General features: G+C 46.6%; 1 protein-coding gene across 2 annotated transcripts; it reads left to right on the top strand.

Annotated features, from left to right (window-relative positions):
- Positions 1 to 24,517: 24,517 nt before the first annotated feature.
- On the top strand, positions 24,518 to 43,590 carry LOC147119684 (targeting protein for Xklp2-A-like). Of its 2 annotated transcripts, XM_085985190.1 has the most exons (6): positions 24,519 to 24,832; positions 26,983 to 27,088; positions 34,929 to 35,068; positions 38,277 to 38,428; positions 41,860 to 42,037; positions 42,887 to 43,590. In XM_085985190.1, exons 3-6 carry the CDS (start codon positions 34,981 to 34,983, stop codon positions 42,937 to 42,939), a joined length of 471 nt encoding a protein of 156 aa, XP_085841316.1. In that variant the 5' UTR covers positions 24,519 to 24,832; positions 26,983 to 27,088; positions 34,929 to 34,980; the 3' UTR covers positions 42,940 to 43,590. The 2 variants fall into 2 exon arrangements, with proteins under 2 accessions (XP_085841317.1, XP_085841316.1); XM_085985191.1 differs by lacking the exon at positions 26,983 to 27,088 and having other exon boundaries at positions 24,518 to 24,832.
- The last annotated feature ends 20,647 nt before the right edge of the window (positions 43,591 to 64,237 follow it).

Here is a 64,237-nt window from a genome sequence, read left to right as displayed (position 1 = left end):
TGATAAAGGGCTGGGTTGAGACAGTGGGGAAGTGGGTTTAGTTTTGTGTTGGTACAGGGCTAGGTTGAGAGAATGGGGCAGTGGGTTTAGTTTTGGATTGACACAGGGCTAGGTTGAGAGAGTGGGGCAGTGGGTTTAGTTTTGCATTGATACAGGGCTTGGTGCAGATAGTGTGGCAGTGGGTTTAGTTTTGGATTGATACAGGGCTAGGTTCAGACATTGGGTTTAGTTTTGGATTCATACAGAGCTTCGTTGAGAGAGTGGGGCAGTGGGTTTAGTTTTGGATTGATACAGGGCTAGGTTGAGAGAAATGGGGCAGTGGGTTTAGTTTTGGTTGATACAGGGCTAGATAGAGACGGTGGGTACTCGGTTTAGTTTTGGATTGATACAGGGCTAGGTTGAGACATGGGGCAATGGGATTATTTTTGAATTTATAGCGGGCAAGGTTGAGACAGTGGGTTTACTTTTCGATTGAGAGAGGGCTTGGTTGAGACAGTGGGGCGGTGGATTTAGTTTTGGATTGATATATGGCTTGTTGGAGACAATAGGGAAGTGGGTTTATTTTTGAATTGATACAGGGCTAGGCTGTGACAATGGGGCAATGGGTTTAGTTTTGGATTGATACAGGACTATGGGAAGACAGTATGGCAGTGGGTTTAGTTTTGGATTGATACAAGGCTAGGTTGAGACAGTGGAGAAGCGTGTTTAGGTCTGGTTTGAAACAGGGCTAGGTTGAGACAGTGGGGCAGTGGTTTTAGTTTTGGATTATTACAGGGCTATGTTGAGACAGTGGGTTTAGTTTTTGATTGATACAGGGCTAGGTTGAGACAATGTGGCAGTGGGCCCAGTTTTTAATTGAGAGTGCCAGGTTGAAAGAGTGGGGCGGTGGGTTTAGTTTTGGATTGATACAGAGCTAGGTTGACACAGTGGGGCAGTGGCTTAGTTTTCGATCGATACATGGCTTGGTTGAGACAGAGGCAGTGGGTTTAGTTTCAGATTGTTAGAAGGCTTGGTTGAGACAATGTGTCAGTGGGTTTAGATCTGGATTGATAGAAGGCTTGGTTCAGAAAGTGGGGATGTGGGTTTAGTTTTGGTTTGATACAGGGCGATGTACAGACAGTGTGGCAGTGGGTTTAGTTTTGGATTGATATGGGGCTAGGTTCAGACATTGGGGCAGTGGGTTTAGTTTGGGGTTCATACAGAGCTTGGGTGAGAGAGTGGGGCAGTGGGTTTAGTTTTGGATTGAAACAGGGTTAGGTTGAGACTATGGGGCAGTGGCTTTAGTTTTGGTTTGATACAGGGCTAGGCAGAGACTGTGGGTCAGTGGATTTAGTTCCGGATTGATAGAGGGCTTGGTTGAGACAGTGGGTTCATTTTTGGATTAATAGAAGGCTTGGTGCAGACAGTGGGGAGGTGGGATTAGTTTTGGATTGATAGAGGGCTTGGTTGGAACTGTGGGGAAGTGGGTTTAGTTTTGCATCAATAGAGGGCTTGGTTGAGAGTGGGGCAGTGGGGTTAGTTTAGGATTGATACAGGGCTAGGTTGAGACAGTGGGATTAGTTTAGGATTGATACAGTGCAAGGTTGAGACAGTGGGGCAGTGGGTTTATTTTGGATTGATACAGGGCTAGTTTAATGCAGCGGGGCAGTGAGTTTTGTTTTGAATTGAAACAGGGCAAGGTTGAGACAATGGAGCAGTGGGCTTAGTTTGGAATTGATACAGGGCAAGGTTGAGACAGTGGGTTTGGTTTTGGATTGATAGAGGGATTGGTTCAGACAGTGGGGCAGTGGTTTTAGTTTTGGATTATTACAGGGCTATGTTGAGACAGTAGGTTTCGTTTTGGATTGATACAGAGCTAGGTTGAGACAATGTGGCAGTGGGTCCAGTTTTTAATTGATAGTGCTAGGTTGAAAGAGTAGGGCGGTGGGTTTAGTTTTGGATTGATACAGAGCTAGGTTGACACAGTGGAGCAGTGGCTTTAGTTTTCGATCGATAAAGGGCTTGGGTGGGACAATGGGTTTAGTTTCAGATTGATACAGGGCTTGGTTGAGACAGAGGCAGTGGGTTTAGTTTCAGATTGTAACATAGCTTGGTTGAGACAATGGGTCAGTGGGTTTAGTTCTGGATTGATAGAAGGCTTGGTTCAGACAGTGGGGAAGTTGGGATTAGTTCTGGACTGATGGAGGATTTGGTTTGAACTGTGGGGCAGTGTGTTTAGTTTTGTATTAATAGAGGGCTTGGTTGAGACAGTGGGGCAGTGGGTTTAGTTTTGGATTGATACAGGGCTAGGTGGAGAGAAATGGGGCAGTGGGTTTAGTTTTGATTGATACAAGGCTAGGTTGAGACTTTGGGGCAATGGGATTATTTTTCAATTGATACAGGGCTATGTTAAGAGAGTGGGGCAGTTGTGTAGTTTTGGATTAATGTGGGGCTAGGTTGAGACAGTGGGTCAGTGGGTTTATTTTTAGTTTGATAGAACGTTTGGTTCAGACAGTGGGGAGGTGTGATTAGATTTGGATTGATAGAGGGCTTAGTAGGAACTACGGGGCAGTGGGTTTAGTTTTGTATCGATAGAGGGTTTCGCTGAGACAGTGGGGCAGTGGGAATAGTTTTGGGCTGATATAGAGTTAGGTTGAGACAGTGGGGCAGTGGGTTTAGTTTTAGTTGATACAGGGCTAGGCTGAGACAGTGGGGCAATGGGATTAATTTTGGATTGATACAGTGCTAGGCTGAGTCAGTGGGGCAATGGGTTTAGTATTGAATTGATACAGGGCTAGGTTGAGAGAATAGGGCAGTGGGTTTAGTTTTGGATTGATACAGTGCTAGGTTGAGAGAGTGGTGCAATGTGTTTAGTTTTGAATTGATAAAGGGCAAGGTTGTGACAGTGAGTTTACTTTTGGATTGATACAGTGCTTGCTTGAGACAGTGGGGCAGTGGTTTACTTTTGGATTGATATATGGCTTGCTGGAGACAATGGGGAAGTGGCTTTAGTTTTGGATTGATATAGGGCTAGGCTGAGAAAATGGGTTTAGTTTTGGATTGATACAGGGCTACGGGGAGACAGTGAGGCAGTGGATTTAATTTTGGAGTGATACAAGGCTTGGTTGAGGCAGAGGCAGTGGATTTCGTTTCTGATTGGTAGAGGGCTTGGTTGGGACAGTGGGTCAATGGGTTTAGTTTTGGATTGATAGAAGGCTTGGTTCAGATAATGAGGTGGTGGGATTAGATTTGTATTGATAGAGGGCTTAGTTGGAACTGTGGGGCAGAGGGCTTAGTTGGAATTGTGGGGCAATGGGTTTAGTTTACTATTGATAGAGGGCTTTGTTGAGACAGTGGAGTGGTGGCATTAGTGTTGGATTGGTACAGTGCCAGTTTGAGACAGTGGGTTTAGTTTTAGATTGATACAGAGCTTGGTTGAGACTGTGGGACAGTGGGTTTAGTTTTGGATTGATACGTGGTTAGGTTGAGACAGTGGGGCAGTGATTTTAGTTTTGGATTGTTACAGGGCTAGGTTGACACAGTGGGGCATTGGCTTTAGTTTTGGATTGATAAAGGGCTTGGGTGGGACAATGGGTTTAGTTTCAGATTGATACAGGGCTTGGTTGAGACAGAGGCAGTGGGTTTAGTTTCAGATTGTTAGAGGGCTGGTTGAGACAGTGGGTCAGTGGGTTTAGTTTTGGATTGATAGAAGGCTTGGTTTAGACAGTGGGGAGGTGGGATTAGTCTTGGATTGATAGAGGGTTTGGTTGGAACTGTGGGGAAGTGGGTTTAGTTTTGTAACAATAGAGGGCTTGGTTGAGACAGTGGGGCAGTGGGATTAGTTTAGGATTGATACAATGCTAGGTTGAGAGAGTGGGTTTATTTTTGGATTGATAAAGGGCTAGGTTAAGGCAGTGGGTATAGTTTTGGACTGATACGGGGCTAGGTTGAGACAATGGGGCAGTGGGCTTAGTTTTGGATTGATGCAAGGCTAGGTTGTGACAATGGATTTAGTTTTGGATTGATAGAGGTATTGGTTGAGACAGTGGGGATGTAGGTTTAGTTTTGGATTGATACAGGGTTCGGTTTGGACAGTGGGTTTAGTTTTGGATTGATACAGGGCTAGGTTCAGAGAGTGGGGCAGTGGGTTTAGTTTTGGATTGACACGGTGCTTGGTTGAGAAAGTGGGGCAGTGGGTTTAGTTTTGGATTGATACAGGGCTAGGCTGAGACAGTGGGGCAGTGGGTTTAGTTTTGGATTGATACAGGGCTAGTTTGAGACAGAGCCAGTGGCTTTAGTTTCTGATTGATAGAGGGCTTGGTTGAGACAGTGGGTCAGAGGGTTTCATTTTTGTTTGATAGAAATCTGGCTTCAGACAATGGGGAGGTAGGATTTGTTCTGGATTGATAGAGGGCTAGGATTAGACAGTTGGGCAGTGGGTTAAGTTTTGGATTGATACAGCGCTTGGCTCAGACAGTGGGGCAGTAGGTTTAGTTGTGGATTGGTACAGGGCTAGGTTGATACAGTGGGACAGTGATTTTAGTTTTGGATTGTTACAGGGCTAGGTTGACACAGTGGGGCAGTGGCTTTAGTTTTGGATTGATAAAGGGCTTGGGTGGGACAATGGGTTTAGTTTCAGATTGATACAGGGCTTGGTTGAGACAGAGGCACTGGGTTTAGTTTCAGATTGTTAGAGGGCTGGTTGAGACAGTGGGTCAGTGGGTTTAGTTTTGGATTGATAGAAGGCTTGGTTTAGACAGTGGGGAGGTGGGATTAGTTTCGGAATGATAGAGGGTTTGGTTGGAACTGTGGGGAAGTGGGTTTAGTTTTGTATCAATAGAGGACTTGGTTGAGGCAGTGGGATTAGTTTCGGATTGATGCAGTGCGAGGTTGAGACAGTGGGTTTATTTTTGGATTGATAAAGGGCTAGGATTAGACAGTTGGGCAGTGGGTTAAGTTTTGGATTGATACAGCGCTTGGTTCAGACAGTGGGGCAGTACGTTTAGTTGTGGATTGGTACAGGCTAGGTTGAGATAATGGGGCAGTGAGATTAGTTTTGCACTGATGCAGGTCTAGGTTGAGACAATGGGGCAGTGGAATGAGTTTTTGATTGATACAGTGCTAGGTTGAGACAATGTGGCAGTGAGATTAGTTTTTATTGATACAGGGCTAGGATGAGACAATGGGGCAGTGGCTTTAGTTTTGGATTGATACGGGGCTAGGCTGAGCCAGTGGGGCAGTGGGATTAGTTTTGGATTCATACAGGGTTCAGTTGAGACAGTGGGGCAGTGGGTTTCGTTTTGGATTGATGCAGGGCTTGGTTCAGACAGTGGGGATGTGGGTTTAGTTTTGGATTGGTACAGGGCTAGGTTGAGACAATGGGGCAGTGGGTTTAGTTTTGGATTGATACAGTGCTTGGTTGAGAAAGTGGGGCAGTGGGTTTAGTTTTGGATTGATACAGGGCTAGGTTGAGAGAGTGGGGCAGTGGGATTAGTTTTGGATTGATACAGGGCTTGGTTGAGACAGTGGGGCAGTGGGATTAGTTTAGGATTGATACAATGCTAGGTTGAGAGAGTGGGTTTATTTTTGGATTGATAAAGGGCTAGGTTAAGGCAGTGGGTATAGTTTTGGACTGATACGGGGCTAGGTTGAGACAATGGGGCAGTGGGCTTAGTTTTGGATTGATGCAAGGCTAGGTTGTGACAATGGATTTAGTTTTGGATTGATAGAGGTATTGGTTGAGACAGTGGGGATGTAGGTTTAGTTTTGGATTGATACAGGGTTCGGTTTGGACAGTGGGTTTAGTTTTGGATTGATACAGGGCTAGGTTCAGAGAGTGGGGCAGTGGGTTTAGTTTTGGATTGACACGGTGCTTGGTTGAGAAAGTGGGGCAGTGGGTTTAGTTTTGGATTGATACAGGGCTAGGCTGAGACAGTGGGGCAGTGGGTTTAGTTTTGGATTGATACAGGGCTAGTTTGAGACAGAGCCAGTGGCTTTAGTTTCTGATTGATAGAGGGCTTGGTTGAGACAGTGGGTCAGAGGGTTTCATTTTTGTTTGATAGAAATCTGGCTTCAGACAATGGGGAGGTAGGATTTGTTCTGGATTGATAGAGGGCTAGGATTAGACAGTTGGGCAGTGGGTTAAGTTTTGGATTGATACAGCGCTTGGCTCAGACAGTGGGGCAGTAGGTTTAGTTGTGGATTGGTACAGGGCTAGGTTGATACAGTGGGACAGTGATTTTAGTTTTGGATTGTTACAGGGCTAGGTTGACACAGTGGGGCAGTGGCTTTAGTTTTGGATTGATAAAGGGCTTGGGTGGGACAATGGGTTTAGTTTCAGATTGATACAGGGCTTGGTTGAGACAGAGGCACTGGGTTTAGTTTCAGATTGTTAGAGGGCTGGTTGAGACAGTGGGTCAGTGGGTTTAGTTTTGGATTGATAGAAGGCTTGGTTTAGACAGTGGGGAGGTGGGATTAGTTTCGGAATGATAGAGGGTTTGGTTGGAACTGTGGGGAAGTGGGTTTAGTTTTGTATCAATAGAGGACTTGGTTGAGGCAGTGGGATTAGTTTCGGATTGATGCAGTGCGAGGTTGAGACAGTGGGTTTATTTTTGGATTGATAAAGGGCTAGGATTAGACAGTTGGGCAGTGGGTTAAGTTTTGGATTGATACAGCGCTTGGTTCAGACAGTGGGGCAGTAGGTTTAGTTGTGGATTGGTACAGGCTAGGTTGAGATAATGGGGCAGTGAGATTAGTTTTGCACTGATGCAGGTCTAGGTTGAGACAATGGGGCAGTGGAATGAGTTTTTGATTGATACAGTGCTAGGTTGAGACAATGTGGCAGTGAGATTAGTTTTTATTGATACAGGGCTAGGATGAGACAATGGGGCAGTGGCTTTAGTTTTGGATTGATACGGGGCTAGGCTGAGCCAGTGGGGCAGTGGGATTAGTTTTGGATTCATACAGGGTTCAGTTGAGACAGTGGGGCAGTGGGTTTCGTTTTGGATTGATGCAGGGCTTGGTTCAGACAGTGGGGATGTGGGTTTAGTTTTGGATTGGTACAGGGCTAGGTTGAGACAATGGGGCAGTGGGTTTAGTTTTGGATTGATACAGTGCTTGGTTGAGAAAGTGGGGCAGTGGGTTTAGTTTTGGATTGATACAGGGCTAGGTTGAGAGAGTGGGGCAGTGGGATTAGTTTTGGATTGATACAGGGCTTGGTTGAGACAGTGGGTCAGTGGGATTAGTTTTGGATTGATACAGGGCTTGGATGAGACAGTGGGCCAGTGGGATTAGTTTTGGATTGATTCAGAGCTAGGTTGAGACAGTGGGGCAGTGGGTTTAGTTTTGGATTTATACAGGACTAGGTTGAGACAGTGGGATTAGTTCTGGATTGCTCTGGCACTGTGCAGACACATAAAACACAAACCGTCTCCTTTTGTGCTGTGAACCTCTCTGGTTCTATAGTCCATGTTTTTAGCATCAGTGCTTGGATTGCGACGTAATTCGATGGTTTTGAAGCACTTTGGCAAGTCGTGAAGATGTATAAGGCGCTATAAGAATGCAGTTTCTTTCCTTGGTGAACTAAGCATAAAAGTGTTTCTGTCTGCTTGAGTAGCAGCGGCGATTAACTCAAACCTTAATCTTATTATCCAATGACCTAGCAGTTCAGGCAGACACGGAGCTGTGTCCTAACAAAACGTCCGAATAACACACACAAAATACAGCAGATGCTACGAAAAAGAACGGCCTGTATTTTCCGATCGGCTGCTTCCTGCGTGCGGAGGCCTCCGATCTGGAAAAAATCTACGCCCTTACCTGAGTGCTCCAGAGTTCCGGCCATTTCCGCTCCTGGGCCTCTGCTCTCCGAAATGCGCAGGGTCCAGGTTTCCCAGGGGCGCATGCGGTTCCCAGGTGTCTCTGGGACCACGTGGGCCATGGGGAGCCAATGGGAGAAGGGATTCCCCTTCATGCTTTTGACAGCTTAGACCTGTCAAAAGTATGAATGGGGATCACTGAAAAAACACATCAAAACATTAAATAACTTTTTTTAAAGCACATTTTTAAAATTAGTTAAAATTATATCAAATTTAATATTTTTAAAAAAAATTTAACGTTTTGAAAAAAAATTAACCTTTTTTACGGAGCGAAAATTAAATTTTCATTTTTTTTAAAGTATTTTTAAATTATAAATGAGTGAAATTTTTTAAAATTTTTTGTTACTTTTTTAAACTCTTATGCTGGTAAACGCTGGCCATTTACCTGCTTTTACCAGGCGTAAGATTTTTAAGTGTTTTCAGTGGGCGGAGGTTGTGCAGAAAGCGGAACTCTCCATCAGCAGAGGCCCTTCTCCAGGGCAGGCATCCGATCTGTCAAGAGGATTGTTGACGGATCGGAACAGCCGGTTTTCAGCGCATGCGCTTCGCATGCCTGAAACCGGAACTTGCGAAGTCCCTGTGGGTGTGTACACAGCTCGTACGCACCCGTAGGGATCAGAAAATAAGGTCCATTGAAAAACGGAAAAGCCAAACTTGCTTCGCCCTGCGAGTCAATCAGCCTTTCTGGAGGGACATGCTGCCTCCGTTTCCCATGTGCACTCATCTTACGTACATAGGATAACATAGGATTACACAGGATATCCGGCACAGTACCAGGCCATTCGGCCCAACCAGCCTATGCTGCTCTTTATGCTCCACTCAAGTCTCCTCCCGTCTTTCCCAATCTAACTATCAGCATAACCCTCTATTCCCTTCTCCCTCATATGCTTGTCTAGCCTCCCCTTAAATGCATCAACACCATTTGCTTCAACCACACTCTGTGGTAGCGAGTTCCACATTCTCACCACTCTTTGGGAATATAAGTTTTTTTCTGAATTCCCTATTGGATTTCTTGCTGACTTTCCTTTATTGATTGCCTCTAGTTTTGCTCTTCCTCACAAGTGGAAACACTCTCTCTCTATCTACTCTATCAAAACCTTTCATCATTTTAAAGAGCTCTCAGCCCTCAGCCTGCTCTTCTCAAGAGAAAAGAGATCCAGCCTGTCCATCCTTTCCTGTTAGGTATCCTCTCGCATTTCTGCTATCATCCTTGTAAATCTTTTATGCAGCCTCTCCAGTGCCTCGATATCCGTTTTATAATATGCCGACCAGAATTGTACGCAGTACTCCAAGTGTGGTCTAACCAAGTTTTGATATAAGTTTAGCATAACTTCACTACTTTTCAATTCTATCCCTCTAGAAATAAACCCTAGTACTCGGTTTGCTTTTTATGGCTTTGTCAACCTGTGTTGCTACTTACAGTGATTTGTGTATTTATACTCCTAGATCTCTTTGTTCCTCTCCCCCACTTTGATTCGTATTTTCCAAGTAATATGTGACCTCCCTATTGTTGATTCCAAAGTCTAAATCATTAATAATGAATTGTGAACAGCAGTGGTCCCAGCACTGATTCTTGTGGGACCCCACATCCCACCTTCTGCCACTCTGAATAGCTACCCTTTACCACTACTCTCTACTCTCTGTCTTGAAGCCAGCTAGTTATCCAATCTGTTACTTATTCCCTGGCTCCGCATACGCTCACATTATTCATCAGTCTATTATGGGGTACCTTATTGGAGGCCTTTTGAAAATCTAGATAAATTACATCTGCTACATTATCCTTGTCTACACTCTCTGTAATGTATTCAAAAAATTCAATGAGTTTGGTCAAGCAAGACTTTCATTTTTGAAATCCATGCTGACAATTCTTTATTATATTTTTAATTTCTAGATGTTCTTCTGTTTTCTCCTTTAACATTTCATTTAACTATACTTACAATGATGCAGTCAATGTCATCAAGAGAATAAGTATCACAGTTACATAAATTGACCATTTACAATAATATATTGCTGGGTTAATGGAGTGAAGTGGATATGTTACTGGACAAGTATAGCTTGAGTTTAACGAGTTGAGTTTAAATCCCACTGCGGCACTTTGAGTATTTCAATTCAGTTTTTTTTATAATCTGGTGTAAGATCTTAATGATCTCTCAGAGTTCTTGGATGAGACAACCAAAATACGTAGCAACCAGTAGTGCTTGGGCAATAGATCAAGATTTATTAAGCTTACAGCGTAATATACTCAACAACAGGCGATAGTTTAAGGAGTAGCTCGCTGCTCTTGGTCTCTGGAACCTCTCGGACACAGGTGACATGGACTTCAGTCTGTTCCTTTGCTCTTGCAGTACGTCTGTGTAAAGTTGTTCTTTGAGTATCGAGGTTTTAACCCTTTTCTTAGCAAAAGTTCCTTTGGCCAGTGTCCATATATGGTCTTTAAACAAATCACCTTTTTTTAATTGGTTCTAATGGTAAAAATACCATTGTCACTCAGACTAAGGGGAGCATCTTGGCCCCTCCTTTCCAGTATTATTTCGACAACTTTACCCTGTTCATCGTTATCTTGTTTATAGTTCTTCACCCCATTGAATTTACCTTAACTCTCTCATTCTAGCTTCCCTGGTATGAGCAGTACAAGACCTCGTAAGCTGTGTAAGCTGCATAACTGTCTGTTATCAGAACTAGTCAAGACTGTTTCTTACTGTAGTTGAGGTTACATTTTGAACAAGCCTGAGCATTTTAGTTACAAGGTATTATGGCTCATACCCAGGAGTAATTCTGGGTAAGATTAGTTGGTCAATGGCTACACTTGAATTTATATATATATTTATATGGTTCTCAGCTACTGGGGACTGCTTAATATCAGTCTTTCCTACACAGACACCAGTAAAATTAACCATGAATCTTTCAGATTGTTGTTAAAATCCAACTGATTCCTTTAGGAAGGAAACCCGCTGTGATTGCCCGGTCTGGCCCTATAATGTGACTCTAACCCCACAACAAGCTGGCTGATTTTTAAGTATGAAGTGACCCAGCACGACACCCAGTTCTCTCAATTCGCTACAAAGAACAGCACTGCAGGAGATATCATCACACAGAGAGCAGCGGGTCAAGAAGACGGCCCACCATGACCTTCTCAAGGTAGCTAGGGATGGGCAAGCAGCAGCACAACAGAAACACAACTAGAATCTTCTTATAATACCAACATACGCGGGATTCACTTCTCAGCTACCAAGTGCTGTCCTCACCTTCCGCTCAGCAGCTGCAGTAACAACTGCAATAGTCCAGTCTGGCACCACTCCAGTATCATAGGAGAATTGAAGTATTATGGCCAGACCCTCCGCGATTCCCATCCTTACTCCCATCAGCAGCCTAGAAGACAGCTTAAATATATAAGATACTTAGGGGGTTCGACAAGGTAGATGCAGAGAAGATGTTTCCCCCCATTTGGGATTCTAGAACTAAGGGGCATAGTATCAGAATAAGGGGTCGCCCATTTAAAGCTGAGATGAGGTGGAATTTCTTCTCAGAGCGTCGTAAATCTGTGTTATTCTCTGCCCCAGAGAGCTGTGGAGGCTGGGTCATTGAATATATTTAAGGTGAAGATAGACAGATTTTTTAACAATAAGGGAGTGATGGTTTATGGGGAGCGGGCAGGGAAAAGGTGCTGAGCCCAAGATCAGATCAGCCATGATCTCATTAAATAGTGGAGCAGGCTCGAGGGGCCAAATGGTCTACTCCTGCTCCTATGTCCTCACCCAGACCAGGTGATTTTCGACTTTGTTTACAGCCAACTGTTTTAGTAGCTCCTCTTCATCTATTTTTATCCCGTCCAATTTCTCTACTACCTCCTCAATTATTGTGACATTGGCAGCATCCTCCACTTTAGTGAAGACAGATGCAAAGTATTCACTCAGTACCTCAGCCATACCCTCTGCCTCCACAAGAAGATTTCCTTTTAGGCACTTAATCGACTCCGCGCTTCCCATGACTTTCCTTTTCCTCTTTATATATTAATAAAATACTTTGTTACTCACTAAGCTTTCCCCATACAGTCCCTTTGCCTGTCATATTTCCTTATTCATTAATTCTCTGCCATCTCTGTATTCAGCTTAGAAACATAGAAACATAGAAGATAGGAGCAGGAGTAGGCCATTTGGCCCCTCGAGCCTGCTCCGCCATTCAATGAGATCATGGCTGATCATCCAAATTCAGTACCCGGTACCTGCTTCCTCCCCATACCCCTTGATCCCTTTACCCTTAAGAAATATATCCAACTCCTTCTTGAATATATTTAATGAACTGGCCCCCAACGCCTTCTGTGGTAGAGAATTCCACAGGTTCACCACAATCTGGGTGAAGCAATTCCTCCTAATTTCTATCCTAAATGGCCTACCCTTTAACTTTAGACTGTGTCCCCTGGTTCTGGACTCCCCGACCATTGGGAACATCCTTCCTGTATCTTGTCTGTCCAGTCCTGTCAGAATTTTGCAAGTTTCAATGAGATCACCTCTCATTCTTCTAAACTCCAGAGAGTACAAGGCCAATCGACCCAATCTCTCCTCATACGTCATTCCTGCCATCCCAGGTATCAGCCTGGTGAATCTTCGCCGAACTCCTTCCATGGCAAGAGCATTCTTTCTCAGATAAGGCGACCAAAACTGCACACAATACTCAAGATGTGGTCTCACCAAGGCCCTGTACAACTGCAGCAAGACATCCTTGTTCCTGTACTCAAACCCTCTCGCTACGAAGGCCAACATACCATTTGTCTTCTTAACTGCCTGCTGCACCTGCATGCTTATCTTCAGCGAGTTGTGCACAAGGACACCCAGGTCTCGTTGCACTTCCCCTTCTCCCAATCTATTGCCATTTAGATAATAACCTGCCTTCCTGTTTTTGCCACCAAAGTGGATAACCTCACATTTATCCACGTTATATTGCATCTGCCATGTTTCTGCCCAATCACCCAACATGTCCAAATCATCCTGGAGTTTCTCGACATCTTCTTCACAGCACACACGCCCACCCAGCTTTGTGTCGTCTGCAAATTTGGAGGTATTATATCTAGTTCCATTGTCCAGATCTTTTATATATATTGTGAATAGCTGGGTTCCAAGGACCGATCCCTGCGGTACCCCACTAGTCAGTGCCCGCCATTCCAAAGAAGACCCGTTAATTCCAACACTTTGCTTTCTGTCTGCCAACCAGTTCCTCTATCCAAGTCAATTCCTTGCCCCCAATCCCATGTGCCTTAAATTTACACGCTAATCTCTTATGCGGGACCTTATCGAAGGCCTTCTGAAAGTCCAGATACACCACATCCACTGGTTCTCCCTTATCTATTTTACCAGTTTCATCCTCAAAAAATTCCAGTAGATTAGTCAAGCACGATTCACCTTTTGTGAATCCATGTTGACTTTGTCCGATCCTGTCACTGTTTTCCAAGTGCTCTGCTATTACATCTTTTATAATGGACTCTAGCATTTTCCCCAATACCGATGTCAGGCTTACCGGTCTGTAATTCCCCGTTTTCTCTCTACCACCTCTTTTGAATAGTGGGGTAACATTAGCTACCCTCCAATCCATGGGTACTGTTCCAGATTCCATCAAATGTTGGAAGATGATCAGCAATGCATCTAGTATTTCTAGGGCCACTTCCTTAATTACCCTAGGATATAGAGTATCAGGCCCTGGGGATGTATCGGCCTTCAGTCCCATCAATTTCCCTAACACCATTTCCCTACAAATACTGATTTCTTTCAGTTCCACCCTTTCATGTTCCGCAGCATCCCTGGGAAGTTATTTGTGTCCCCCTTTGTGAAGACAGAACCAAAATATGGATTTAGTTAGTCTGCCATTTCTTTGTTCCCCATTATAAATTCCCCTGATTCTGACTGCAAGGGACCTACGCTTCACTTCACCAATCATTTCCTGTTCACGTATCTATAAAAGCTTTTACAGTCTGTTTTAATGTTCACTGCAAGCTTACTCTCATAACCTATTTTCCCCTTATTAATTAATCCCTTTGTCCTCTTTTGTTGAATCATAAACTGCTCCCAATCCTCAGGATTATTGCTTTTTCTGGCCAATTTATATATCCTCTCCTTGGATCTTATGGTATCCCTAATTTCCCTTGTTAGCCACACAGTTGAGTCACCTTTTTTGTTTCATTCTTATGACAAACTGGGATGAACAAATTCTGTAGTTCATCCATGCGGTCTTTGAATGTTTGCCATTGCCTATCCACCGTCAACCCTTTGAGTGACATTCCCCAATCAATCCTACCCAACTCGCGCCTCAGACCATTGTAGTTTCCTTTATTTAAATTTAGAACCCTAGTCTCTGAGTCAACTACTTCATTCTCCATCTTAATGAAGAATTCGATCATATTGTGATCGCTCCGACCCAAGGGGCCTTGTACAACAAGATTGCTAATTAATCCTTTCTCATTACATAATACCCAATCTAAGATGGCTTGATCTCTGGTTGGTTCCTCGACATATTGGTCCAGGAAACCATCCCGTAAACACTCCAGGTATTCCTCCTCCACAGTATTGTTACTAATTTCGTTAGCCCAATCCATATGTAGATTAAAGTCACCCATGATGACTGCTGTGCCCTTATTGCATGCTTCTTCAATTTCCCTTTTAATGCCAATCCCAATCTCCGCCTTACTGTTTGGAGGTCGATATACCACTCCCACTAAAGCTTTCTGCCCCTTGGTATTTCTCAATTCTACACATACGGATTCCACATCATCAGAGCTAATGTCCTTCCTTACACTTGCGTTAATTCCTTATTTAACCAGTAATGCTACCCCACCTCCCTTTCCTTTTTGGCTATCTTTCCTGAATATCGAATACCCCTGGATGTTGAGTTCCCAGCCTTGGCCATCCTTGAGCCACGTTTCCTTAATCCCAACCAAATCATATTCCTTTACCTCTATTTGCGCAGCCCATTCATCCACCTTATTACAAATGTTCCTCACGTTAAGACACAAAGCCTTCAGGCTTGTTTTTTTAACGCTCTTACAGCTATTAGAATTATTATTTACTGTGGCCACGTTTGATTTAAACCATTGATTTCTCTGACTGCCACTTGTGTTTTTCTCCTTCCTATCTTTTGCTTTTATCATTGTTTCCCTTTCCTCTGCCTCCCTGCTCAGGTTCCCAACCCCCTGCCATTTTAGTTTAAACCCTCCCCCAGAGCACTGGCAAACACTGCCCCTAGGACATCGGTTCCAGCCCTGCCCAGGTGCAAACCGTCTGGATTGAACTGGGCCCACCTCCCCCAGAACTGGTTCCAATGTCCCAGGAATTTGAATTCCTCCCCATTGCACCATTCCTCTAGCCACATATTCATCTGAAATATCCTTCTATTTCTACTCTGACTAGCAAGTAGCACTAGTAGCAATCCTGAGATTACTAACTTTGAGGTCCTATTTTTTAATTTATCTCCTAACTCCCGATATTCAGCTTTTAGGACCTCATCCCAGTTTTTACCTATATCGTTGGTACCTATATGCACCACGACAACTGGCTGTTCACCCTCCCCTTCCAAGATGTTCTGCAGCCGCTCCAAGACATCCTTGACCCTTGCACCAGGGAGGCAACACACCATCCTGGAGTCTCGTTTGCGGCCGCAGGAATGCCTATCTATTCCCCTTACAATAGAATCCCCTATTACTATAGCTCTACCCCTCTTTGTCCTCCCGTCCTGTGCAGCAGAGCCACTCCTGTTGCTAGGAAGTTGGCTGCTGCTGCCTTCCTCTGATAAGCCATCCCCCCCAACAGTTCTCAAAGTGGTGTATGTGAGAGGGGGATGTCCACAGGTGACCCCTGCACGTCCTGCCTGCGCCTAGTACTCTGCCTGTTGGTCACCCCTTCCCTTTCTGCCTGTCCAACCTCTAGCTGCAGTGTGTCCAACTCCGTAAACATGCTATTCACGATATCCTGAGCATCGCAAATGCTCCAGTATGCATCCAGTCGCAGCTCCAGCGCCACAATGTGGTCTCTCAGTAGCTACAGCTGGATGCACTTCCTGCACATGTAGTTGTTATGGACACACGAAGTGTTACCGAGTTCCCACATAGCGCAGGAGGAGCATACGATGGCACTGGGCTGTCCTGCCATGATTTCCCCTTTAATTAATTGAAATTAAATTATATCATTCAATCCCACCAATTACACTACAGTTAAATGGTTTACCAACCGTCCCCGCTACACCACAGAGACCTTAGTAACTTTAAACCACAGAGTTTAAGTTTAAAAATAGAGAAATACTCACCAACCAATCACCTACCTGCTTTCTGGTGATGTCACACTTCAATTACTTTTTACTTCTCTCCCTCCCGCTGAGCTCGGAGACTGGAGGCTGGTACACCTCACCTGAACTCTGGCGCCCTTTTTAACCCACCGCTCAGCCTGATGCTTTACTGTATGAAGAACCTGACGTAAGTCTGCTTTTTGACTTCATTTTACTCTGTTTCTTCAGGCAGCCAGCGAGCTCTAGCTTTGGATGTCCTGCCGCTCCCCCTCGTGGGAATGTGCCTATTCAGTGTCCAAACCATCCCCTCTTTGAAGGCCTCTCATTGTGCATGTACTGTTTACCTGCTAATCTTTATTTCCTATCCTCCTAGGCCAGATCCTTTTTCAACTTACTAAGCCCGAGTAAAACTGAAGCCAATGGAGATCAGGGGTAAATTCACCAGTGGTTGAAGTCAATCCTCGCAGAAAGGAAGATGTTTGTTGAAAGCCAATCATCTCAACCCCAGAACATTACTGCAGGAGTTCTTCAGGGCAGTATTCTAGGCCCAACCATCTACTTCAATGAATTTCTAAGATTCTAGATTGAGGCAAGACAGGGATGAGACAGAGACTATCCAGTGTTCTGGCAAATCTTTTCATGGGTCAAACGGCCATAGATCAGTGAGAGTTGTACAAAAAGTAATTAATCGTGATACAGAACCAATTTATACCCCAAAGGGCAAGACCTCTGCTTGCCAAAAAAAAGTAAACCGCCATGGACGACAAAATAGGTAAGGAACTACATAAAACTAAGCAATAAGCATGCAAAAAGCAGCACGGGTCCTGACGACTGGGAGAGGTAAGAACAAAAGGTGACAAAACAGATAGTAAGCGTTTGGGAATATGAATTAAGTTAGGAAAAAAAGCGTGGTCAGGAGCAATGTGGGCTACAACGTGATATTGCAAATGAAAATAAGGAAATGGCAGACAGTGAATAATTATTTTACATCAGTATTTACAGTAGAGGAAGAGGATAGCATGTCGGAAATCCCAAGGAAACTAATATTGAAACAGGGACAGGACTCACCAAAATAACATTAATGAAGAAAATAAAGGCATGAAAGATTAACAAATCCCCAGGGCCAGATGGTTTCCATCCCAGCTTTTTAAAGGAAGTCGGTGAGCACATTGCAGATGTGCTAACTATAATCTTACAAAGTTCTCTTGATTTGGGCACGTTCTTTCAGTTTGGAAAATTGAACATGTCACTCTGCTATTTTAGAAAGGTGAGAGCGAAGCCAGGGAATTATAGAGCAGTTAGCTTAACATCTGTTGTCGGGAAACTACTAGAATCTATCATTAAGGATAGAGTGACTGAAATTCTTAAATTCTCAGCTAACCAGAGAGAGCCAGCATGGATTTGTAAAGGGTTTGTAAAGGGTAGGTCATGCCTGACGAATCTTTTTCAATTTTTGAAGAGGTGACTAAAGTACTGGCCAGAGAAATGTCTATGGATGTTATTTATAGGGACTTCCAAAAGGCATTCGACAAACCCCTCAGAAGAGATTGTTAGCTAAAGGTGAAGCTCATGGATTCGAAGGCATATTATTGACCTGGTTAGGATATTAGCTGAGCGCTAGGAGACAGAGTGGGGGTAATGGGCAGGTTGTCTAATTGGCAGGACATGACTAGTGGTGTCCCGTAGGGATCTGTGTTGGGGCCTCAACTATTCACCGCATTTATTAATGACTTAGATGATGGGAAAGAGAGCTACATGTCCAAGTTTTCCGATGACACAAAGATAGGTGGCATGTACGCAGTGTAGATGGAAGCATACAATTACAGAGATCTTAATAGATTAAGTGAATGGCAAACCTGAGGCAAATGGGTTTCAAACGTGTGAGGTCATCCACTAGGACCTAAAAAGGATAGATCAGAATACATTTTAAATAGTGAAAATATAGAAGCAGTGGAGGTCCAAAGAGACTTAGGGGGTCCATGTACATAGATCATTAAACTTTCACGGAGAGGAACAGAAAATAATTAAAGAGGCTAATGGAATGCTGCACTTTATATCTAGAGGACTGGAGTACAAGGGGGTAGAAGTTGTGCTACAGCTGTACAAATCCATGGTTAGACCATACCTGGGGGTTATTTTGGCCAAAGGGTGATAACAGGCGCTAAATGGGTGCTGTACCAAATGGGCGCCTGTTTGAAAATCTGGCGATCATGAGACCAGCTGTTACCATCAGCATATGTGCCAGAGGGTCAATCACAGGAGGTGGAGGAGGAATGGGGGAAGCACCAGAGTCTTCCAGCTAGACAAGCCGCCCCTGGGAGGGACGCTCGTCGCAAGCTAATTGAACAGAGCTTTAGAGACCAGCTCCACCAGACCCCAGAGCTCTGTGGCCACACGAGGTACCTTCCACCAGAGAGTCCATCATCTGCACTCAATCTGGTCACCCCTTCCCCCTGAAGATCACACTAAGAGACCACCGATTCCACCACTACCCAATTACCATAATCAATGTTTTATACACATCACAAACAAAATATGTAAATATGACAGAAACAACATCACTTGAAAACATTAAACGATTCACCCTGGGGTTTACCCTCAGTGGCTATCGATAAGTGCTGCTGGGTAATCTGGTGCTTCTACAAAGTGCAGCCCCACTGTCAGCAGCAGGCGAGGTGGAGGCTGCTCAGAATCTAGAGAGGGAGGTTCAGATGTCCTCCTGGGATGCCCTCGAGAGGCTGAGGGCCGTGATGGCCCCGACTTAGATTGCATCATCCCAGCATGGGCTTCAGCAGTCTGGGCCACCTGGCTGACAGGCAATGGCAAGAGCAATGGTGGAGTGGCGGGGGAGGGAGCAGGAATGCTGGTATCCGGAGAGAGGCCCATAGGTTCCTGCTCCACGATTCCCACGCCACTACCTGGGGGCCTCTTTTCAGCCCACCCAATGATCTGGTAGAGGACAGATCTGCATCGGAGACACTCTGCAAGCCCGTTTCTGCCGAGGAGCCCAGAGCCACCAGGGCAGCTGCCTGAGCTTCCATGGGAGCTGCAATGACTGCAGTGGAAGCTGCGACCTCAGTCATCAGACGCTGCATGATGTCGGGCTCCGCAGGTCGCTGGCTGGAAGTCACCAGCCTCTCCACGCTGGAGAAGATGGGTTCCAGGCTCTGGGTCCAGCCCCGGACCAAGGTGGAGGCGGACTCCACCATCCCTCTCGCCACGACCAGTAGGCTGTCAGGCAGGCTCTCCATTGCAACAAGCATTTGGTTTGTCGTATCCATCAGCCTTCTACTGAAGCTTGGCCCTGTGAGGTCCTCATCCGACTCCTCTCCAGTAGAACTAGTGTGAGACCTCGCCTCCCGGAAATGTGGCATCTGTGTTCCTTCCACCCAGCGTGGCTGCTGCCCGCTATTGCCTGGTGCATCCCTCGGTGAGGATTCCTCTTCTAAGCCAGCTTCTAAGTTGCTCGTGGTGCCGGCCTCTGAGCGGATGCCTGCAACAGTGGTAGCCAGTGATACAGTGCATTCGTCCTTGCTCTCCTGGCTTCACCAGGCTGATACCTGGGATGGCAGGAATGACGTATGAGGAGAGATTGTGTCGATTGGGCTTATACTCACTGGAGTTTAGAAGATTGAGAGGGGATCTCATCGAAACCTATAAAATTCTGTCAGGCCTGGACAGACTAGATGCTGGAAGGATGTTCCCGATGGTCGGGGAGTCCAGAACCAGGGGTCATAGTCTAAGGATAAGGGGTAGGACATTTAGGACTGAAATGAGGAGGAATTTCTTCACACAGAGAGTGGTGAACCTGTGGAACTCTCTGCCACAGTGGGTGGTGGAGGCCAGTTCATTAAATATATTCAAGAAAGAGTTGGATATATTTCTTGAGGCTAAAGGGATCAAGGGATATGGGGAGAAGGCAGGGACAGGGTACTGAATTTGAATGATCAGCCATGATCTCATTGAATGGCAGAGCAGGCTCGAAGGGCAGAATGACCTACTCCTGCTCCTATCTTCTATGTTTCTATGTTTCCTCTTCCTCCAGGGAGTGAGCTGGCTGTTGCTCTTGCTGAACCTGCTCCACGGGGCAAGGTGCATCTTGCTCCTGGTAATCTACAATGTAAAGCGGGAAGCGAGGATCTCTTTTGGGCGATTAGAGATAAGGAATAGGCTTGCATCTGCAAGGAAGCTGCAGTGGCCACCTACCTCTCTGCGAGATGCCCTCTGCTCTGCCTCTGGCCCCAATGCCTGCCAAGCCCCTCCTGATCACGTCCAGCACTGCCTCCTCAAAGGGAGTGATCTCTGGTGTCTTGCTTCCCCTCTCCCGGTCGGCTGCTGCTGTTGCTTGCCATGTGCTTGTTTTTCCTGGAACAGAAAAAGAGTGGCGATTGTGAAGGAGTGTATTGGCAGTCGTGTTGTGTGTGTGTGTGTGTGTGTGTGTGTGTGTGTGTGAGATGCCTCACATGGTTGAGGAGCTGTGAGATGTGTCTGAGGTGTGTGTACACTTCTGATGGGTACACTAAAACCAATAGACTGTAACTAATAAAACTTTAAAAGAACCTTAACAAATTAAATTAAAGTTTAATTGGCCAGGGTGATGATGCACTCCAGTCCCCGTGGCACCCACCGGTCGTGGAAGGCCTCAAGCATGCCGGCGGACACCACGTGCTCCATCTCCAAGGCCACCCGGGCGCGAACATGGCTGTGGAAGAGAGAGGCAGGCAGTCAGGCCCCCTCGACCGCCCACTGCCTGGACCAGTTGAGTGCATTATCACCCCGGCCAATGAAATTTTAATTTAATTTGTTAAGGTTCTAGGTAATAGAAAAAGGTTATAGCCTAAAAATTAAAGCCAAGCCTTTCAAGGGGGAAGTTAGGAAACATTTCTACATGCAAAGGTTGTAGGAATTAGGAACTCCCTTCCACAATCAGCAATTGTTACTAGGTTATTTGTTAAGTTTAAACTGAGATTGATATATTTTTGTTAACCAAAGCTATTAAGGGGTATGGTGTAAAGGCAGGTCTATAGCGTTGGTCACAGGCCAGCCATGATCTCATTGAATGGAGGAACAGGCTCGTGGGGCTAAGCAGCCTGCTCCGGCTCCTATGTTCCCTCCATCATAACGTCAGGAATGGGCCTGTTCGCTAATAGTTGTAGTACTCAGCTCCATTCGCAACTCCTCAGATAGTGAAGCAGACATATATATGAGTGAGAGGGGAGCAGAGGGTTATGCAGATAGATTTAGATGAGGGAAGGCGGGGGGAGGCTCTAGTGGAGCACAAACAATGAAATGGACTGGTTGGATCGAATGGCCTGTTTCTGTGCCTTATAATTGTGAAAATTGACAGACAGGATGTACTAGAAGGGCTGGGTATGCTTAGAGTGGATAAGTCGCCTGGTCCAGATGGCTTGCATCTCAGAATGCTAAGGGAATTGGGGGAGGGGAGAACGGAAGTGCTTGCTTTAATTTTCCAATCTTCCCTGGATGTGGGGGAGGTGACTGAGGATTGGAACCTGGCAAATGTGACACCATTCTTCAAGAAATGGTGTAAGAACAATCCTAGTAACTGCAGGCCAGTCAGTTTAACATCAGTAGTGGGTAAAGTTTTAGAAACAATTATCAAGGAAAATATTAACGGGCACTTGGAGAGGTTTAAGCTACTTAAGGAGAGTCAACACGGGTTTGTAAAAGGAAGATCGTGTTTGACTACACTAATTGAATTTTTTGATGAAGTAACAGGGAGGATCATTGAAGGGAATGCATTGGAAGTTGTCTACATGGATTTTCGGAAGGTGTTTGACAAAGTACCAAATAGAAGGCTGGTTAACAAAATTGAGGCTCATGGAATAGATAGGTCAGTGGCAGCTTGCATAAGGAATTGGCTTAAGGACAGAAAATAGCTAGTTGTGGTAAATAGCTGTCTTTCAGACTGGATGAGGGTAGACAGTGGTGTTCCCCAAGGGTCAGAACTGGGGCCACTGCTTTCTTGATATAAATAAATGATCTGGATATTGGAATACAGTGTAGAATTTCTAAATTTGCTGATGACACCAAACTTGGGGGTGTGGCAAACAGTGAGGATAATAACAATCGACTGCATCAGGACTAGAAAGGCTAGCAGAATGGGCAGACACGTGGCAGATGGAATTTAATACAGAGAAGTGTGAGGTGATGCATTTTGGCAGAATGAACAGGGAGAGGCAATATACACTTAATGGCACAGTTTTAAAGAGTGTGCAGGGACAGAGGGACCTGGGAGTTAATGTGCATAGGCCCCTGAAGGTGGCAGGACATATTGAGAGAGTGGTTAACAAAGCATATGGGATCTTGGGCTTAATAAATAGAGGTATTGAGTAGAAAAGTAGAGAAGTTATGCTGAATCTTTATAAAACGCTGGTTAGGCCACAACTGGAGTATTGTGTCCAGTTCTGGTCACCACAATTTCGGGAGGACATGAATGCACTTGAGAGGGTGCAGAGGAGATTTACCAGAATGGTTCCGGGGATGGGGATGTTAGCTACAAGGACAGGTCGGAAAAGCGGGATTTGTTTTCATTAGAGCAAAGGAGGTTGAGGGGTGATTTGATAGAGGTGTACAAGATTATGATGGGTTTGGATAGGCTGTTCCCACTAGCTGATGGTACAAAGACTAGGGGACACAGATTTAAGGTTTTGGCAAGAGTTACAGTCAGGATGTGAGGAAAAACTTTTTTATGCAGCGAGTGATGAGATCCTGGAACTCGCTGCCAACGGAAGTGGTGGAAGCGGAGACACCCAATGTTTTCAAGGGGGGCTGGATAGGCACTTGAGGGAAATAAACTTGCAGGGCTACGGTGATAGAGCGGGGGAATGGGACTGACTGGACTGCTCTACAGAGAGCCAGCATGGACTCGATGGGCCGAATGGCCTCTTTCTGTGCCATTATGTCTCTATGGCCCTATGACATTGTCCCTTTAAAGAGACACAGAGACACTGCCCCTTTAAACAGACACAGAGACACTGCCCCTTTAAACAGACACAGAGACACTGCCCCTTTAAACAGACACAGAGACACTGCCCCTTTAAACAGACACAGAGATACTGCCCCTTTAAACAGACACAGAGACACTGACCCTTTAAACAGACACAGAGACACTGCCCCTTTAAACAGACACAGAGACACTGCCCCATTAAACAGACACAGAGACACTTTCCCTTTAAACAGACACAGAGACACTGCCCCTTTAAACAGACACAGAGACACTCTCCCTTTAAACAGGCACAGAGACACTGCCCCTTTAAACAGGCAGAGAATTATATCGCCGATCCTTTATCGTTGCTGGGTTAAAATCCTGGAACTCCCTCCCTAACAGCACTGTGGGCTTCCGTGACCGGTGTGCGCCACGGGGACTGGAGTGCATAATTGATTTGGACAACCAAATTTTAATTTGATTTGTTAAGGTTTATTTAAAGTTTTATTAGTTACAGTTTATTTTGCTTGGTCCAATCAAAAGAGGAACAGCACTGTGGGAGTACCTTCACCACACAGACTGCAGCGGTTCAAGCAGGCGGCTCACTACCACCTTCTCAATAGTAACTAGGGATGGGCAATAAATGCTGGCCTTGTCGGTGACGCCCACATCCCATAAACAAATTAGACAAAATATAAGTGTTGCCCTAAAACAGACAAACCAAATTTTAATTTGATTTGTTAAGTTTTAGTTGAACTTTTGTTCATTTACAGTCCAATTTGGGTTTTTTTTTTTTGGTCCAATCTAAAAGAGTGCCCTAAAACCGGCACTTGTTGCGATGATTGTTGTTTGATAACTGTGTGGGCGGGGGGCAACCCAGTCTCACCCTTATTGGTCCATCAAAAAGACCCAATGACTGAGGATCGGTTTCGATTCGCAGCGCCTTTTCCAGTCAATCCCATGCGACCTGACAAGATGCTGTCTCTCAATCAGCACGGACACCCATTGGACGAGAAAAATGCTGACGTCACTGGTCACAAGGATTTGATTAAAGCTGCGGTTTGATTGGTCAACGCACGGTTAGAGTCCCGTATAAAGCAGAGCTGTGGGCTGAAGAGAGGTGAACACAGAGGTAAGAGATGATCAGCGAGGTTTGATTTGATGTTCTCTGGAAGTAGTTTCTGGGGTTACAGAAGAGCAAGTTATAGTGAGCGGGCGATTGTTTCTCTCTCCCTGCTCTGTTTGTTTTCCTTCTGTCTTTAGTTGGGAACCAAAAAGTTTCGGGTTGAAGCTGGAGCAGTTTCTGTGCTGATGTTTGAGATAGTTGCTGTAATCTCTTATTTAATTATTTATAAGCAGCTGGTTAACCGGCGTGTTTGGTTTTCCTGGTCTCGGCTGCTGGATTCCTTCTGATTTAGGCTAAGCCTCTTTTGTAAGCTACGCGGCCGGGAGTTCAGCGCTGCAATCAGAAGAACATAAATAGGCCACTTGGCCCCTCGAGCCTCCTCTGCCATTTCTGAACCTCCTTCACACTTTCCTCTATTTGCTGCCACATTACCGTGTCTTCAAGATATGTTAATGGCCATTCCTAACTGAGCTGATTGTCTCCTTCTGATGCAGATCCGATTAAATCTGTCATTCGGTGTAAAACTAGCAGATATGGAGAGTGGTGCCAAAATCAATTTACCTTGTAAACCTTGGAGTTGTGGCGTTCCAAAGGCTGTGGTGAGCCCTCTGATTGAACGGGAAGAACTCTGCGATTCTGGTAAGTTGCTTTTTTCTTTCTACTCACTCGGTCTCTGAAATCCAGATGTTTGGGAGATCCCTGGTTTAGCGGCCGAGTCTGGAGAAGGTTCACTCGGTGTCCTGGATGTTTAATGTCTCCTGACTATTAGAATGATCTCTCTTCTAATGGTGTTAAGAATCTTTAAACTTTCATTCATGTAGCGTCTTTCATGACCTCGATGTCCCAAATCACCTTGTGCCCAATAAGACATTAAGTGTAGTCACTTAAGTTGTGATGTGAGCGTGGAGATTAATCTGTCCAGATCTAATGGCTTGCCCCACATCTTTCCACTCTCTAATCTTACTCTGGGTTTGTAGAGAGGAACTAGATGTGAGTAGAATTTTTACCTTGCCAGTTGGGTGTTGGAGGGGCCCTTGCTCTCAAGAGCTGTGATGGGGCATTAGTTCACTTGCTGGGCCTTAATGGTTTGTTAAATTTGGAAAATACTTTGCAAACTTCTGTGAAATATATCAAGGTATTGTACCATTTAATTTTTAATCAAACTGGGTCAAAGGAATTAGAAAACATATTAAACCCGGTCCATCCGCAACTCGGTCATGATGGGCGGAGTTTAATGCCCACTTTACTGATCAACTTGTGTCGAGCTGTGGTTCTGCTGGTACCGCCCACACCTGAAGGTTATGGGTTAATTCCCGTTACAGACACTTGAGCATAAAAAAATCTAGGCTGAGAATCCAGCGCAGGACTGAGTGCTGCATTGGCTGGAGGGTGAGATGTTGAACCGAGGCCCTGTCTGCTCTCGGAGATTTAAGATTCCAACAGTGGTTGAAGAGCAGGGAGTTCTCCCTGATGTCCTGGCCAATATTTATCCTCAATCAGTATCACTAAAGCAGATTATTTGGGTACTATCATTGTGGGATCTTGCTGTGTGCAAATTGGCTGCTGCGTTTGCCACACCGACAGTGACTCCACTTCAAAAGTACTGCTTTGGCTGTAAAGCGCTTTGAGACGTTTGGCGGTCGAAGAGGCGCTATACTGATGCAAGTCTTTATTTCCGAAGAAAATCTGAACTTTGACCAGAACCGATGCTATAGGACAACAGGAAGAGGAGGAGGCAATTTAGCCCCTCGAGCAATATTCTGCCGTTCAATGAGATCATGGCTGATCTGTGACCTAACTCATTCCCGCCTTTGCCCCTTATCCCCGTATACCTTTTGATTAACACATCTTTGAGTTAAATTTAACATTTGAGCTATCAATTGTTTGCGGATGAGTTCCCAAATTCTACCGCCCTGTGTACTGTCATCTCTCCGAATAATGTTTCACTTTTTGCACCGAACCTGGTACTGCCGGATTAGACACTTTCGATGTGAAGTTTACTTTTCAAACTTTGCCCCGCCTCTGTCTCGGTGACCTACCCGTCCGACCCGGCTATTCACGTGGGCCACTCGAGTGATCTTTCCAATCCAGGCTCTCGGGAGTCTGGGCTCACAACCGCCAGGCTGGGTTCAAATTACTGCCGTGAACAGACCGAGCCCGGAGAGTGTTCAACTTCTCACTGGGACCTAACCCACTGCCTGCCGCAGTCTCTGGGCTGGAAGTTCCCGGAGGATTATAAGCGGCTGGGTTAGAATGAAATGCCATCCTTTGCTGAAGTGGTTTGGGAGCGAATGAGGAACTGTTCTGACTCGGGTTATTGTCTCTCTAACGCTGGGCTGGGATCCCTTTCAAGGCTTGTGATGCAGGATGTGTCTATCGTTGAATCCTCTTACAGCGCAACTTCTGCTTTTGTGACCGACAACCTGCGATGCCCTGTGAGCGCCCGCCGTTTAAACCTAATAACGAGTTAGGAATGGGTCTGTTTGGTGCTTGTATACATGCTCCTAAAATCAAGCGAACCCGAGGGAGTGATTTTCAAGGTTTGGGGGCCGAGGATTTACCCCGTTCCTTTATTAACCGCTCACCCTCTGTACAAGGAAGGGCTGCGAATTCCTACTCCGGGGAGTGTCTCTTGTGGGATCGAGGGCTCAATCCAGACTCGGATCCTGGAGTTTGTTTGAAAATGGCTGTAGACTGCTTAGAATACCGGCTTGGCCTCAGTATCACAATTTAAGAGCTCTGACCGCCCCACCTCCTAAACTCCTGCCTTTCTCCTCCTGTCTCTGCAGAGGGCGGAGCGTCGAGCGCTGGAATCTCCACCAGTCCCCCGAACACGGTAAATTCGCTGGCGGCCAGGAGACGGTCCGCTGCTGAGGGTCTGACCCAGCCTCTGGGGTAAGTAATGCCGAGTCTCCCTCAACCTCCAGTGGCGGAGTCCTTTAGATTGGCCGTGTCACCATTCAGGCTCCGCGTTGGCCGTGAAGACCAGGCTCAGTGAGGAATGAGTTCGGGTTTCCAGGAATTATCCAGGATCTCTGAAGACCCTGCCTGATACGATCCGGCTTGTCTGTGCTCCCTCCGCCGACCGGTGACCACCGAAGGATTGGTGATTAGCTTCGTTGAATTGGGGTTCGAACTAGTTTCAACATAGATTTTAGGGGGATTGTTGCTGCCAGAAATGTAACATAGCATTAATTTAAAAAGCAGACCCTCCAAGGTAGTAATCTCTGGATTATTCCCAGTGCCACGTCCTAGTGAGCAGAAATGGGAAGTTAATGAATGGCTAGAGACATGGTGCAGGAGGGAGGGCTTCAGATCCCTGGGACATTGGGAGCAGTTCTGTAGCGGGAGGGGCCTGTTCAAGAAGGCCGGCTTGCACCAGAACAAAGCTGGGACCAATACTTCTGGACAAGTAAGTCAATGTTGGGAAGGTTTAAACTAATTCGGCAGGTTGGTTGGGTACCAATATGTAGTATTTATAAAGTAGAAATAAGATGTACACTACTGAGTTCCAGTTAGAAATACAGAATTGGGTGGGATCATAGACAATAAAGTCCAAGTTCGATTTGGAGTGCATGTGTGCACAGGTTGGTGAGCTGCAGGCGCAAAAAACCGCGAATATGATGTGGCACTAACGAGAACTGGCTCAATGTGAGGATTGGATGCTTCATATGGTGGTTCCAAAGTCTTCAGGAGATGGGGAGGGGACCAAGCACGAGGGGTAGCGGTTTTGATCGAGGGAAATATTCTAAATGTCCTTGAGGATCAAAGGCAGAATCTTTGATTTGTAGTTGAGAAAGTGTGGAGATATTGCGCTACTTGGGGTATTTTATAGGCCATTAAATAGTGAAGGAGATACATGGGCAGATTTTTCAAAAACTAGAGATGCATGAACGATAGTAGTGATAATGGGAGACATTAACTCCCTCTATGAAATGGGGCTGTGATTTTTCAAGGAGGGAATTCGGGTGTGCTCAAGAGAAATTTATTGATCAGTAGGTTATTAGCCAAAGAGGAAAGGAGGCATTGCTGGATGTAGTCCTGGAACTAACTCGATCAATTAGCGAATGTAACATTTGGAGAGCATCTCGAATATTTATCATAGTATGGTAAGATTTAGTCTAGTTATGGAGGGCTATTTTCAGTGAATTGATTAGGATCTGGCCTGGGTAAATTGGAGTTGCAAGACTTGATGTCAGACATGACAAACCATGAGGATGAAACCAATCGACTGCAACAAGAGATAGAAAGGCTAGCAGAATAGGCAGGCAAGTGGCAGATGGAATTTAAGTGAGGTGATGCATTTTGGCAGAAGGAGCAGAGAGCGGCAATATACACTTTGGGGCGCAACTTGTGTAGGGACAGTGACCTGGGAGTTAATGTGCATAGGTCCGTGCAGGTGGCAGGACACATGAGATCTTGGGCTTAATAGAGGTATTCAGTACAGAAGTGAAGAAGTTATGCTCGGCCTTTATAAAGCACTGGTTAGGCCTCAACGGGAGTATTGCATCCAGTTCTGGTCACCACATTTTAGGAAGTATATGAAAGTATTGAAGGAAGGGGAGGTGGGGTGGCTGTTAATAAAGGAAGGAATCACTAATAGAGAAATTATATTGGGTCAAAAATCAGGATAATGAAACAGTTTGGGTGGAGGTAAGGAATAATAAGGGGGGGAAAACACTAGTGGGTGTAGTCTATAGGCCTCTGAACAATGGCAACTCTGTTGGATGGAGTATCAATCAGGAAATAGTTGAGGGTTGTAATAAGGGAACATCTTTAATTATGGGGGATTTTAACTATCATATTAATTGGACAAATCAAATTGGGCAGGGCTGCCTTGAGGATGAGTTCATTGAGTGTATTAGGGATGGGTTTCTTGAGCAGTATGTAACTGAACCGACCAGAGGGCAAGCAACCTTGGATCTGGTCCTGTGTAACGAGACAGGATTAATTAAAAATGTCCTAGTAAAGGATCCCCTTGGAATGAGTGACCATAACATGGTTGAATTCCATATTCAATTAGAGGGTGAGAAGGTTGGATCTCAAACAAGCGTGCTAAGCTTGAATAAAGGAGACTATGAAGGTATGAGAGCGGAATTGAGTAGAGTGGATTGGGAAAATAGATTAAAGGGTAAGAGGATACATGATCAGTAGTGTACATTTAAGGAGTTATTTTACAACTTCCAAAAAATATATATTCCACTGAAGAAAAGGGTGTAAAAGAAAAGACAGCCATCCATGGCTAAGTAAAGAAATTAAGGATAGTATTCGACAAAAAAACAAGGGCATATAACATAGCCAAATCTAGTGGGAGGATTGGGAAAACTTTAAAAGACAGCAAAAAATAACACCGATTGATTAAGAAAGGGAAGATAGATTATGAAAGTAAATTAGCAAAAAATATAAACATAGTAAGAGTTTTTATAGTTATATAAAAAGAAAAAGGGTGGCTAAAGTAAATGTTGGTCCCTTAGAGGATGAGACCAGGAAATTAATGGTGGGAAATATGGAGATGGCAAAAACACAATGAATATTTTACATCAGTCTTTACAGTAGAAGACACTAAGAATATTCTAACACTGGACAAACAGGGGGCTAAAGGGGGGGGGGGAGGAGCTAAACACGATCAAAATCACGAAGGAAGTGGTACTCGGTAAAATAATGGGACTCAAGGCGGATAAATCACCTGGACCTGATGACTTACATCCTAGGGTCTTGAGGGAAGTGGCGGTAGGGATTGTGGATGCATTGGTAATAATTTTCCAAAACTCCCTGGACTCAGCAAAGGTCCTGGCAGACTGGAAAACTGCTAATGTAACACCCTTATTTAAAAAGGGCAGTAGACAGAAGGCTGGAAACTATAGACTAGTTAGCCTAACATCTGTGGTAGGTAAAATTTTGGAGTCCATTATTAAGGGGACAGTAACAGGACATTTGGATAATTTAATAGGACAAAGTCAGCATGGTTTTATGAAGGGGAAGTCATGTTTGACAAATTTGCTGGAGTTCTTTGAGGAAGTAACGTATAGGGTGGATAAAGGGCAACCAGTGGACGTAGTGTATTTAGACTTCCAAAAGGCATTTGACAAGGTGCCACACAAGATTATTGCTTAAGATAAAAAATCACGGGATTGGGGGTAATATTCTGGCATGGATAGAGGATTGGCTATCTAACAAGGCAGAGAGTTGGGATAAATGATTCATTCTCAGACTGGCAATCAATAACTAGTGGTGTTCCACAGGGGTCAGTGCTGGCTCCCCAACTCTTTACAATCTATATTAACGATTTGGAGGAGGGGACCGAGTGTAACATATCAAAGTTTGCAGATGATACTAAGATGGGAGGGAAAGTAGTGTGAGGAGGACATAAAAAACCTGCAAGGGGACATCGACAGGCTAAGTGGGCAGAGATTTGGCAGATGGAATACAATACTGCAAAGTGTGAGGTTATGCACTTTGGCAAGAAAAATCATAGAGCAAGTTATTATCTTAATGGCAAGAAACTGGAAAGTACTGAAGTACAAAGGGATCTGGGGGTCCTGGTGCACGAAACTCAAGGTTAGTATGCAGGTGCAGCAAGTGATTAAGGTGGCCAATGGAATGTTGGCATTCATTGCTAGGGGGATAGAATATAAAAATAGGGAGGTATTGCTTCAGTTGTACAAGGTATTGGTGAGACCGCACCTGGAATACTGCGTACAGTGTTGGTGTCCATACTTAAGGAAGGACATACTTGCTCTCGAGTCAGTACAAAGAAGGTTCACTCGGTTAATCCCGGGGATGAGGGGGTGGTCACATGAGGAGAGGTTGAGTAGATTGGGACTCTACTCATTGGAGTTCAGAAGAATGAGAGGCGATCTTATTGAAACATATCAGATTGTGAAGGGGTTGGATCGGGTGGATGCGGGGAAGATGTTCCCGATGGGTGAAACTAGAACTAGGGGGCATAGTCTTAGAATAAGGGGCTGCTCTTTCAAAACTGAGGAGGAACTACTTCACTCAGGGTGGTAGGTCTGTGGAATATGCTGCCCCAAAAAGCTGTAGAAGCTACATTACATAAATAAAAACAAATAGTTTCCTAGCAGTAAAGAGAATTAAGGGTTATGGGGAGCGGGCAAGAATTTGGACATAGTCTAGGTTCGGATCGGTCATGGCCCTGTGGGTAGCGGAGCGGGCCCAGGGGCCGTGTAGCCTGATCCTGCTCCTATTTCGTGTCTAATTCTGTTCGATTCAGGAGATGGTTCTGTGATAGTGGATTGGTGGTTAGGATAAGATCAGCCATGATCTTATTGAATGGCGGAGCAGGCTCGTGGGGCTGATTGGCCTACTCCTGCTCTTATTTCTTATGTTATGTACAGACGAGATTTACCGGGATGAGTAATTGCAGTTACGTGGATAGCGAAGCTGGGGCGGTTCTCCATGGAGCCGAGGAGGCTAATCGGCTGTTTAATAGTGTTTAAAATCAAAGGGTTTAGAGAACTTCTTACAATGGCTGAAGGGTAGCTCACGAGGGCACAGATTTAAGGTGATTGGCAAAAGAACCAAAGGCGGCATGAGAAACTTTACGAGTGGTTAGTCTTTGGAATGCACTGCCTGCTGAGATGGTGGATGCCGACTGCACAGTAGCCTTACAGGGAACTGGATAAATGCTTGCAGGGGATAAAAGTGCATGGATTGCACGCCGAAAGAACAGGCGCAGACTCTCACTACTCCCTGGATATCGTGACTGTCGGCCTTGCTCTGGCGGCTCCTCACTTCACAGTTCACTGGCTGCAAGTGCAAGTGGAACAGTCAGCTCGAATGCTGTTTGAAGACTCGCCTTGTTAATTCAGCCTGGTTACATCCCGGGAGCCAGGGCTGTGGTTCATTGAGCCTCTTTAAACTGTGGCCAGAAATCGGCTGGCTTCTCCCACCTGCCCAATTTGGTCTCCTTTGAGAACTGGCTGGTCTTGGTCGTATTTTGTCCCACCGCCAGTTGCTCATATCTAGACTTCACCAGCAAATTGTCCGGTAAATTTAAGCTCGAGTTCCTTTCCAGAACAGTGGCCGATTCACCAGGTAGTTAACTCCCACAGTCAGGACTAACTGAATGTGGTAGTAATAACCAACAGGTTTCACTTGGTTCCATATAACGCTTCCTTATTTCAGCCTGAAGATGGTCTCCCTCTGATAAAGATAATTGGATGTTCAATGAACCGCCTTCTCTTCCGGCAGGCTTGCTGCAGCCCAACAATCGGGAGGTGCTCGAGGTCACGTGGTGATCCCCGGAGACCCAAGCTGACTCTGCCATGAACTCCCACAGTTCTCAATTAAGTTGCAAACACACGTCGGTCCGAACTGGGCTTGTTCCTTCAGTGTCCAGCTTCCCCATGACTTGACTTTCTAGGGCGGTGCCTTTTAACCGAGAATCCGAATCAGTGGGATAAATGCATAGCTCCTGTTGCAACTGTTCTTTCTCACGGTCGCGGGTCTGATGGGGGCCAGGGAAAGATTGCCTTGTTTCCCTTGCTAATAGTTGGGCTACAGCTAGAGCCCTGCATACAGCTTTGGGGTCGCCATTAAAGGAAATGTGATTGCACTAGAGAAGGTACAAGGGGATTTACCAGGATGTTGACAGGACTGGAGAACTTTAGCAATGAGGAATGATTGGATGGGCTGGGGTGGTTTGCATTGAGGTGTCTAAACTGGGGTCTAGGTAGTGGATAGGACGGACCTATTTCAGTTGGAGGTCAATAACTAGAACAGATTGAAAGTCGTCTTTAGAGGTGTTTAGAAATGTTCACCTGGGGTGGGGGTCTGGAACTCGCTGCCTGAGAGGGTGGTAGAGGCAGAGACCCTCATCGCATTACATAGTACTTGGATATGCACAGTGTAGTAACCTGTAACGATACGAACCAAAAGATGGAAAGTGGGATTAGACTAGATGGCTATATCGACATTACATGATTGGACGAATGGCATCCTTCTGTACCGTAAACTTCCGATTGTGATTTCCATCAATCCCGATTCACCACATTGAGCCTCTATCTGCTGTTGTCACCCGTGCTAACTGCTCTCCTGTCAAATCAAACCTCGAGTTTCGGATTTGCCTCGGATTCATCAGGAATAGTTAAGTGAAGTCATGCCGCCCAAAAGTCAGTGTCCGGATATCGCCTTTTGAGACCTGTAAATTCTAAATTCACGCTGCTTCTTGCAGTGATTCCCTGGGTTAAACGCACCACTTAATAATTAAAACCGATCGAAGCTTAATTCCTTAGTCTGGACCTGATTTCTACCGCTTCAGCTGAGTGTTGGACCATCAGGTGTCCCCCCTATCCATTTAGAATAAGAGGTGGGGATGGGGAATGGCTCCAGTGTAGTGTCACCTCTGGTCTCGTAAATCTGATTCTGAGGCGTTGGCTCCCTGTCTGTTGTCCGTGCGTGAGGCTCAAACCTGCGCAGTTCAATTATCTAACCAGGAACTAGCGACCCTCCAGTGAATCTGGGGCCGAGGGGAAGTAGGACTGGGAATAGAAGTGACCATTTCAGACCTGGTGATTTTTGAAGTTCAGAGCCAGATTAGCTATCGCAGCCCCGCTAATGGGTGACCTGTGCTAAGGAAGTCTACAGGACTCCGAGCTGGTCTCGCTCACCCCGAAGGTTTGAGCCTTCACTCGATGCTGGAGGGCATTTTCCCTCCGAATAACCCTGAACTTAAACAGCCCGAGACCTGGCTAGAGGATGATCACCAGCTGACTCATGACTCCAGTGAAGCCCCCTATAGTTCAGGTCCTGGCACCTGTCCCAATTCCTGCTCACCTTGTAAATTACTGGGGTTGGGGTGCAAATTGAACCTGGATTTTCTTAGGAAATCGCCACCTTTGTGGGAGTGAGGCAGGGAGGAGACGGCTGCTGCTCAGTTGGGAGCAACCTCGCCTGAGTGAGAAGGTTGTGGTTTCAAGTCTCACTGCAAAAACCTGTACAATAATCTAGGCTGACACTCCAGTGCAGTACTGAGGGAGTGCTGCACTGTTGCTGGTGCTCACCTTTCAGATGAGACATTAAACCCAGGCCCTGTCTGTTCTCAGATGGACGTAAAATCTCCCATGGCACTAAAGCAGCAGGAGTTATCTGCGGTGATCTGGCCAATATTACATCAATCAACGTCAGTGAAACCGATATCTAAAAATACTGCAGATGCTGGAAATCTAAAATAAAAACAATGCTGGAGGTCAAGTAGCATCTGAGAAACAGATTTAACGTTTCATGTCGATGACCTTCCGTCAGTACTGGAAAAAAGCAGAAAATGGAACAGTTTTTTAAGCAACTGCAGGGGCTGGGAAAGTGGGGAGGAGATGAAAGAACAAAAGGGAAGGTCTGTGATGGGATACAAGGCAGGAGAGGTTCAGATAGTCAAGGCAAAAGGAGGTGGTAATGGGACAAGTTAAACAAAGTATCTGATTAAACATTTTCTCGTCTATTTGTGGGAGCTTGTGTTCAGATTGGCTGGCACGTTTCCTACATTACGACAGTGACTACACTTTCAAGTTTTAAAGCATTTTGGGACGTGAGCTATATAAAACAGGTCTTAAAATAAACTTGCTTTCTTTCTCTGGAGAGCTTGAATTGTTGGTGCGAATCAAGTTCATGAAGAATAGACTGTCTAATTTGTAGTGTTGGCCAGCCTGCGTGAACTAACTGCCAACTCCGCTTTTCTGGGTGAACTAACCACATATGTGCTTCCCTTTATCCCTAGGCGGTCCAGGAGCCATGTATACTGGAGGCCAATGAGCTCGGAGTAGCAGGAAATGTCGACAATCGCTCGATTACAAAGGAAGACGGCAGAGCACAGGCGGCTCAACGAAGCAATGATGCATCTCGCGATTGCTGGCACAAGTAAACTGGTTGACTGCGCGTGGCTGATTTGGAAGAGATTCCAGGTGTCCCTTTTGTAGGGAGGTGTCTATAGCCAGTGTTGGAGAGATGAAATGCAAGGTTCATTAATGCTATTTCGTGAGGCTGACTTTAGGTAGCCCACAGGCTATTTGTAACCCACTGAACTATGGGGAGAAGGCTGGTGTGTATGCGGTGCGTAGGTTGTATTGCCTTCCAAGTAATTCAGATTATGTTTCTACAACTGGAGCTCTACCTGCGATCATGTACAGAGTTCAATTTGATTCCCAACATTGTCCATTCTAAAAGCTCATTTTTCATGATTGCCACTGTCACCAGTTTCATCTGAGTGTTCGACAAGGGAAAGAATCCCGGACCATTAGCCAATTCCATCAGTTAGTTGATCAGAGGCTGATGGTCAGTATTTAACACAGCGGCAGAGGCTAATAATTGGGTCCGTTTGAAGATCGGCTTCTTTAATCTGCTGAGTTTGGAGTCACCAGTCGTCTGTATCTGTATTGTCTCTTCCACTCCGAAGTTTCTTCCCAGCAGGATGGCGTGGCACCACATCCCTACTGAGCATCCCGGGGATGGATAGCGCTGAATGCTTTCACTGGCACGGAGTGACTTCAGAGTGGCCTAAATTCCTTCTGGGGCCCTGGATCATTCTTCCTGTGCTGAGACATAAGGCAGTAGCCAAACGACACCGCTCCATTCTGTCTTGGGCTTTTAACTCCAGCTCATCCTTTCAAGTTCACTTCAGCTGCATCCCTGTTGGGTTGCGTCCAGCTCCACATTTGTTTAGGATCTTTGTCAGGAATGCAGAATATGATTAATCCAGGTCCATCTTCTGGCTAGTGGCATGCAGTACACTTGGGCCACCGGATCACGGTAAATCTATTAGGATAAATGATCGTCCACGAGAAAATATTGGGTGGGGTCTCACTATCAATGGCCTCCAGGATCTTGCCCAAGTGGTTATGTTTGTGAGGCAGTTCTATGCAGGAGCGGGCACATCACTGAGCCTGATCATTGCCATATTCCAATGTAGAGCTGCTGACAGGTCAAGTGGTGTCCCTCGTGTTTCCCTCTTCTGAGATGGATGATGGCCAGTGAATTGCTGTCGTTGATGCTCTGCCAGAGTCCAGCAACTCTGCCCCAAGGCGTGAGACTGTCCTGGGCCTTAATCAGCACCACATAGGTGGCCCGTTTCTCAAGTTCTGGGAGAACTTGAATATTGACCTTGTGCCCTTCTGAGCTGCGTCACTTCAAACGCCCTCCTGTTAATTCTGAAATGGTCCCCCTTGCTCTGCTGATGTATCCAGTTTTATAGAATGTTTCTTGCTGTTCGCCTTCACTTGCACTACAGCAACCTCTTCAGCTCCTGCTGTGGACTTTCCGTTAAGGGTTCAGAAAGTGATAATCCCGCAACTTTTAAATTTTGGGGGTGACTGGAGAAGTGATATCCCAAGTGGGAAGCAGGGAGATCCATGAGGAGAGACACCCAGATTTCCAATATGCATCGAAGATTCCACAGGACAAACTATAGGTTGACTAAAAGGTTGAGAGATTGCATTATAGGCAGTGGTGCAATCAGGCTATTCGGCCCAACCAGTCCATGCTGGCATTTATGCTCCGCTTGAGCCTCCCCCCTGTCTTTCGTCATCTAACTGTATCTGTAGCCCTCTATTCCCTTCTCCCTTAAGTACATCCATACTATTTGCTTCAACCACTCCCTGTGGTAGCGAGTTCCACATTCTCACCACTGAGTGAAGAAGTTTCTCCTGAATTCCCTATTTGATTTCTTGGTGGCTATCTTATATTGATGGCCTCTAGTTAGTTATGCTCTTTCACACGAGCAAACCTTTCATACTTTTAAAGACCTCTGGGTCACTACTCAGCTGTCTCTTTTTCAAGAGAAAGGAGACCCAGCCTGTCCATCCTTTCCTCAAGCCAGCTAGTTATCCATTTTGCTACTTGTCCCCTGATTGCATTCTCTGGCCTTGTTCTGCATTCCCTGACTTTGTTCATCAGTCTCTTATGTAGTACCTTATTTGAAGGCCTTCCGCAAATCTAGATAAATTACACCTACTGCATCACCCTTGTCTGCTCTCCCTGTTGCCTCTTCAAAAAAAAATTCAGAGGTTGAACAAACAAGCTTTCCCTTTTGATTTCAATGTTGACTGTTCCTTTATTGGCTTTTCTCGATTTTGTTTTCTCCTTTAGTAGGTATTCCATTTATATTTCCTACCATCATTAAGCTGACTGGTCTATAGTTCCCTGGACATGTTCTATCTCTCCTCAAGTATAGGTATATTCGCTAACCACCAGTCCTCTGGCACCACCATTTTTAACGAATTACTAAATATGTAATATGAGCCTATATCTTCCCTAGATTATTTTAAAATGTGCAGATGTAACCCATCTGAACCAGGTTTCTCCTTAGTATGATTAGTTTATTTAATATCTCAATGCACATCTCTAATTTTGCCTTCCAGCATCATGTCCACCTGTTCTATCTCCCTGGTAAATATAGAAGCCAAGTAATTATTTAATTTCTGCCATCTCTCTATCGCTGCCTGTGGTATTATCCTGTCCATCTTAGTGGCCCTATTCCCATTCCCACCTCCCTTTTTTTAGCTTGTCTAAAATATTTTACTACATGTTCCTTGATTTAATTTCATAGTCCCTCTTTGCCTTCCTAATTGTTGACTTCTCTCCTAATCACTTCGTATTCTCCCTTATGCTCTCCCCTTGCTGTCCACGTAATGTATGCCTCTTTCCTTACCCTCATTTTTCCCTTGTGGCTTTAATCATCCATGATATCTCATTAGTGTTCAGTTTGTTTTTAGCAGAATCTCGAGAATGCGAGCTTGGGTGAAGGATACAGTGGGCACTTGCTAGTCAGGCTGAGGGTCAAAGGTGAGAATCGGGTCTTGTGGGCAGACTGGGGAAGGCCTGATGCCTTTCCCATCTTGAGTTAATCTACAGGAAGACATTGGATTCATCAATTCAATGTAAAAATGGCAAATTTGTAGCTAAACCTGGGACCGGGTAAAGAGGTGGTTGTGTGGGGGGAAAAACCGGAGGGAATTTGGATGGAGCAGTGTCTGTTAAGTACCTATCGGTAGTGTGGAAATGGCAAATGCGTGTTGGGTCTTTAAGCGGACTGAGCTATCCGATGCTGCCTTCAATCTTGTGATCTCCTCAGGTCAGAACATGAGGAATTCCATCCCGCTCACCAGGCCGATCAATATCCAGCTCCACACAAACAGGCCAGCCGAAGGTCACCGGGAGTCCGGATCAGAACCAGAGTACAAACTGTCGCATTTCATCAAGGATCTCCGCAAGTACCCGCCCTCGGTGAGTGAACACCGAGAACCACGGTAACATTTCACCATCCATTTAACGCTGAGAGGAATCCCAAGATACCTTGAGCTGTTTCTCATTAAAAGCCCTGATGCCTACATAAACAGGAGCAGGCTATTTAGCCCCTCGAACCTGTTCTGCTATGAGATCATGGCTGATCTGTGACCTAACTGCATATACTCGCTTTTGCCCCATATCCCTTAGTAGCTTTGGCTAACGACCTATCCAGCTTAGATTTAAAATTAACAATTGATCCCAGCATTAATTGCCGTTTACAGAAGTTCCAAACTTCTAACACTATTTTATGTCGAAGCGTTTACTAACTTCACCACTGAAAGGTATGGTTCCAATAGGCTATGTCCCCTAGTCCTAGACTCCAACCAGGAGTAATAGTTTCTCTCTTTACCTTCAGTTCGCTTTAATATCTTTAACTTCGACCAAATCCACTTAACCTTAAATGCCAGCTAATACCACTCCTGTTTGTATAATTTCTCCTCGTAAGTTAACCCTTGGCAGTCAGGTATTCTGGTAAACCTGCACTCCCGCCAAGCCAATATACGTACCCGTACGTACCAGATTTAGGAACAGCTTCTTTCCCAGGGCAGTCATCCTACTGAACTCCACAAATAAACTCTAAAGCCTGCACATCTGCCAAAGCACTTTATTATGGTTATGCTTATGTTAATGTATTACAAGCCAAATGTATGTTGAATGTTTAAATGTCTTAATCTAAATGTACACTCTTGGGAACCACAAGCCTATATTTCGTTGTATGCACTTGTGCACTAACAAGTTGATTTGAGATCCTTAAGGTGTGGTGCCCAGAACTGTGCTCAGTTCTCCAGGTGTAGTCTAACCAGGGCTTTGTCTAACAGTAGCATAACTTCTACCTCTTCCCCCTTGGTTAATCCTCGAGATATAAGACCAGCATTCATTAGCTATTTTTGATTTTCTGTAGCTGTCCGTGAAATTTGAACGATCTATGTACATGGCGGGAGGCCTTTTTTTAGGCCTCTACTGTTACTAGCTTTTCACCATTTGGAAAGTACTCTGATCTATCCTGCATTCAAAAGTGGATGACCTCACACTTGCTTTGAAATCCATTTGCCACAGTTTTGCCCATGCGCCTTTCTATCCCATTTAGTAAATAAATAGTGAATAGTTGAGGCCCAACACATTCCTGTGGGACACCACTAGTTACATCCTGCCAATTATCCCTACTGTCTCCTGCCACTCATCCAATTTCCTAACCAGGTTAATGATTTGCCTTTAATTCCATGAGCTAACAGTCTTGAGGAATTTATCAAATGCCTTTTGGAATTCCATAGACCCTCCTCCGACTCCACCTCCATCAGGCATGACCTGCCTTTCACAGATCCATGTAGGCTTTCTGATCAGCTGCCACTTTTCAAATGTTTAGTCTCTACATCCTTGGACTCTAGTAATTTCACAACAGGTGTTAGGCTAACTGCTCTAATTCCTGGTTTCACACTCCTTGAATAGCGAGTATCATGCAGCTTTCCCACTAAAGGAATAGTTGTTGAATCGAGAACCATTTGGAACCTCATAGTTGGCGCATCTGGCATGTTCTTATCTGCTCCCTTTAAATCCCTGGGATGGGAGCCATTGGGTCACTTAGTGCCATTACTGTTTGCTTTCATTGAGTCCACATTTCGTTGATGTCTGGCATTATTCAACATGGCCACCATTTCCGTATTTACACTTATCGATTTTCAAGGGGGCGCATGTCACTCACGACCACCTGCTTTTTCCTAATATAAACGGAAATAATTGATTGGTGCCATACTGTGAGCAGATGAAGCCCATGCTGTAATTGAGTATAAGGAAATGGCAGACTTGCGAAATAATAAGAGGAAACTAGAATTAATTGGCTTTAAATCTAAGAATGGTAATGGGGGCTGAAGATTGACAAATCTCTACGACATTAGTGGTAGATTGACTGAGCACTTGGACAACGGAGCCAGCATAGCGTTGTAAAGGGTAATTGATTTGCCTATTTTTCTTGGTCACGTTGTAAATGTATTTAAATGGAAATTAATTTAAAGGAGTTGGTGCATCGTGGTAAGGAAATGAGTCCACAATCCTTGGTAAACAAGAATTGAAATGCAGTAGAGAAGTTCTCTAACAGATTCTCAAATCAAAAGTAGCAACAGCAAGGCCGGTTTAAGAGCGCATACAAACCAAACATTGGGTTTCACTAGAAGCAAAGAATTGAAGAGCAGAAGTTCTGGTTAATTTGTATAGGACTTCTTGTACTGTACACGTGATCTCTATTGAAAAGAGGCACTGGAGAAGGCTCATCCATGCAATGTCTTGCACCATCAGGAAAGACTAACTGGCTGGGGCTGAGGTGACCTGATGGAAGTCTCCAGTTATGCGGGGCTTTGGGGGAAACAACTAGACAGATGTGTCTGCTTGTAGAGAACCCAAAACTAGATCATAAGATCGTCCCTGAGATTTCAAGAACTACTTGATAGAATGTGGAACTGGATACCACGAGGGTAGTTGAGGCAAATAGTATAGATGCATTTAAGGAGCAGCTACATTAACAAGGGAGAAAGGAATACAAGGTTGTACCCATGGAGTTGATGAACTAGGGTTGGAAGGAAGCTCTTGTGGAGCTTACAGCAGTAGGACCGAGCGGCCTGTTCCTGTGTTGGGGATTCTATGTAATTCTACGGATGTTATTTATATGGACTTCAGAAGGCGTTGGTTTACGGTTTCACGAAATACTGTTGGCATAAATGAAAGCACATGGAAAAGGAGGCAGCCATTTGACATTGGTTAGCAGGCAGGAGACAGTAGGGCTACTGGACATGTACTCCAATTGGCAGGTTGTGACTGCCGGTTCCCCTAGGGAATCCGTACTAGGGCGTCAGCTTTTTCAATGAGTTGGATGAAGGAATAGAGATCCGTATATCCAAGTATGTTGACGAGAGCAATTTAATGGTGCAGTTAGTAGTGTAGGTGGGAGCAGCAATTTTCAAAAGGCCGCTGATCGAGCAAAACTGTGGCCAGCTGGAGTTTAATGTAGGGCAGTAAGGTCATCCACTTTAGACCCTGAGGAACTTGGATCCGAGTATTTTTATAAATGGTCAGCTAGGAACTGAAGGAGTAGAGATTGAGGCACATGAGCAGATCGTTAAACTAGTGGACAGGTACAAAATAACTTTACAAGGCTATGGAATGTTGGGCATCCTCGAGTAAAGGCCATCAGTAAAAGTACTTGGTTGTACAGAGCTCTGTTTGGACCACCTCTGGAGAACTTGGTTCAGTTCTGGGCAACGCGCCTCGAGAAGGATGTATTGGGCTTGGAGAAGGTGCAAGACATTGTATGCATTGATATCAATCCTGGGATTGGCAGAGTAGATTGAGATTCTGCACTAACGCTACTGTCATTCCAGACACACACAACCAGAGGATGCACCGTGCCAAGGCCGTTCAACTTGTCTTGCCCCAGGAAAAGGGAGTGCAACGATGCGGCTCTCTGGCAGTATATCTCGATGGCAGAATACATTGACGTGTTTGAACATAGCACACAAGCGAGAGGCGGCAAGCGGGCCAGGCGCCAGGAGACACCAGGTACTATAGTCGGCTCTTCTCCCGACCATTCTCGGAGGCCCTCTCTCTTCTCCTCCACCCGCCCCCCCCCCCCCCGCCTTCTCCGCGCACTCTGCCCATAGTCTTCAATTCAGCAACCTTGAAATGAGAACCGATTTAAACGTTGATTCTTCCCCCCCCCCCCCAAACATTGTCCTGTTCGAGCATCTCTGGACACGCCCAGCTCTTGCTGCCCGACCCGAACAACGCGGTGCCCGAGCTGGTATCGGAATCTGCCGCTCTGACCAGGGCCTCCGGCGGGTCTGTGCCTGTTGAGAAATGGCTTGAGGCCCAAGTATTTTTAGAGCCGGGAGAGGCCTCGCCAACGCCGGGCTGGATATGAATCTGACCCCAGAGGTAAACTGACAGCGTCTGAGCTGTGAGACTCTGCCAACAAATGGCTCCTGGCTCTGAACATTGAGACCCAGGAATCGTCCGTTTGTTTCCCAACAGGACCCTGGGGATTGGAGTCTCGTTCCCTGACGGGTTATTGGAGGGAGGTCGGGGATGAACGGGCCCGCACTCTTCCTCATCGTCAATCTGCTCTAATTGTGCTATTAACGTACAAAGAACTGGGTAAAGGGAAGCTTGTTTAAACTGGACTGAAATAACTGGGTGGGCGTGGGTAACCATCAAACCCTGGATTTATATCCCTTCTCCCAGCGGGTTGCGACATGAACGGGAAGATCTCTGGTCCTGCTGACTGACTCGGTCTATCGCGGGCTGTCCGGGACACAAACTATTAGAGCGGGGCCGGGGTGAGTCCAGCTAGTCAGAAGTCACTGTCTTGAGACTGAATTCCGCGTTTCTCTTTCCCTCTGCACTTTACAGATGAACAAGGCGGGTTGAGGCTAAAGGGAGACTGTGAAAACCGGGATCAGTGAGCAGTCGAGAGCCGGAATTTCCTGATCAGTGTGTCCGTTTGTCGTTGCTCAGTCCGGTCTTATCCAAGGGCCTCCTTTGTGAAAACTCTTCCATGTTTTAGTTTTACTACTGCCGCCGGTATAATCCTCATCATGCGGTCAGTGAATGATTCCGGTACGGTTTAGTGTCTCGTCAAAACCCAACCAGGCAGCGGAACTGTTTTCTAAGCTGAAATTTTGAAAACGGGCCAGCGCCCGAGAGGTAACATTTTAAGACCGGGGTTTATTTCACTGCTCCAAGGTCACGCGGGGTCTCAGCGGGTCAGTGAAATTTTATTCATTCTTCAGACCGATCCGCCCTCCACTGGCGCTCACCCGGCCGATTCGATCAGTCGCTGACCTTATTGGATCAGAAATGTTTAAATTTGTTTGAATAGTGATGCACGAGTCTCTAATCTGCAAGATTTGCTCTTCCTGACCCCCCAGAGGGGAATCTTCCCCAATCCAAATCTCCTTTCCCTGTATCTGGTTTCGAAGATGCTGATGGCCGTTACTGCGGGACTGTGGTCCCAGGGGAGCCGGGCAGTAAGTGGCCAGGGATTGTCAAACTCGGTACATGTATGGATGTGGTTTTAATGTTTAATACTTGTTTGTACTTAATAAATACCTTCCACGTAAGGTTCTGGTCTCCGGTGTTTGGATCTTGAACAGCCGAGCTTATTCCGGGTGAAGTGAAATTCGGTGTCGCAGGAATAGCAAATGAGACTGGGCCGGAGCTGGTTAAAGTCCAGGTTAGATCGTGTTGTATTGCGAATATCCTGTGGTGCATTAACAGATTTCGGGAATGTCCACTTTTGGAATAATGTGATTTTTTTTTTCCTGCCTCTCTCCCTCTTTCCTGCGGACCTTGCCTCATTAGGCCGCTCCTCCTGTTCACGGACTCGCCCCGCTGGCAATGGAGGCCCAGCCGATTCACTGGGTTTAATGGGCTAACTCAGGACTCGGGTCCCCAGTCCCAGCACGGTCAGTGATCCATATTCAATCATCAGTCTGAACCGCTGCTGCCACCTGCCTTTAACCTTTAATAACAAAGCATTACCTCGAGTGCTTGACCTCTCCCCGCCCCCCGCTCCTTCTTATCGACATGTTGCAGGATTTCACAGGGCTGGCAGCGTGCGTATGGAGTCATAAGCGCCCCACAAGTTCCAGCTTTCCACGTGCAATGGTGCCCATCCGCTAGAAATTCACTTCTGCTGGCACAGGGTTGGGCATTTATTGAGGTGTATAAAATTGAGGGGCCTAAAAGTGGATAGAAGAAGGGTCAAAAACCAGGGGAGACAGATTTAAAGTAATTGGAGGAAGGTTTAGAGGGGATTTGAGGGGAAATGTCTTCGCCCAGAGGGTCGTGGGGGTCTGGAACTCACTGCCTGAAAGGACGGTAGAGGCAGGAACCCTAGCCACATTTAATAAGTACTTGGATGTGCACTTGGGATGCTGGAACCTGCAGGGCTACGGACCAAGAGCTGGGAAGTGGGATTAGGCTGGATAGCTTTGTTGGCCGGCACGGACACGATGGGCTGAAATGGCCTCCTTCCGTGCTATAACTTTCTGATTCGCCCAACAACTGCACTGCCCAGCCCATACCCACCAAACTCTTGCGCCTTCTTGCAACTGCATAAGGCTTTAAATAATTGTTAATTACAAATGTTATAACTATTTACATTGGCTTACATTTAAAATTAGGTCAATTTTTTTTCCTGGTTAAAGTTTTTTTTGTCTACATGGTAATAAATTTTGAACCTGATTTACTTTTACTTCATTGTTTAATTATTTTTGAGGATTTCTATTCTGCTTGTGGAGGGTTCCCTACGTAAATGGAATCCCATGAGCACAATGGGAATCCCCCTTTGTCATTGGTTGGCCTGGCCCAGGTGATCCCAGAGACGCTTGCGAACCTCCTGCGCCCCCTGGTGTGCGTGGGCCTTTATGCAGGTGGACCCCTGCCGGCCCAGCACCGCCAGATTCAATTCCCAGTCAAATGTGCCGGTATCGCATTTACCCTGACGATACGCAGTAGTACCCCTCGAACCTTCCTGACTGAGCTGTCACGCTGCTTGTCTGACATCAAGCATATGCTCAAACATGTTTCCTGTAATACTGGCCAGACTGAATCCCCAATCTGCGGTTGCCAACTCACTCCATCACTCCCCCTGACGGCTTTGAATGAGGCGGAACCAGACCATTCGCAATCTCGGCGCCTTATTTGACTTTCATTTTATATAGCGCCTTCCGCTACCTCGGGACAGTCTAAAAGCGCTTTTGAGCTGTTGTATTGTAGAAAATGCGGCAGTCAATTTGCGCACCGCAATGTGATAATTACAAGATAATCCGTAAGTGATCTTGACTGAGATAAATATTGACCAGGACACCGCGGATTACTCCCTCGTTCTTCAAAATGGTGCCATGGGATCATTTACGTCCATCTGAGAGCGGGCCTGGCCTCAGTTTAACAGCACCTCCAACAGTGCAGCAATGCCTCAGTCCTGCACGAGTGTCAGCCTAGATTTGAACCCACAATCTTGACTATCCTAACTCGCAGCAAGTCCCCTTCACTCATCACCCCTGTGACCTCTGATCTACATTGGCTCCCGGTCTGGCAAAGCCTCGATATAAAATTCTCACCCTTGTTTATTAAAACCCCTCTCTGCTACTGAGATCTGTGCGCTCTTGTACACCCAATTTTTATCCTTCCACAATTGGCGGACGTGCCTTCAGTTGCCTCGGCCCTAAGCTCTGGAACACCCTCCCTAATCCCCTCCACCTTTCTGGTTATTTCTCATTCATTAAGCGGCTCTGTAAACCTACCTTTGACCAAGCTATTGTCACGTGTCCTAATATTTCTGTGGCTCGAAGTCAAATTGTTTGATGCCACTCATGTGAAGCGCCTTGGGACGTTTGACTGTTATGGGCGCTATATAAAGGCAAATTGTTTTGACCTTAATGGCATTTGGGTCTCTTTATTTAAGGAGTGATATATTTGCATTGGAGGCAGTTCAGAGAAGGTTCTTTAGGTTAATTCCTGAGTTGAAGGGGTTGTCTTGAGAAATTTGAGCAGTTTGGGCCTATAATCGTTGGAGTTTACAAGAAAGATGTGATTGTGGCGGAGCCACCAAGGGTCTCAGAACAATTAATAATAATCCCTTCATCTAGTGTAGTGCAGCCGCAGACTGCACCTTTGAACTGCCTGATAACTACTGTATTGTGTTTTCCTGCACTCCACGTGAAGATGTCATGACGCCAATCACGTGACCACCAGTGCTGTGAAGAACGTCATGACGTCAGCTTCCAGAATCTTCCAGTAGTCGTCGAGTACCCAGCAAGCTGACTAGACCTGTGTACCGTTTCTCTTGTAGTTTCCCTGTTAACTTCGTTGTTCATTAAAACCTGTTGATTTGATTCATCGAGTCGAATACCTTTATTCAGATAGGAACCTCTGTTCCTACATTGGTGACCCCGATCTCGGTGGATAACTTTATTCGAGGATGAACACGAACGCCGTCGCCCTTAAACTGCCGCAGTTCTGGAACAGCATCCAACAGCATGGTTTTTCCAGGCAGAAGCAGTGCGCTCTCCGGGACGTCACAGCAGATGTGACCCGTTATTATGTGGTTGCCGCTCTCGACAGTGCCACAGCCTCGCGGGTCGTCAGCATCCTTGGAAGCCAACCGGAGGAGGGCAAGTACGAAGCGCTTTAAGCCTGTTTACTACAGGTATTTGATTTTAAGTCGGAGCGGGCACGCAAGCTTATTTCCATGCCCGGCCTCGGGGACTCAACCGTCATAGCTGATGAGTCAAATGCTCATGCTGTTGGGCGCGGAACCCCAATGTTTTTTATTCCGTGAGCTTTTCCTCTGCCAGCTTCCCGAACTGGTTCAGGTGGCCTTGGCCAACACTGCCATCACAGACGGTGCTGAACTCGCTGCACAGGCAGACAAGATATTTACTGTTACTCAGCAATGTTGTGGAGCCACGAGGTGCCTGTCTCCCCGCCCCCCCCCCCCCCCACGCGAGCGAAGCCCAGCCCTCCCCCAGCAGGATGCTGCGCGTACCACGCCCGTTTTGGCGCCAAAGCTCCCTGCTGCCGGCCTCCTTGCAGTTTCCCTCAGGAAAAAAAAACACCAACAAGCCCGCGTCCTCCCGGACGGACGACAAGGTCTAAAAAGCATAGCAAGTTAGCTATGGCGCCGGGCTCAGCGGGCAAACTCATTTATGTTACAGATTCCGTTATGGGCTAACGATTCCTGTGCAACACTGGTTCACAGTGCAGCATTCTCCCAGCCTCAAAGCTGGACCTACTATCCGGCGGCCAGGGGCCTTCCCTCGTGGCAATAAATGGCACTGCCATGCGTACATTCGGGAAACAGACGGTAAATTTAACCTTCGCCGGTCAGCGTTTTGTCTGCGACTTTATTACAGCTAATGTCTCGCAGGCCATCCTGGGGGCTGATTTTTTTTTTTTCTGTGCCAATGGTCTGCTGGTCGACGTCCAACACTGCTGACTCATTAATGCATCCACTTTCCACGCAGTGCACTGCCACCGCAGCACCCCCGTGGCCTGTGCGGTTCTGTCGCAAGACGGGTTTACGCGCCTGCTCGGCGAATTCCTGGAGCTCACCAGGCCCACTTTTTTTTGGCTGCAAGCACACGGCACGGGGTGGAGCACCATATTTCCATGACCGGAGCACCCGTTTATGCTCGGGCACGGTGATTAGAAGCTGCAAAGGCTGAGTTCCAGACCATGGAGCGCCTGGGAATCATCCGGCATTCGGACAGTCCTTGGTCCTCCCCACTGCATATTGTACCCAAACCAAGCGGCGGATGGCGACCTTACGGGGATTACAGACTCTTAAACGACGCCACGACACCAGACAAGTACCCTATTCCCCACATCCAAGATTTTTTGGCACATCTGGCTGGCAACACTATTTTCTAAACTGCATCTTGTTCGTGGATATCGCCAAGTTCAGGTGCACCCTCCAGACGTCCCCAAAACGGCAGTCATCACTCCGTTCGGCCTTTTTGAGTTCCTCCGCATGCCATTCGGTCTGAAACGCAGCGCAAGCATTCCAGCGTTTGATGGACTCTATTACGGGACCTGCCCTTCATCATTTTTGTATATTTGGACAACATCCTAATAGCCAGCAAGGATACGACAGCTCACATGGCACATTTACGTACACTTTTCGCCCGACTCAGCCAACACGGCCGTATTGCCAATCCGGCCAACTTGAGGCGACCCAACTGGGTGGACAGGCTCCCATGGGTGATGCTAGGCCTCCGGACAGCACCAAAGGAGGATCTTCAGTCTTCGTCGGCTGAACTGGTTTATGGCCAGACACACTCGGTGCCAGGTGATTTTCTCCCTCCGCACACCAAACCGTGGTCCACAGCTCAACAGCTCCTACTTCATCAAGAGGCGGCTAGGAATTTTCTGCCCATCCCAACCTCGCAGCATGACTGGCAGAGGCCTCGCATCCTGACAGCTCATGAGTTCAGACTATGTCTTTATTCGACAGGACGCTCACAGAGACCCACTCAAGCCACCGTATACCGGACCTTTTCATGTCATCTCATCGGGGGGAAAGTTTTTCAGTTGAAGTCGGTGGAAAATCTGATACCGTCTCTATCGACCGGCTCAAACCAGCCCACCTGGATCGGAGTGAGCCTCTCGTGGCTGCCCAACCGCCTTGCCGCGGCCGGCCGCCAGACCAGCCGTGCACCAGCCCGCTGTCGAACAGCCTGATCCAGCCTCAGACACAGCTGCACCTCTGCCTACCATTTCTGCCCCGCCCGAAACGCTGTTTCTGCCGCAATCCGGCACTGCTTCTACGAACGTCCCGTTTCCGCTGCCGGAGTTTCATTGCCGTTCAGCCAGGATCATTAAGCCTCCTACTCAGTTGACAATGTCCGTTAAAGTGGATTCTGGGGGGGGCACCTGTTACAATTAGTAATAATCCCTTTAACTACAGTGTACTGCAGCCGCGGATTGCACCTTTTTAAACTGCCTGTTAACTACTATTGTTTTCCTGCACTCCGTGATGACGTCATGACGCCGATCACATGACCACCAGTGGCGCAAAGAATGCGATGACCTCATGACGTCAGCTTCCAGTAGTCGTCGAGTGCCCAGCAAGCTGAACAGACCTGTGTACCGTTTCTTCTGTAGTTTCCCTGTTAACTTCGTTCATTAAAAACTGTTGATTTGATTCATCGAGTCGAATACCTTATTCAGATAGGAACGCCCGTTCCTACATGATCTTATTAAAATGTAAGATTGAGGGCTTGACAAGGTAGATACAGCGAGGATGCTCCCCTCGTGGGGAATCTAGAACTAGGGGGCATAGTTTCAGAATAAGGAGTCGCCCATTTAAAACTGAGGAGGAATTTCTGAGGGTCGCGAATCTTTGGCATTCTCTACCCCAGAGAGCTGTGGTGGTGGAGTCGGTGGATTTCTTTTCAGGTGGAGATACAGATTTCTGAATGGGAAGCGAGTCGAGGGTTATGGGGAGTAGAGGCCGGGAGGTGGAGTTGAGGCCAAGATCAGATCAGCCATGATCTTATTGAATGGCGGAGCATGCTCGGGGGCCGAATGGCCTATTCCTGCCCTTATTTCTTATGTTCGTGTCATTCTCGGGATAAGGGTGTCACAAGCAAGGCTGGTAATTGTTGCCCTGAGCAGGTGGTGATGGGCCGCCGCCTTGAACCGCTGCAGTCCCTGTGGTGAAGGTGCTCCCACAGCGCTGTTTGACCCAGTGACGGTGGTATTTGCCACGATGTGAAGCCACTGAATGGCTTGCTGGGGCGCTTCCGAGAGCAGCCGTGTTGGTGAGAAACTGGAGTCACATAGGCCAGACCAGGTAAGGACGGCAGCTTCCTTTCCCTAAAAGACATTAGCGAACCATTTGGGTAGTTACGACAATCTGACAGCATCGTGGTCAGTTTTTTTCGGATGTCAACTTTTATTATAAACTGGACTCAAATTCACAAGCCTAGTGCGATTTTAAACCCGTTATCTGGATTATTAGTGACATGACCACGACACTGCCGAACAGCACACTGGCTTTCAATGCAGTTTTTTTAAGATAAATACTTGGAAAGCAGAAATTATGGTTCAGGGAGCATCTGTAAATGAGAGCGGTGTCAGACCGTACAGTCCCTCTCCACATCCATTTGTCTCCAGGTTGATCAGCAGCCCAATCACTCTCCTTCCCACTTACTTCCTCCAAATAAAATGTCACTATGGGAGATATTGGGGGGAGTATTGCTATACATACTTTACCTCTAATAGGAAACATTGAAACTCTAGTGAGCACCGTATATTAAATCGTCACTGAGATAATAACCTAACCCATTATACGCCGTGTATGAGGTAAATACCAGTTCTAACATTATAAATCACATACCAGTGACTCCCGTCAACAGCTAGACAGTGTGTCGTCATAAACTGCTAAGACTAACACAGTCCCCCCAGGAGCTCTACCTTTTCTATATGGTTAATTTGGTCCTGGGTTAACGCTATTATGTCAGTGTACTTTCTCTCCAACAGGCCTAAAGACTTGCACTTGTATCGCGCCTTTCACGACCGCGGGACGTCCTAAAGAATTTCACAGCCAATGAAACACTTTTTGAAGTCTAGTCACTGTTGTAATGTAGGAAATGCAATGTCGCCTGCACAGTAACCTCTGTTTAATCACTAACGAGAAACCGTGGATCGGTTATGTCCATTTTATCTCTTCCCAGTAAATTTCTAAAACAAGCGTATTCATCCCATATCACAGTCACTTAAGAGAAGAAATAAGAGCAGGAGTAGGCTATTCAGCCCTTCGAGCCTGCTCTGCCATTCAATGAGATCATGGCTGATCTGCCTCAATTCCATTCACCGGCCCTATCGCCATATCCCTTGATGCTCTTACTAGTCAGAAATCTATCGACTTCTGTTTTGAATATACCCATGACTGAGCCTCCCGAGAATTCCAAAGATTCACCACCCTCTGAAGAAATGTTTTCTCATCTCAGTCCTGAGTGGCCCCTGGTTCTAGACTCTCCAGCCAAGGGAAACATTCTCCCAGCATCCACCCTATCGAGCCCTGTAATAATTTTGTATGCTTCAATGAGATCCCCCCTCATTCTTCTGAATTCAGGAGAATACAAGCTTAGTTTACTCAATCTCTTCTCATACGACAGTCCCACCATCCCAGGAATCAATCTCGTGAACCTTCGTTGCACTTCCTCTGGCAAGTATATCCTTCCTTGGGTAAGGAGACCAAAATTATAGACAGTACTCCAGGTGTGGTCTCACCAAGGCCCTATATAATTGGAGTAAGACTTCTTTACTCCTGTACTCAAATCCTCTTGTAATGAAGGCCAACATATCATTTGCCTTCCTAATGGCTTGCTGCACCTGCACATTCACTTTCAGTGACTCATGTACAAGGACAGCCAAGTCCCTTTTTGAGCATCTGCATTTCCCAATCTTTTGCCATTTAGGAAATACTGTGCCTTTTTTTTCTACCAAGGTTTATCCACATTATATTCCATCTGCCATGTTTTTGCCCACTCACTGAGCCTGTCGAGATCCCCTTGACGCCTCTTCACATCCTCAACTGACACTGCCACCTAACTTCATCAGCAGCAAATTTGGAATTGTTACACTTAGTCCCCCTCATCCAAATCATTGATATAGATTGTCCCACTCATCCAAATCATTGATATAGATTGTCATAGCTGGGGCCCAAGCACCGCTCCATGCGGTACCCCACTATTCACAGCCTGCCATCCTGAAAGACCCATTTATCCCTAATTTATTTTGTCTGTTAACCAATTTTCAATCCATGCTAGTATATTACCCCCAAATCCATGTGCCCTAATGTTGTTCACCAACCTCTTGTGACCTTATCGAAGGCCTTTTGAAAATCCTAATATGCCACATCTACCGGTTCCCCTTTGTCTACTCCACTGGTTACATCCTCCAATAGGTTTGTCAAACAGGACTTCCCTTTCATAAATCCATGTTGGCTCTGCCCAATCTTACTGTTAGTTTCTAAGTGCACAGATATTGCATCCTTTATGACCGATTCCAGCATTTTCCCAACTACTGATGTGAGGCTAACAGGTCTGTAGTTCCCCCGTTTTCTCTCTCCCTCCTTTTGTAAATAGCGGGGTTACATTTGCTATCCTCCAATCTGCAGGAATCGTTCCAGTATCTATAGAATTTTGGAAGATGACAACTAATGCGTCCACTATACTAACGGCCACCTCTTTCAAAACCCTAGGATGTAGGTCATCCGGTCCTTGGGATTTATCGATTTTTAGTCCCATTAATTTTGCTAGTACTATTTTTTTTTTTACTAATTTCTTTAACTTCTTCATTCTTGCTATACGTGTGGTTTTCTCGTATTTCTGGGAGTTTTTTTGTCTTCCACTGAAGACAAACAAAGTATTTAATTCCTCTGCCATTTCCTCATTCCCCATTATAAGCTCTCCTGTCTCTGACTGATTTGCTATATTTTCTATTGGATGGCTAATGAGAATGTTTCCACCTTTTCCAGGCCTGTCCCTGTATAACCGGCAGCTGATTTCGTGTTAATATGTGGACATATTTACAAAGCTCACCATGGGTTTTCTACTTTCTACACCTATACTTGCATTTCCCAACTTGAGGCTCCAAAATAACCTGGTTGCATCCTCGAAGCCTACTTTCCTGTCCGTGCTAACATTCCCGTCACTTACAACAGTCTGCTTCTGTCGGGGGCAATGTTTACTTGAATTTCTGTGACATTGTGGGCCCTTGCAGGCAGCAATATCTAATCTCCAATTTTAGTCATTCTGGTTGGTGTAAGCGAGAATGTTGACCACATGAAGGGCCCCGTGCGTGTAGAGTTTCTCATAAGCTGTAATCACAGGTGATCTCATTGAAGTCTGACAGGGTAGATGCAGGAGGATCTTCCCCCTGGCTGGGGACTCTAGAACCAGGGGTCACAGTCCTAAATGGCTGACCCTTTATTCGGAGACAGAGATGCGGAGAAATGTCTTCACTCAGGGTGGTGAATCTTTGGGAATCTCTAACCCAGAGGGCTGTGAAGGCTCATCATTGAGTAGATTCAAGACCGAGATCGATAGATTTTTGAGTATTAATGGAATCGAGGGATATGCGGATAGTGAAGGAAAGTGGCGATGAGGTAGAAGATCAGCCATGACCTTATTGAATGGCGGACCAGGCTCCAAGGGTCAAATGACCAACTCCTGCTCCTATTTCTTATGTTCCTCGCTTCAGGAAGTGCCAAAAAGATTTGCAAGGTTGGCACCAGAACTGAGATTAGCTATTGGAAAGAATGAACAGGTTGTGGTTTTCTCTTCAGAAGAGACCTGATCGACGTCTTTACATTATGAATGGCTTGGTGAGAGGTGGAGAGAACGTTTCCACTTGTGGGAGAATCCAAAACAAGGGGCCATAAATAAAAGAGCTACTAATAAATCAAATAGGGAAATAAGGAGAAATATCTTTACTGAGTGGTTAGAAAGTGGAACTCGCTGCCACAGGAAGAAGTTGAGACAAATAGCTTAAATGCTTTCAAAGGGAAAGAGACGAGTACACGAGCGAAACAGGAATAGAAAGATATGCTGAGAGGTTGAGATGAGGTCGATGCAATGGGAGGAGACTGGTGTGAATCATAAAGAGCAGCACAGACTAGTTGGGCCGAATGGTCTGTTTATGTTATATCTAATTCTATGTATTGCTGTTGTCCCAGGATTCAGTCCCAAAATAATGTCATTCCTCTTGCAAGGCTCCATGGTATCATACACCGATCTGAATATTCGCACATTGCCCCGATCCATATCCCCATCTGATTTCCAGATATCCATATCTTTGGCAAATATAACATTTTGGATCCTATCGTGTTCTACACCTGTGGTAAACCACGTTCACTATCGTATCACTGTTAGTAGTTAGCACTGTTCACCACTGTTCGTTATAACTGTATCACTGACCACTATTGTATCATGGTACGAGGTCGCCTCTTGCCACACTGCTATACCTGGGATGACCACTGCCGACTCCGCCTTGGCTCCACCCACCAGGCCAGGTATAAAGGTGAGCGACTGGCTGGTATTCCTCCTGCTTCGATCGGATCACCCACGAGAGTGGGCTCTGTTATTTAGTCAATAAAAACCTTTAGTCACCTTCGTAACTCTTCGCCTTTTATTGGAGGAATTGATAGGTATATCAATTTTATTGACTAAATTTAATGATGTCCGACAATGAGTCACAACCGGCGGAGGAGCCACCAGCGCAGCTCCCAGGAGCACAGCCACACCAGCCAGCTTGGCTGCGAGCCCTCAGACCGCCGTACCTGCACCTGAACCCACGAGCAGCAAACTCAGCCGCAAACTTTAAACACTGGCTGGTCTGCTTCGAATCATACCTGAGAGAATCCAGCGTCCCTCAGGCATCCAAACTAAGTGTCCTGCAGGCACAACTGAGCCCGAGAGTATACACTCTCATCGAGGACATGACTACCTACGAGACCGCCATCAACCTGCTGAAACAGAAGTACCGGACCCCGGTAAACTACATGTACGCTAGGCACCTCCTAAGATCACGGCCGCAACAGCCAGGAGAATCAGTAGCCGAATTCTCACAGGCGCTATATGCACTCGCCAGGAACTGTGACTTTAAATCGGTGTCGGCAGCCGAAAATACTGAAGATAATATCCACGACGCATTCCTGAAAGGCCTACGGTCCGAGTACTCACGGCAAAAACTGCTGGAAGCTAAAGACCTCAGCATGGAAAAAGCTGAAGCCCTCGCTATCTCCCTGGAAGTGGCCCACCAAGATCAGGAAGCATTCACCAGGTACTGCTCGTGACCCTGGGACTCGGGCCCGACCCCTACCACAGCACCCTTCCCAGCGCCGCCCCCGGGACCTACCTCTGCGTCGGCGTCCCGGACCCGACCGGCCCCGCCACCCCCGGCACCGGCCCCGACATCGGGCATCCGCGATCGGGCCGCCGGCTGTTTTTTTTGTGGCCAGGAGAAGCACCCGAGGTCGCGCTGCCCAGCCAAGAACTCCATATGTAAAACCTGCCTGAAGAAAGGCCACTTCTCCAAGGCCTGCAGGAGCGGATCCTCAGAGGCCAGCAGTGCCGCATGCGAACTATGGGGGCGGCCATCTTCGTTTAGGGCAACTGAGGCCAGCATCCCCACACATGAGTCATGGGGGCGGCCATCTTTGTTTAGGGCAACTGAGGCCAGCATCCCCACACATGAGTCATGGGGGCGGCCATCTTTGATTAAGGCAACCGACCCCAATAGTGCCTCATGTGAGCTACGGGGGCAGCCATCTTCTCCGTCATTTTGCCCTACCTCGTGGGAGACGCCATTTTACTCACCACGCCCGACCGCCTCGCCCGCAGATGACAACGACTCGCTCAGCTACACACTAGCTTCCGTCACCCTGGACCAAGTCCGCCCGCACCATCTGTCCAAGTCAATGATGGACATCAAAGTGAACGGCCACGCCACGACCTGCCTGTTCGACAGCGGAAGCACGGAGAGCTTCATCCACCCAGACACGGTGAGCCACTACTCCCTCTCTGTCCTACCAATGCGCAGCCGAATCTCGATGGCATCGAGGTCCCACGCCACGGACATCAGCGGCTACTGTGTCGTGACCCTGTCGGTTAAGGGCACGGAGAATAAAAACTTTAAACTCCTCGTCCTCCCCCATCTCTGCGCTGCCGTCCTACTAGGGCTGGACTTCCAATCCCACCTCCAAAGCGTAACCCTAGCATACGGTGGACCCCTCCCCCCACTCACAGTCAACAACCAGCAAACGTTAAACCGCCCACCGCGTAAAACCTGCAGCCTCTCCACCCTCAAGGTCCCGCCACCCTCTCTGTTTGCTAACCTTACCCCTGACTGCAAACCCGTCGCTACCAAGAGCAGGCGGTATAGCGCCAGGGACAGAGCCTTCATTAGCTCTGAGGTGCGGCGCCTCCTGAAAGAGGGCATTATCGAGGGGAGCAGCAGCCCCTGGCGTGCCCAGGTCGTAGTCGTAAAGACCGGCGATAAAAACCGCCTGGTCATCGACTACAGCCAGACCATAAACAGATATACCCAGCTGGACGCATACCCCCTCCCCCGCATATCTGACATGGTCAATCAGATTGCACAGTATAAAGTATTCTCGACCATCGACCTGAAGTTGGCCTACCACCAACTCCCTATCCACCCTGAGGACCGCCTGTATACCGCCTTCGAGGCGAATGGGCGCCTATACCACTTCCTTAGGGTCCCCTTCGGTGTCACTAATGGGGTCCCGGTCTTCCAATGGGAGATGGACCAGATGGTTGACCAGAACGAACTGCAGGCTACATTCCCCTACCTAGATAACGTCACTATCTGCGGCCGCGACCGGCAGGAACATGACGCAAATCTGGAGAAATTCCTCCGTACGGCCCAACGGCTGGACCTCACCTACAATAAGGAGAAATGCGTGTTTAACACCACGCGCCTTGCCATCCTCGGCTGCGTAGTGGAGAACGGAATCATCGGCACCGACCCAGAAAGAATGCGCCCCCTCATGGAGCTACCCCTCCCCCACTGCCCTAAAGCACTTAGGAGAACCCTGGGGCTTTTCGCCTACTATGCCCAATGGGTACCCAATTACGCGGACAAAGCCAGACCCCTCCTGAAAGCCACTTCCCTCCCCCTCACGGAGGAGGTGTGTGCGGCCTTCTCCCTCATTGAGGGAGACATAGCCAAGGCCACGATGCACGCAGTGGACGAGTCCATCCCCTTCCAGGTGGAGAGCGACGCATCCGACTTCGCCTTAGCCGCCACCCTAAACCAGGAGGGGAGGCCAGTGGCCTTCTTCTCAAGGACCCTACAGGGCCCCGAGATCCGACATTCGTCGGTCGAGAAAGAGGCCCAGGAGATCGTGGAGGCAGTACGGCGCTGGAGGCACTACCTGGCAGGCAAACGATTTACCCTCCTCACCGACCAGCGTTCGGTGGCTTTCATGTTTAATAACAAGCTGAAGGGCAAAATCAAGAATGACAAGATTTTGAGATGGAGAATCGAGCTCTCCACCTACGATTATGAGATCTTGTACCGGCCAGGCAAGCTGAACGAATCCCCTGATGCCCTTTCACGAATGACATGCGCCAGCGCGCATATCGATAGGCTTCAGACCCTCCACGACCAGCTCTGCCACCCCGGAGTCACCAGACTCTACCATTTCATTAAGGCCCGCAACCTGACCTACTCCATCGAGGAGGTCAGGACCATGACCAGGAACTGCCAGACCTGTGCGGAGTGCAAACCGCACTTCTATAGGCCGGACCGAGCAAGCCTGATCAAGGCCACCCGCCCCTTCGAGCGCCTGAGCATCGACTTTAAGGGGCCCCTCCCGTCCTCTGACCGTAATGTGTACTTCCTCAACATCGTTGATGAGTACTCCCGTTTCCCCTTTGCCTTCCCCTGCCCCGACATGACCAGTAGCACGGTCATTAAGTGCCTGAATGCCCTCTTCGCCTTGTTCGTGTTCCCGAACTATATACACAGCGACCGGGGCTCCTCCTTCATGAGCGAGGAACTCCGGCAATTCCTCCTAGAGAGAGGTATTGCAGCAAGCAGGACCACCAGCTACAACCCCAGAGGTAACGGACAGGTGGAAAGAGAGAACGCGACAGTATGGAAGGCCGTCCTCTTAGCCTTAAAGTCTAAGGGCCTCCCAACCTCCCGCTGGCAAGAAGTCCTCCCGACAGCGCTGCACTCCATCCGGTCATTACTTTGCACGGCCACTAACACCACCCCCCATGAACGAATGTTCGTTTTCCCCAGGAAGTCGACTACGGGAACCACTCTACCAACCTGGCTGACCGCCCCGGGGCCGGTCTGGCTGCGGAAACACGTGAGGACCCATAAAACGGACCCCCTGGTCGAGAGGGTGAACCTCCTGCACGCCAACCCCCAGTACGCCTACGTGGCGTACCCAGACGGGCGGGAGGACACTGTCTCCCTACGAGACCTCGCACCCTCAGCCGATCCGGAAACACCGCCACCACCACCCCCAACCTCAGTCCAGGTAGACGGCATGCCGGAACCCCACGAGCCCTCGCCGACCACGCAAACACCAGCATCAACACTGGATAAGGCACCAGCACCGGATAAGGCAACACCACCGCTGCGGCGATCGGAGAGGCTTACGAAGCCTCCGGACAGACTGACCTACCAGAATTGGTAGTACACTTCACCCCGCCGGACTTAATTCTAAACAAGGGGTGAATGTGGTAAACCACGTTCACTATCGTATCACTGTTAGTAGTTAGCACTGTTCACCACTGTTCGTTATAACTGTATCACTGACCACTGTTGTATCACGGTACGAGGTCGCCTCTTGCCACAATGCTATACCTGGGATGACCACTGCCAACTCCGCCTTGGCTCCACCCACCAGGCCAGGTATAAAGGTGAGCGACTGGCTGGTATTCCTCCTGCTTGAATCGGATCACCCACGAGAGTGGGCTCTGTTATTTAGTCAATAAAAACCTTTAGTCACCTTCGTAACTCTTCGCCTTTTATTGGAGGAATTGATAGGTATATCAACACCATCCACCTCTTTCTGAACCTGATTCAGCGCAAACCCTCCATACATGCGGCACGTGATTGCCCGTGAGACCAGTTGCTCCTTGTAATCTTTGTTGTTCTGAATGATTACTGTATTAATTTTATTGCTAATCTGCCCGACCCCTTCTGCCAGTTCAGTCACTGACCCTGCTTGTTCTGTAGCACCATCCCCTGTCTGCCTGTTTATTCTTTTAGGCCAGCCCTGTAATTGTTAGAGCACTGTCCCATCATCTTCCCGCACCGTCCCATCATCTTCCCGCACCGTCCCATCATCTTCCCGCACTGTCGCTGTTAATTCATCTAAATAACCTGACTTGTGATTAGTAAAATCGTGTATCATTTCTCTTAGCACCGCAGACTACAAATTCAACACACATTCAAGTACATAAATAGAAAGGCAAAGATACAGAAGAAAAGCTTAACAGTAGGAATAATCGGGAGTTTCAATCCACCCTATAAATCTTTTAGGTGTACGTGTCCCTACATGTCATTTACAGGTCCTTCCAGAAGATGGCGAGTCTCCCAGCTCTCAGTTTTATTTCAGTCGCTGTCTGTTGCCTGTGTTATACATCACCGCGAAAGAGCTTGTTCAAGAAGTGCTTTCGTAGTCGGTAAAGCAGTACAGTGACCAAAAGGAATAGCTTCGACCCACGAAAGGAAATAATCAACAGTAACTAGAAGATATTTATTTGCCCCTGCCGTCTGAGGCAGCTCGCCTGTGTAGTCAATTTTCAATCATTTACAATATCCCTTCGGGGGTTGGCTAAGGAGGGAGTCTCGCTTCTTGCGGGAGGGTGGATTGTCATGTGCACAAGGGAGCCGAATATCAAGGTGGGCCTTGGCCTCATCTTTGCACCGGCAGCTAGCAGCCGTGACCCCCTGTAATAAAGAGCAGGAAATCCCCCATGGCTCATCTGGGGAGTCCTGGAATGGGTGAAAGAAACGCATTTGTCAATTTTCTAATAGCCTTCTGTCATCATGGTTAGTGTATTTGGTAAATAGACCCTCAAATTAAAGCTTGACATGTAACATAGAAAATTAGGAGCAGGAGTAGGCCATTCGGTCCTTCGAGCCTGCTCCGCCATTCAATATGATCATGGCTGATCCTCTGTCTAATGCCATATTCCCGCTCACTCCCCATACCCCTTGATGCCTTTTGTGTCTAGAAATCTATTTATCTCCTTCTGAAATATATTCAGTGACTTGGCCTCCACACCCTTCTGTGGTAGAGAATTCCACAGGTTCACCACCTCTGAGTGAAGACATTTCTCCTCATCTCATGTCCTAAATGTCCTACCCCGTATCCTGAGACCGTGACCCCTCGTTCTAGACCCCCCAGCCAGGAGAAACATCCTCCCTGCATCCTGTCTGTCTAGCCCTGTCAGAATTGTATACGTTTCAGTGAGATCCCCTTTCATTCTTCTAAACTCTAGTGAATACAGGCCTAGTCGACCCAATCTCTCCTCATACGACAGTCCTGCCATCCCAGGAATCAGTCTGGTGAACCTTCGCTGCACTCTCTCTATGGCAAGTATATCCTTTCTTAGGCCAGGAGACCAAAACTGCACACAGTACTCCAGGTGTGGTCTTGCCAAGGCCCTGTATAACTGTAGTAAGACATCCTTGCTCCTGTACTATCATCCTCTTGTAATGAAGGCCAACATACCATTTGCCTTCCTAACTGCTTGCTGAACCTGTGTTTGCTTTCAGTGACTGGTGTACAAAGACACCCAGGTCCCTTTCTCCATCAGCATTTCCCAATCTAGCACCATTTAAATAAAACTCTGCCTTTCTGTTTTTCCTACCGAAGTGGATAACTTCACATTTATCCACGTTGTACTGCATTTGCCTTGTAATTTCCCACTCACTCAACTTGTCTAAATCACATTGCAGCCTCTCTTCAACCTCCTCACAACATATAATCCCACCTAGTTTCGTGTCATCAGCAAACTTGGAAATATTACATTTGGTTCCCTCATCCAAATTATTGATATGTATTGTGAATAGCTGGGGCCCAAGCATTGATCCCTGCGGTACCACACTAGTTACCGCCTGCCACCCTGAAAAAGACCCATTTATTCCTACTCTCTGTTTCCTGTCTGTTAACCAATTTTCAATCCATGCCAGTATATTACCCCCAATCCGAGGTGCTTTAGTTTTGCACACTAACTTCTTATGTGGGACTTTATCAAAGGCCTTCTGAAAATCCAAATACACCACATCCACTGGTTCTCCCTTATCTATTCTACCAGTTACATCTTCAATAAACTCCAGTAGGTTTGACAAACAAGATTTCCCTTTCATAAATCCATGTTGACTTTGTCTAATCCTGCTGATATTTTCTAAGTGTACTGTTATCACATCCTTTTATAATAGACTCTAGCCATTCCCTACTACTGATGTTAGGCTAACCGGTCTGTAGTTCCCTGTTTACTCTCTCTTCCTTTTTTAAATAGTGGGGTTACATTTGCCACCCTCCAAACTGCAGGAACTGTTCCATAATCTATGGAATTTTGGAAGAGGACAACCAATGTATCCACTATTTCCATGGCTACCTCTTTTGGTACTCTGGGATGTGGATTATCATGCCCTGGGGATTTATCAGCTTTCAGTCCCATTAATTTCTCCAGCACACTTTTTTTACTAATACTAATTTCCTTTAATTCCTCCTTTTCACTAAACCCTTGGTTCCCTAGCATTTCTGGGAAGTTATTTGTGTCCTCTTCTGTGAAGACAGAACCAACGTATTTGTTTAATTGCACTACCATTTCCTTGTTCCCCATTATAAATTCTCCAGTTTCTGACTGTAAGGGGCCTACATTTGTCTTCACTAATCTTTCTCTTTTTACATACGTGTAGAAGCTTTTACAGTCTGCTTTTATGTTCCTTGCAAGTTTACTCTTATACTCTATCTTTCCCCTCTCAGTCAATCTCTTGTTCCTTTTTTGCTGAACTCTAAACTGTCCCCAATCCTCAGGCTTGCTACTTTTTCTGGCAGCTTTATATGAATTCTCTTTGGATCTAATACCATCCTTAATTTCTTTTGTTAGCCATGGTTGGGCCACTTTTCCTATTGTGATTTTTGCGCCAGAAAGGAATGTATAACTGTTGCAATTCATGCATTCGTTCCGAAATGTTACCAATTGCCTATCCACCATCATGCTTTTTAATGAAGCTCCCCAATCTATCATAGCCAACTCACTCCTCATACCTTCGTAGTTTTTTTTGTTTAGATTTAGGACCCTAGTTTCGGATTGGACTTCTTCACTTTCCATCTTAATGAAGAATTATATCATGTTATGGTCACTCTTCCCTAAAGGACCCCGCACAACAAGATTATTAATTAACCCCTTCTCATTGCACAATACCCAATCTTGGATTGCCTGTTCCCTAGTTGGCTCCTCAATGTACTGGTCTAAAAAAACATCTCGTACACACTCCAGGAATTCATCCTCTACAGTAGTATTGCTAATTTGGTTTGGCCAGTCTCGATGTAGATTAAAGTCATGCTGATTACTGTAGTACCCTTGTTACATGCATCTCTAATTTCCTGTTTTATGCCATCCCCTACATTACCACTAGTGTTTGGAGGCGTATAGACAATTCCCACCAATGTTTTCTGCCCCTTGCTGCTGCTTAGCTCCACCCAGACTGATTCTGCATCTTGATTTTTCTGTGCCAATATCCTTTCTCACTATTGCTCTGAATTCATCCTTTACTAACAAGGCCACCCCACCTCCTTTTCCTTTTCGCCTATCCTTCCTAAATATCGAATATCCTTGGATATTCAGCTCCCAGCCTTGGTAACCCTGCAGCTATGTCTCCATAATCGCAATTATACTGTATCTGTTTACATCTGTTTGCGCTGTTAATTCGTCTACCTTATTACGAATGCTTCGTGCATTCAGATATAGTGCCTTTAGATTTGTCCTTTTAACATTTTTAGACATCTTAACATTTTTTTGTACTGTGCCCCTATTTGTCTTATTAGTATTTTTTCTTACCCGGACCCTATTTGTTAATGCACTCCTTTGTCTGTACGCACTATCCCTTCCTGACACAATCTGGTTATCCTTACCCCAATCACTTTCCTGCACTGCTTCCTTGTCTTTTCTTCTCAGCATCTTTAGTCATTCACTTATCTCATCCATTCCAACACTAACATGTTCATAAGGGGGAGAATCTATTCACTGCTCTGTATGTGGAAAGTGATTCAATCGACCATCCCATTTACTGACACGCCAGCACAGTCACACTTGAGAGAAACCGTTTAGATATGTCACGTGTGGGAAGGGATTCACTCCGTTGTCCAACCTGTTGACACTCCAGAGTGTCCACATTGAGAACTGTTGCTGTAAATACTCTGAATGTGAGAAAAGCTTTCAAAGTTCCAAGAAGTTGATGCACGATCAGCGCATTGATGCTGGAGAGAGGCGGTTTCAATATCCTGTGTGTGGGAAGAAATTCACCCCACCTGCTGAGACTCCAGTGAGTTCACAGGTGACTGCAGGGGTTTGGATTCTGTTCTTAATCACATCCAGGACAGAATCATGGCAAAGTGGGTTTCTGTGTGAATTACTGATTAATTTTCTCTCTTTCGGATCACGGAAACTCATTCGCCATTCAAGAATTGGTACTTTCAATGGCGGGGCTTGTCCCCAGCATGCCCCCCGGGGGAGAATGTGCCCGATAACAACTGGAAGAGCAAAGAGCACAGTGCGCAGGCGCACTTCACGACAATATTCGGCGCATGCGCAGTGTCACTGAGACGAGCTGTGCGGGTACCAGAAGTGGACAAAGGCGGGAGATGCGATTTTTGCGTCGATTATGATTCAGCGGGGCGCAGGGAGGTAACGCACTCGGTGGGCGGGCTTCATAAACACCTGGTGTAGGCGGCAAGTCTCGAATGAGAACTTACAGTTTCCGCGTTTGCAACTCCGGGGCTTTTTCCTGCTAATAAGCCGAGGCTGATTGCGGCCATCTTTGTAAAGGAAAGCTGCAGGTGTGTTTGTCACAGACTTGCTTCATCAAGCGGTAGAGCGCGTGCAGGGCCATTTTTGTAAAGGACCCATTAGTGGACGGGGCTTCAGCATCCCACTGAGTGAACTGAACCCAGCCAGAGGCAGCACCTTCAGGGGAGGAGAGGGAGGGGAACCAGTGAGTATGGAACTGAACCCAGCCAGAGTCATAACCTTCATAGAAACATAGAAGATAGGAGCAGGAGTAGGCCATTCGGCCCCTCGAGCCTACTCCGCCATTCAATGAGATCATGGCTGACCAAATTCAGTACCCCGTTCCTGCCTTCTCTCCATATCCCTTGATCCCTTTAGCCTTAAGAAATATATCCAACTCCTTCTTGAATATATTTAATGCATTGGCCTCTACTGCCTTCTGTAGTAGAGAATTCCACAGGTTCACCACTCTCTGGGTGAAGAAATTCCTCCTCATCTCTGTCCTAAATGGCTAACCCCTTATCCTTAGACTGTGACCCCTGGTTCTGGACTCCCCGACCATCGGGAACATCCTTCCTGCATCTAGTCTGTCTAGTCCTGTTAGAATTTTATAAGTTTCAATGAGATCCCTTGTCATGCTTCTAAACTCCAGCGAGTATAAGCCCAATCGACCCAA

The sequence above is a fragment of the Somniosus microcephalus genome, chromosome 4 (assembly GCF_052327205.1).
Source record: "Somniosus microcephalus isolate GS21.2 chromosome 4, FLI_Smic_1.0, whole genome shotgun sequence".
Classification (NCBI taxonomy): domain Eukaryota; kingdom Metazoa; phylum Chordata; class Chondrichthyes; order Squaliformes; family Somniosidae; genus Somniosus; species Somniosus microcephalus.
The sequence above is the reverse complement of the archived record's forward strand: the minus strand, read 5'-3'. Positions and strand labels throughout refer to the sequence as shown.

Bases quoted from the DNA above. Each gene is read 5' to 3' on its own strand.
- LOC147119684 (XM_085985191.1), top strand. From the start codon at position 34,981: ATGTCGACAATCGCTCGATTACAAAGGAAGACGGCAGAGCACAGGCGG. The intron at 35,069-38,276 runs GTAAACTGGTTG...TGATCTCCTCAG, and splicing joins TCTCGCGATTGCTGGCACAA to GTCAGAACATGAGGAATTCC. The intron at 42,038-42,886 runs GTACTATAGTCG...TGCACTTTACAG, and splicing joins CAGGCGCCAGGAGACACCAG to ATGAACAAGGCGGGTTGAGG.